The sequence below is a fragment of the Bidens hawaiensis genome, unplaced genomic scaffold (assembly GCF_021521415.1).
Source record: "Bidens hawaiensis isolate Kalapana, Puna unplaced genomic scaffold, B.hawaiensis_p1.1 tig00002525_1, whole genome shotgun sequence".
Taxonomy (NCBI): Eukaryota; Viridiplantae; Streptophyta; class Magnoliopsida; order Asterales; family Asteraceae; genus Bidens; species Bidens hawaiensis.
Genome location: NW_027491138.1, coordinates 879,670 through 944,276, shown reverse-complemented (window position 1 = coordinate 944,276; position 64,607 = coordinate 879,670). Strand labels below are relative to the sequence as shown.

General features: G+C 38.9%; 3 protein-coding genes across 3 annotated transcripts; 2 read left to right on the top strand and 1 right to left on the bottom strand.

Moving 5' to 3' along the window:
• The first annotated feature begins 10,223 nt into the window (after positions 1-10,223).
• On the top strand, positions 10,224-27,360 carry LOC143619881 (steroid 5-alpha-reductase DET2-like). The gene is made up of 2 exons (XM_077091706.1): positions 10,224-10,538; positions 26,881-27,360. Exons 1-2 carry the CDS (start codon positions 10,224-10,226, stop codon positions 27,349-27,351), a joined length of 786 nt encoding a protein of 261 aa, XP_076947821.1. The 3' UTR covers positions 27,352-27,360.
• A 2,316-nt stretch (positions 27,361-29,676) lies between these two features.
• LOC143620054 (myosin-11-like) lies at positions 29,677-43,888 on the top strand (the record flags this gene model as incomplete). Its single annotated transcript, XM_077091846.1, has 36 exons — positions 29,677-29,820; positions 29,911-30,054; positions 30,129-30,274; positions 30,352-30,508; positions 31,073-31,131; positions 31,468-31,627; positions 31,705-31,854; positions 32,639-32,775; positions 32,835-32,981; positions 33,505-33,606; positions 33,708-33,867; positions 34,290-34,327; positions 34,669-34,795; positions 34,873-35,043; positions 35,398-35,529; positions 35,619-35,728; positions 35,838-35,898; positions 36,288-36,465; positions 37,031-37,236; positions 37,742-37,861; positions 37,965-38,063; positions 38,360-38,581; positions 38,697-38,836; positions 39,124-39,232; positions 39,764-39,808; positions 39,893-40,147; positions 40,582-40,740; positions 41,325-41,528; positions 41,870-42,010; positions 42,219-42,289; positions 42,387-42,486; positions 42,748-42,804; positions 42,888-42,944; positions 43,030-43,110; positions 43,450-43,529; positions 43,729-43,888. Coding segments are annotated over 36 exons (4,593 nt in total), but the record flags the coding sequence as incomplete, so codon positions are not given.
• Positions 43,889-44,394: 506 nt separating this feature from the next.
• On the bottom strand, positions 44,395-47,596 carry LOC143619880 (putative RNA 3'-terminal phosphate cyclase-like protein). The gene is made up of 6 exons (XM_077091705.1): positions 47,392-47,596; positions 46,681-46,830; positions 46,063-46,244; positions 45,801-45,976; positions 45,062-45,272; positions 44,395-44,605 (listed from the first exon to the last, which is right to left on the bottom strand). The coding sequence occupies exons 1-6, from the start codon at positions 47,594-47,596 to the stop codon at positions 44,396-44,398; spliced, it is 1,134 nt and encodes a 377-aa protein (XP_076947820.1). The 3' UTR covers position 44,395.
• Between the last annotated feature and the right edge of the window lie 17,011 nt (positions 47,597-64,607).

The window sequence follows — 64,607 nt, the reverse complement described above, 5'->3', positions numbered from 1 at the left end:
CACGAGATGCTTAAAAAAACCTATATTTGATCAAATTAAATGGTTGTATAAACTCAAATTATATTTTTCTAATAGAATATTCATACGAATATGTGGTGTATTCTCACGCAATTTATTCATAATTACGAAAAAGATACACCTAGTGATTAAGTGGTAATTTTATTTTCTTAATGGAATAACAAATTCTAACAAAAGATGATAAGATATTTATTATGAATGACATAAAAAATAATAGAGTTAATGTCCATTTTCGTCCCTGTGATTTGCTGCTTTCACCACTTCAGTCTAAAGTTTGAAATTTTGTCAATTTAGTCCTTATAGTTTTAAACATTAGCCAATTGTGTCCTCTCGTCTAACGGCATCCAACTATGCCGTTAGTTTAAGGGGTATTTTTGTCTTTCTCATGTTTATTTTTAGTTAATGGTCAGTTTCATCCTTGTGGTTTGATACTTTTGCTAGTTCAGTCCAAAGTTTGAAATTTTTTCAATTTTATGTTTAATTAATTATAGTTTTTTTTTGTCTCTAGCCCTTAAGAGCATAATCCAAGCCCAAAACCATCAAGTATCGACCAAAACAGGTTTACGTTTACTCTGTCGATAACAATAATCATACCCCCCTCGTATTTAGTTTCAAGACATTTTCTAAACTCTCCCCATGGTGGAATTCATTGGTAAAGTGGTCAGGGTAATTCCCTAAAACCGTACTATACCGATAAAACTAAAGTAGTTTATTTGGTTAATGCATAATAGTTACGGTTTAGAGATTAACATATCGTAGCAACATCTTGGTCGAAATCAACATCAGGAGGTTGAATATCCCGCATTTCCATGTTTGCTCAAGAAATCGATGCACTAGATCGCATGTGTGTTCTTCAAATCGTACTGTTGTTCTTGAATTCTTCCTATCGACTACAATTCTAGGGTTGAATTCGACGAATTCAAGAACAATACCATGATTTAAAGAACACACATGCGATTTAGTGCATCGATTTCTTGAGCAAACATGGAAATGTGGGATATTCGACCTCCTGATGTTGATTTCGACCCAAATGTTTACTACGATATGTTAATCTCTAAACTCTAACTATTATGCATTAATCAAAGAAACGATTTTAGTTTTTTCGGTATAGTTCGGTTTTATGTAATTACCTTGACCACTTTACCAATGAATTCCATCATGGACTGAAGTAGCAAAAATAAATAAATAAATAAATAAAATAAAATAAAAACTGATTAAATTAAACATAAAATTGACAAATTTCAAACTTTGGACTGAAGTAGCAAAAGTATCAAACCACAGGGACGAAACTGACCATTAACTAAAAATAAACAGGAGAAAGACAAAAATACCCCTAAAACTAACGGCATAGTTGGACGCCGTTAGACAGGGGGACGTAATTGGCTAATGTTTAAAACTATAAGGACTAAATTGACAAAATTTCAAACTTTGGACTGAAGTGGCGAAAGTAGCAAACCACAGGGACAAAAATGGCTATTAACTCAAAATAATATCATGTGTAAAATTAGTATGAATAAAACACACTTTTGTATTACAGTTTTCAAATAGAATGATGAAAACTCTATGGATCCATGGTGTTTGAATGGATACGTGAGAATAAAATTACTATTCATTCATAAATATCGTTCATCGAATTTACTACATTCATCTCATACACTCAAAAGTGTATATATGATGATTTAATAAATAAAAAGGTAGATCTAATTTTATTAAAAATGCAAATATTTTGATTATATTGACATAAATATTCACATATTTTTAATCCCTATGACTTAGTTAAGGCAAATTGGAAAAAAAAAATAATCCCAACTTTTGTGTATTGACTGATAATAATCCCAACTTTAAATATCACTACCAGCGGTCCCAACTTTCAACTATTTTGTCTCAATGGACCTCCATTAAAAAACACTTGACGCTGTTAAGTTTTTTTTTCGAGTTTCAAACGGATGTTTGAGAGCTTTTGATCGGAAGAACGATATGATTCGCCTGATGTAAAACTTATCACAAAACAATGATTCAAATTGTTAATTGGAAATTCAAACACCCAAATTGAAACATTGTTTCGTCGCTTCGATCATCATTTCGTGATAAGTTTTACATCAATCAAATCGTATCGTTTTTCCGATCAAAATCACAAAAACATCAGTTTGAAACCCGGAAAAAAACTTAACGGCGTTAAGTGCTTTTCTAACGCAGGTCCATTGAGACAAAAATAGTTGAAAGTTGGGACCGCCAATAATGATTTTTAAAGTTGAGATTATTATTGGTCAATACACAAAAGTTGAGATTATTTATTTACAATTTGCCTTTAGTTAATTAGTTATTTGATTAAAGAATGGATTGATATGTTTTGATTGCACTGATGAAGAAAATTAGGCTATGAATGAATCTTTAAGTGGTATATGACCCAGGTTATTTTCTTTTATTAGAATTAAGTAAATGTCTTTAAAGACATTCGTTAATAGAAACATATTTTAATAATGTATGGCCAGTTATTTGAGTTAATAATGTGACATAACGTATCACAACTAACAAAATTTATTTAGGTCTAAAGTATCCTATTTAAGGCCCTTGCTAAATGATAAAGTCATTCTTCCCTTCATCACTCGTCATTCATTATATCTTGTCGGTACCCATACGATCTTAAATTATAAATCACTATATTTGTTTTCTCTTTGAAAATACATATGTAATGTCATGTAAAATATTTGAGTCTAATTAAGAACCATTTCACTATGTCATTATAATCATATATACTTAATTGTTATGTGTATAGTACCTCGGATTGTAGTATACTAATACCACATACAACACATTCTAAATGACTAAAATATGGTTAATAATAGCCAAAAATAAAAGTAACTATCTAATAATTATGTATTGATGTAATATCATTATTGTATTTTGTTAGTGTAGCAATACACTTTAATATTATACACTCGTACTTGTTTTAATGGTGTTAAATAACAACTTATTATATTTCAACGAATTTATGTACACAACAAAGAAAAAAAACAGAATATTACGTAATTACGTCCAATACAATAAATGTTCAAACAATATATAAATTTTCGAGACTTAAAATATTTGAATGGTGTTATTGTTTTATGTATAACAAGTCACATCACATTTAAAAAAAAATATGATTGAAAGAAATAGTCAAGCGGGCTAACCATGATAACTACATCAACACCCAGTGCCAGATTTAAAAGAAATATTCAGGGGTAGCATAATTTTTTTTACCATACATTCAAACAATGTAAATGAAAAAAAAAAAAAAAACACGATAACAAATAAAGTTAAAAAGACACCTAATAGTTTCTTCCTTTCTGGATTGCTTGAAGTCGAGCCATTATGTTGACATCTATTACTTTATCAAATGGTACTATTTGGACAGTATATGTAACACCCCAACCCGGAATTGGCTGACGTGTCACTATTAAAGATATCATAAACCAAACACAATCCATTTAAAAGGAATAAAAATAATCCAAGTGCAACCAACGAGTTAAAACCAAACCGAAAGAAATTCCTAAGTCCAATTTATTAAATTCGAAAATAAATAAAAGTCTTTATTCTTGAGCTTCATTTTACTCTCATCCCTGATTCCCCTGATTTCCCGGGTTACCTGCTAACAAATAAGACAAACACAAACAAGAAAATACGGCTGAGTCAAAAATTGCCCAGTAACGAAAAGAACAATAGTATATGCTAAGACGGACATACGTAAAGCAAAATGCATACAGACCTGAAACTGAAACTAAAAATGTTGCGAATATAAACTCGCGCTTAAGACCGAAAAATAACCATATGCGAAACATAATCCGAAACTCGATCGGGACATAATCTGAATATGCTCAGAACTTAACCAAATGCATATACACATATCAACCAGACCAGAAATATAACAAAAACATATATAAATACTAAACTACACGACTGTGATGAAATAATAAATAGGTCGTGTAATACAGAAGCACCCAGAGCTATAAACAGAGGGGTACACAGCTAGCTAGTCCATGCACCAAGGAGACGGTGTGGGTGGCGTGCACACATTATTCCATCTCAAGCAGAAGTCAGGAGTCGGAGCTAAGATCGATCTATACGCCTCTAAGTGGCCAAGGTACTACATAAGTACAGTCAGAGACGCCATGAACTTTGATTACGCACTGTCACGATAAGTGCCATGTCATTGACGCCCCAATGACAAGTCAGAAATGCTCGAGTAACAGAGTACTAAGCTAAAACCATAAGGACCAAACATATTCAAATAGGAACATGCAACAAAGAGTACAAAACATATAATCTATTGCATGCTACAAAAATATATTATATAAAATAACTGAACTCAAAATGTAACCGAGGCATATGAAAATCCGTACTACAAAGTAACGGACTAGAGTCAGTACTATGAGTAAGCGAAAACAGAATCCGCACTATGAAGTAACGGAATATATAATACTAAGAGTAAACGAAAACAAATTCCGTACCTTAATCAGAAGAGAAAGCAAAAATAAACTCAGTGTCGTCCGCAAATTTGTACGAGAACCTATGGTTCAGTTACATTAGGATTAAGTGTATATATATAAAAAAAATGAATGTTGGGTCATTCGTTAACTTAGTGACTTTTCCGACGACTACATGATTAGGATTCGTAAATAATTATTTAGGTAATGTTATGTAGTTCCATTATTTACAGAGTATATAATAGAAAGCTTTAGTGTTACTATCTAGTTACTACATGCGTGCGTGTGTGTGTATATATATATATGCACACATGTATGTATTTCCAAGAAAAAGTATATTATGAAAGTTAGTGTGTTAATAAACATAAAGACCAAAATAGATTTAGTCCCCTGAGATAGAACCATTGAGTTTGTTTTTAGTAAAAGCATAACATTTCTTTTATATAAAAAATACGAATGTGTAACAGATCTATCATTTTAGTGACCCTATTATTAGTATGAAGAATTCGAATTAACTAAAACTTGAATACCAACCATTAATAAAAATCATTTATTTATAAAATTGAAAAGTTTGTTCATTTATTCATTAAAGATCTTATCTCCAATGCATGCATGCATGCATACACATTGTGACGAAAAGGAAAACAAAATAACATATTAAATTGGCCTATAAAGGCTTCAGTTTTTCTCCAAAATAACCGTTCTAATTCATCGCCAGAAAAATCAACTATCATGTATTCAAACACGTGTTCATAAACAGGCTAATAGAACTTACTTCAATTGTCGGACTGAGCGAACAGAGACAACGGAGGTGATGCGTGTGCGTTAGACAATGACTGTATTAATTGGTTTCTCTAAACAGAATTGACCGAAAGCGAGAACTCAAACGGTGGTGGTTTGCACCAGCAACTAGGCTGTTCATGCAGTCAAAACATGTTAATAATCGTTCGAATCAACATCTACAGAACAAGAACTTAAGGAGTAAATAGGTAGGGCGATTCTTGCATACCTTATTTGAATCGAAAAGACACCGGAGGTTTAGACACAGTAGTGGTACACGATGCGTGACGGGTCGTCTACGACGGCGTAACTCAAGAACGCGTGTGGCTGGTGATATGCGTTTCCGGCAGCAACCGTTAGCGGTGGCGGCGGTTTAACTCGGATTCGTTTTCCAGCGACTATTCTCAGGGCGGTGGTGGTGTGAACTAGTGGTTAAACAAAATCAGAGACTGGTGGTGGGTTTCGTGAGGAGTTTGTTGGAATTTATAACGGGGAGTCGAGGATGAAGGTGCGAGACTTCGGGGGTTTCTTCCAAAAATTCGGTAGAAGGTTGAGGAACTAGATGACGATCGAGATTTAAAATTTAAACAAATAAAACATGTGCTTTTTATCAATCATGTTTCATGCTATTCATTTCTTTATTTATTCATTTTATTATTATTATTATTATTATTATTATTATTATTATTATTATTACTTTTTGTTTTATGATACAATAAAAATTTGGGTTATTATAATTATACCCTCCTAAAAAAAATTTCGTCCTCGAAATTGTAAACCGGTAGACAAGTAATTTCTAAAACAGTGGAGACGAGTCAACTTTCCACATTCACTATTTCAGACATAACAAATACGGAGTCTAAGAAATAGCAAATAACAGATACTAGAACATAATAAAACAAAATTCATATGAAATCAAAATCATCCATACGGAAATCACGAATTACTAATACGAAAACAAATACGGATATTGGGAACGAATTGTATCCTCCATTTCCCAAGTAGCTTCACGATCTGAATGGTCCTTCCAAAGAACTTTAACGAAGGGAATAGATTTCTTGCGCATAATGCGTTCTTGACAGTCAAGAATAGCTTCAGGTTCTTCTTCAAGAGATAAATCCTCACGAATTTGGTGGAGAGGATAGTTGACAACATGCAAAGGATAATAATTGTACCCCCTCAGAAGAGATACATGAAAGACATTATGTACATGAGATAACTGGGGTGGTGATGCTAAACGATATGAGACTTCTCCAACTCTTTCAAGGATTTCGAATGGTTTGATGAATCGAGGGCTAAGCTTTCCCTTTATTCCAAAACGTTGAACGCCTCTACAAGGTGAAACTCGCAAGAATACCCGATCACCGACATTGAACTCTAAAGTTCGGCGATGTCGGTCTGCATAGCTCTTCTGCCGACTCTGAGCTTCCTTTAATTTTTCACGAGCATGGTGACCTTCTCATTTGTAATCTGTACCAACTCGGGCCCTTCAATAATTTTCTCACCAACTTCTTCCCAACAGATAGGTGCCTTACACATACGACCATATAACAGCTCGAATGGTGCCATACCGATGCTAGCTTGCCAACTATTATTGTAGGCAAACTCAACCAAACTTAAATACTCATCCCAGTTTTCGCTCCACTCTAAAGCACATGCTCGTTAATTGGTAAAAAACCAACTATTTTTTTTAAAATTTTTATATTACAATATGGTACTCATATAAAAGATAAAAAGACACTCGTTATTATGGTGAATTTGTTTTTCGATAAAAACGTCGTAAAAAAAAGTTATGGACGTTTTAAAATGATGGGGGAATTTGGCATGTGCCTTGCATGTGGAGAGAGAAAGTCAAGAAACGTGCTATTCCTTTTATACCATTCCCCTTATGTTCACACTTGATTTCCCCCTAAACTAATCTCAACCCTCCATGTTCAAAATCAATGACCAAGATTACTTCTTATCCTTTCTACATAAACTATACTTCCTATTATAACCTAACCCATTATTATTATTTTTATTATTTGTTTTATGATACAATAAAAATTTGGGTTATTATAGTATAAACTAGAGCATTGTTCATATTTCCTTTTCGGATTTTTAAAGCTTGAAGTCGGGCTATTACTCCCAGGGTCGGCCCAATCATTTTGGAGGCCTAAAGCGAATAAAAATTCCGGGGCCCTTTTTCAAGAAATTGTGGGTCTTATTTTTTTATCTTTCTATTTGAGCATAGTAGAAACTTAATAGCATTGGACCAATTTAGAAACTAGATAGATATTTTCTTACAAAATAACATTCGTTGTCAACTTATAAACTACATTTTGACATAAAATGTGTTGGGGTTTTTTAAATAAAATAACAAATCATGATTAAATAATGTGAATCTCAACATTTTTAGGATGACATTTTATACAACAGTAACTTTTATTTATATAAATAAATCATACTTGAAAAGTTAAATACAAGATTTCTCTATACATAAAATTTTCTTTTAGCACAATTGAAGTTAAGGCCCCATTAAAAAAAAATCGATTCTTTTCTTATTTTTTTAAGCATCTTCACACCCTATGTCGTTATATTAAAAAAAAAATCTTGAAAAAGAAAAAGGAAACATAAATTTTTCTTTTAGCACAATTGAAGTTAAGGCCCTATTAAAAAAAATGGATTCTTTTCCTATTTTTTTTTAGCATGTTCACAGCCAATGCCATTATATCTAAAAAATATCTTGAAAAGGAAAAAGGAAAATGGCTAATAAGAGAGATTCGAACTCTGGGAGCCAGCAGCAAATGACCACAACTTAAAGTCTTTTTGTGCCACTGTGCTAACGTAAGGTCTGGTGAATTTTGCACGAGACATAATATATATAACGGTTATACATACATTTATTTTCTAAATGGAGGCCTCAAAAAATTGGAGGCCCAAAGCCCTAGTTTGGACTTCTAATACAGTTGGGCCGGCTCTGATTACACCTGCATCTATTACTTAATCAAATATTATTATTTTAACAGCACAAACTAGAGCATTGTTTATATAATCATCATTCATTTGATTGCATAAATCTATCTTGACAAGCTTCAATTTAGAAAAACATCATCCAACATCAAATCAAACCCGTTTTGTCTAAAATCATTCAATGCCCGTTTTATTCTGTATATCAACTTAGCTGCTTCTAATAATTCTTGACTTTTTTTTAAAGATAGATTTGAGAAAATATTTGGGTGGCCCAAAAATCTTCTATTAAAAGTATAGAAGAAACAGATTCAAGTTAGAATGAATGCCCATTCACATAAACCCTAATTCAAGCCTTTCTCAATTCAATTAACCTAACATTAAAGAATTAGAGATTTACATTACACTTCTATATATCTAAAAGTTATTTATTTATTTATTTTTGGACGGCATCTAAAAGTTAACTAAATTAAATATCTTAGCATATGAATTAACATTTATACATAATTCAATTTACAATTTTAAATAAAATGTATGTAACAATAAGAAAATCAAAACCAAAAAAATAAAAGTAAAATAGGTGCATCAAAATTAGTAATTGTTGGAGATTGTAAAAGAACTTTTGCGATGTATAAGGGGACTAGTAGATTCATATAAAAAAATAAAGTTAGATTTTCCTTTTACATGGAGGTAGTGGGTGGGCCAAACTTTATTCTAAACTAAACAATTTATCTTAAAAAACTAGCATGTCCATTAAAAGTCCGAAAATTGTCTTCTTCAATATCTTATTTACACAATTCGCCAGACCACCATTTTTTGGCCGGAAAATATTTAAACATTTTCTTTTCTCTTTTAACTTTAAGGTTTTTCAGGGGTAACCTAATATTTGCTTAAAGGTATCCTATACTTAAAACGAAAGAAAAAAACAAAAATTTTACACTTCATCACAAAAGTTGAGGGGTAACCGGGCTACCCCTACCCTCATATAGATCCGCCCCTGTCGACACTCATGTAAATATATAATTTTTATGTCTAAAACCTCCTAAATCATTTTCATAAGAAACTAAAGCGTCATTAAATATTGTCTGATGTAATCTTAGATAAAATAATATATAAAATATTCATAATAATCATATGTAAGCACTTATGCAATAAAATTATTTTAGCTACTAAGCCCATCTGTATTAATTTGAGAAACAAGTTAGACTTTATAACTCACTAAGATATGTGAGTGGTGTAGCCTTTTAAATATGTTGGAATTGATTACCGGACTATTCTTTAATTAATATATATGGCTTGTGGTACAAGAAACGAGTCTTGAAGTGCATATAAAGTTAACTAGATAGTTATAGACAATTATCAAGTTTGAATTCATTATTTTATTGTTATTATTATTTTTCCGAGCCATGGTTATCGTCTAAATGAGTTTATGCTTAGCTATATATATCAAGTCATGATTAAGACTATAACTCTATAATCAACTTTTGTGTTATGCATATTCTTGGGTGATAGAATTTGAAAGTTTATTCCAAAATAAAATCATTTTTTACTTAAATACCATTATATCAATTCCCCACCTTGAGAATGAGTGTAAAATGAGTCGTGTGATCCAAAATTTTCATACAACTCAAAAACTCAAAAAAATAAAATAAAATAAAATAATAATGTGTGAACACGTCGACCTAAACATGAAACAAATTTTCACGGGTGAGCATGACAATTTACAAATTTATATTCATTAAAAACTTTTTGGTGTTTGTCATAGAGAATTTATATATGGTTGTCAACGTGCCACCAATACACCCCGCCTGCCTTCCTTATCTCCCTTTACACACATATGACATACCAACAAAAATATAACAAATTTGATTTTGGTTTCACTTTCAACCACCCTCACAATATCTATATCTCTCTCTCTCTATATATATATACGCACACAGGCTGCAGTGTTACATCTTAAATATTATTCCATCTAGCTATAACTTTCACCAGAAACCAAAGCGATCCAACATGAAGATACCGGTGTTAGAGAAGGTGATGTTTAGTGAACCATCAGTCTGGGTCACAGCCACGACAGTGGTAACATTAATATCAACTCTTTACTTAGGTTTTGCTGAGATACTCGGTAATCATCTCCAATATTCCAAATTTACAAACTCCAACAAACCATCGGCTAAGATCTCAAGCAAAGTAGGCATGTTGACACTTTACACGCCCTCGTTTCTTGCTGGACTTGCTTCCTTCTTCGTATTCCCTGGCGGTGATCTCAGATTCTTTCTTCTTAAATTTGCTGTCACGTTTCATTTCTTCAAAAGGGATTTAGAGGTAATTAACTAATCGTTCTTAATCCTGATTATTTGTTTTTTTATATAGATTTTTATACAAATTTTATTTGATAATTATATAGATGTTTTTATATCAATCAATATCTGATTATTAGAATATCTGTGTCGAAGCATGAAATGAATCTGACCTGATCTATGACGATGTTTCCACGGTTTTTCGAGATGAACGAACCACGTCTTGATCTTCTTCTTCGGCTGCTTGAGACCTGCAATGGTTTTTCGGGGGTGTGGAGGTGACTGCTAAGAAATCCTGAGGAATCTCTTGTTTACAGACACAAAAAGTGGTGGTGGCTCTTATTGAGCATGACCCTTTAATAAGGAGGTGGAGACCTCCTTATATAGAGAGTCTCATGGCCACCATCATGGTACCCTAATGGGCCTAGCCCAGTTAGGGTTACCTCCACAAAACCCCCTCAGCCCAATAACATTGTATTAGTCCATATAATAAAATAAGTCAAACATAATAAATTTAGGGTCGTAAAACCGGGTTTAGTACCATACCCCTACAAGCCCCCCAAAGTCCAGTGTTGCTCCTGGACGCGCAAGCGTCTAGGTGGAGCGCTGGACTTTATGAGGTGTGTTAGGCTATGAGGCGGTTTTTTCCCTGTTCTTTGGCCTTGTCTTTATTGTCTTTGAGTTTTGGGAGGTTTTCTTCATGATGGTGACGAGCTGTAAAAATAAAGAAGCCTGCGCGCGAGGCGACTTATGGATCTTATGAGAATAATGAAGCCTGCGCGCGTGGCGTCTTACGAGCTATAAGAATAATAAAGCTTGCGCGCGAGGCGTCTTACGAGCTATAAGAATGATAAAGCTTGCGCGCGAGGCGTCTTACGAGCTATGAGAATAATAACAGCTTGCGCGCGAGGCGTCTTATGAGCTGTATGAATAATAACAGCTTGCGCGCGAGGCGTCTTATGAGTTGTATGAATAATAAAGCTTGCGCGCGTAGCGTCTTACGAGCTATAAGAATAATAGCAGCTTGCGCGCGAGGCGTCTTATGAGCTGTGTGAATAATAAAAGCTTGCGCGCGAGGCGTCTTACGAGCTATCAGAATAATAACAGCTTGCGCGCGAGGCGTCTTATGAGCTATGAGAATAATAACAGCTTGCGCGCGAGGCGTCTTATGAGCTGTATGAATAATAAAAGCTTGCGCGTGAGGCGTCTTACGAGCTATAAGAATAATAACAGCTTGCGCACGAGGCGTCTTATGAGCTGTAATAATAGTGGAGCCTGCGCGTGAGGCGGCTTACGAGCTATAAGAATAATAACAGCTTGCGCGCGAGGCGTCTTACGAGCTGTATGAATAATAAAAGCTTGCGCGCGTGACGTCTTACGAGCTATAAGAATAATAGCAGCTTGCGCGCGAGGCGTCTTATGAGCTGTGTGAATAATAACAGCTTGCGCGCGAGGCGTCTTACGAGCTATGAGAATAATAACAGCTTGCGCGCGAGGCGTCTTATGAGCTATGAGAATAATAACAGCTTGCACGCGAGGCGTCTTAGGAGCTGTATGAATAATAAAAGCTTGCGCATGAGACGTCTTACGAGCTATAAGAATAATAACAGCTTGCGCGCGAGACGTCTTATTGTGACAATCGTCAATTTCAGGTTAACCTCGTTAACTCAACTCCGTAAATTCGAACTTTAAGATCGTTGAATCTATAACGCACACTTCATTACATTTAAACTAGGGTTTAAATGACGCTTAACACTTACTACATGTGTAGTCTTTCGGGATTTGCACCGAAACGCAAACGAGTTGACGCAAGCGATTGATAAATAAACGACAAACGTCAAAACACTAATTATGTGATTATTATGTGTTAGGTATATGTGTGTTACTTGATTGTTATGTGGAATGTTAAACAAGAAACAAGAACTAATTAGTTTAGGCTAGAGATGTAACACTTGAAAGATTAGGGACTAGAATGTAACTTGATTATCTATAAATATAACCTTAACACTAAACCCTAACTTATTATTATAAACCTACAACTCTAATCGGCCCTCCCCTTGCTCTTCTTGGCTGCCGTCCACTTTCACACACATATACGCCATCAATTCAAGCCTTTGATTGAAGAACTAAGTGCTAGGAAGGTATATTTGATCATCCTTTACCTTCTTGTTGTTTGATTTTGATGTTTAATGGGTTAATTAAAAACCCTAGGCAGCCGATTTTCATGAGTATGTATGAGTTAACATGATGGTTGTTAAATTCATGATGATTGATAACTAGTATTGATGTTGTTGCTTGATTGATTGTTGTCCTTGATTTGAATTAGAACACAAACCCTAATCTTGTATGTATGGTGTGATTGATATGCATGGATAGTAGTTATAGTGTCTAGAGGGTTATATGGATGCATGATAGTTCATAGATTGTTATTATGTTGAGTTTTGATGTGAACAGATTCTGGACAGAATATATATACGATGTTTAACTGACTGTAACGAAGTGTAAACGTGAAAATTGATTGAGATTGTGGGTACTGCAGTAAACTAGGTTGAGTCTAGTTTCTATAAAGTATAAATTCGTAATTTTTGGATAAGTGGAAGTATACTTTTATGATTTTACAAAAATGTGATGCAAAGCTGAGCTGTTAGACCTGCTGTTAGGTTATGTTGTAAATATTATATCTCATGAACTACGAGACCAATTGGGTTGATTCCACTTCTGGAAGTTGACTCACTGAGTTAGGAACCAAACCCAAGTGGTCTTGCATTTATTGGATTTTTCGTTTAACGGGAATTTCAAATAACATTCTGTTGCGCATGAATCTGACTGATATGAGTTTACTGTAGTGTTTTGATCATTATGAGCAATCTATATGGAATAAAAATAAGATAAAATATGTTCTGGAAACCTAAGATATGTATGCTTCTGTGGTAATTTTTGGTGAATTAATTGAGACGTTATAATCGGTAAACTAGTGCAATCTTTCAAGTAGAAATTCTGTCATAACGAAACTAGCTGCTGAGTTGTATAGGAATGCATGAAATATGATAGTTTTTATATAATTGTTGTATTTTGACCAAAATACCCTTGCGGGGAATAGTTGCTAGTTGATTGCCATGAATTGACCAAATTGCCCTTATGGGGAATAATTGCTAATAAGTATGTTATTAATACATGATACGAAAGTAATTGCTCACCCACGTATCGTATCACAATTGTACTTGTTTAAGTCACACACGATTCACAAACGAAACACGAAATCTGTTACGTGCATAGGTATTATGTGCTGAGTCTAGAGACTCGTTAAACGTTCCGATACTTAGAAAAATCTCTTTGTTATTTTAGAACGCTAGAGAGTTTTCTACGACGCGCATCACTTGGTGATCTAGATCGGATATTCTTCGCAAACAGTGAGTTCACTTACCCCACTCTTAAACTGCTTTCAAACATTTTTCAATTGGGGGAGATAACATACTCCGATAAACATATTTTCTGAGATAAACGCATATGAAAGATTTTGTTATAAATTATATATCACTTGTAAAGGCTAAGCGGCATACGTAACATTTGAAGTCCCACACATCGGACCGGTTAATATTTGGAATAGCGAGTCACTTTTGGGTAGTACTACTGGGTTTGACAAACCCCACCCGACGCTAAGCTCAACTGGAGGTTGAGTGGGTGTAAATTTTGGCTAACACTTACCATGGTCTGGAGGACCTGGTGACGGGCACTTGATAAACAGTCAGCTTCGGTCGCGAACCACTTAGCGATACTTGTTGTATAGATTAGTTACCTATCGATATATAATTTGACATAACACTATCTGGTAATGCAAAACACTTAAACGCTGTAACGTGGTTACACACTTAAACGCTGTAACGTAGTTACACACTCAAACGCTGTAACGTGGTTACACACTCAAACGCTGTAACGTGGTTACACACTCAAACGTCGTAACGGGGTTACGCAACATTTAAACGTCGTAACGAGGTTACGCAAAACGCTAAACGATTTATCTTATTTTACTTGTGAACTCACCAACCTTGTGTTGACACTTTTAGTATGTTATTCTCAGGTAGCCGAGGCGGGCGCGCGGTTTAGGAGCATGCATTAATGAAAACACTTTTATTCTGCAAACTTAATTTTAACAGTTACATTTGGTTTTAAGTCGTCCTGCGTGACGCAACTTTTGAATTAAGGTTTTACGCTTCCGCATTTACTTTCATTTAAACGTTTTTCTTTGGTTTGGTTATAACTAATGAATCCGATCCTGCCAGTTCACACCCTCTGACGGTAAAACTCCGTTAGTGGATTTTGAGGGTGTGACAGATTGGTATCAGAGCCATTGGTTATAGCGAACTAGAAACTGCATGCATACTAGACTATAACCGCGACGACCCATTAGTTATAATGATATGCACTGCATAGGTTTGTGTAGTCTTGAAATCTTATTTCCTTATCTCCTTCACTCATACGCGCGCATATACACGGCTTACCTGTAGAAATGTCGACGCCACCCTCATCATCATCCGATTCGATGACGCATGCTCACGGGAAGGAACCGCAGTTACCTACTGCCTCGCCACCCCGTGTAGTCCCGGAACTCGAAGCTCCTACACCGAAGAGGTACCGCCTATCCGGAGGCTAGTATGACAACGACGTTAGCTGGGAGTGGTACCCCAACATGATCAGACGTATGGTCTACCGTGAACAAGTTCCCCCATTGCCTCACCCGAACCACCCTGCTTACCCTAACACCCTACCACTTATAACCGAACCTGTAGAGCGAGTTCTCGCAGCTATCGTTTCTTGTTTGGAGCGTGATGTGGGTTACATGCGCTACACGAGAGAAAATGTTTCCAGACTGTTTAAAGACGGAACCGAGACTCAGGAGGAGATTGCCCGCATGGCAGCGGCAATGAAAGATATGCAAGGGGCTAGTGATCAACAAATGAAGGTTATGATGAAGAAGATCCCGAAGAGGAGCCTGAGGAGAAACCTGAGGAAGATCCCGAGGAGGAACCCGAAGAGGAACCGGAGGAAGAACCGGCTGAGCCAGAGGCACACTCGGATGTGTCCTCAGGCGACGACATCTCGGGATGATAATACCTAGATGGCTGGAAGAAACGCTGGACACGGACGTGGTAACATCAGCATGACTGCAGCTGAACTCCAAACTCTGCTGAATGACCATGTGGCGGCCGCTTTAGCCGCACACGTTCAGAATCAAACTGGGGGTCCAAATGGAACATGTACCTTCAAGAACTACCTTGACTGCAAGCCCAGTACGTTTAAGGGCACTGAGGGAGCTATAGGCTTCCTGCGTTGGGCTGAGAAGGCCGAGTCGGCCTTTGAGATGTGTAACTGTCCCCCTGCCAGTAGGGTCAAATTCGCTGCTGGGACACTTGAGGATTCCGCCCTCACTTGGTGGAATTCGAACGTTCAGATCCTTGGATTGGAACTGGCTAACGCGATGAACTGGGAGGAGTTCAAAAACATGATGCGAGAGGAGTACTGTCCGAGGGAAGAAATTTCGAAGTTAGAGTCGGAGTTTTGGTCGTTGAAAATGGTGGGTTCAGAGATTGAAGCCTACACTACTCGTTCGCACGAGTTGGCAGTGATGTGTCCGCGGATGGTGGATCCGCCGAGCAAGAGGATAGAAATGTACATTGATGGGTTAGCACCACAGATTCAGGGTATGGTGACGTCTTCCAGACCAGCCACGATCCAACAAGCGATCCGTTTGGCTCACAAACTGACGGATCAGGCTGTGACCCAGGGTGCGTTACCACCGAGGGGTTCGACTGTTAAAGCCCGTGACAACCCGAGTAATGACCACGTCAGCAACAGTAACAACAACAGCAACCCGAACAGCGGGAAGAGAAAGTTTGACAACACCAGATCTTCATCCTCAAACCTCCCACCGCAACACCACTACCGTAAGCCCGAATTTACTCGGAGTTTCAACACTCAGAATCACAACAACAACAACAACAACAACGGTAGCGGGCAGGTTTCGAGCGGATATGCTGGGAAATATCCAAAGTGCAACAGGTGCAACTTTCATCATGTTGGTCAGTGTGACCGTGTCAAGTGTCAAAGATGCGGAAAGATAGGTCACCAAGCGAAGGAATGTAGAGAAGACCTTGCGGCGAAGGGTGCTCCTAAGCCACCGATGACGACTAAGGGATGTTTTGAATGTGGACAGGAAGGTCATTTCCGGAAGGATTGCCCAAGCTGAAACATAATGACAACAATGGGGGCAATGGAAGTGGCAGTAACGGTGGAGGAAATGGCAAAGGAAGAGCGTTTGTGATTGGATCGGGTCAAGCCCGCAGAGATCCGCATGTGGTGTCTGGTAAGTTCCCCGTAAACGATTGTTTTGCTTCTGTTTTGTTTGACACTGGAGCTGATAGGAGTTTTGTGTCAAAGGCCTTTAGCCAACTTTTAAACCTTACTCCAACCCCGTTAGACGCTAAGTTTCCTGTTGAATTAGCTAACGGTAAAACTATTATAACAACTCATATATTTGCGGGATGTAAGTTGAAACTGTCAGGTCATGTCTTTGACATCGACCTTATTCCTTTTACGCTTAGTAGTTTCGATGTCGTTGTCGGCATGGACTGGTTATCCGAGAACCGAGCGGAGATTATATGCCATGATAAGATAGTCCATATTACCACCCCTTCCGGCGAGATCATTTCGGTCCGAGGCGAGAGAAGCGGCATGACCACCAGCGTCATTACCCTTATGAAGGCACAGAAGTATTTACGAAAGGGTCATCCGGCAATTTTGGCGCAGATTGTTGAGAAACCCGCGGAGGAGAAACGAATTGAAGACATACCGGTTGTGCGAGACTTCCCGGAAGTTTTCCCGGAGGATTTGCCTGGACTCCCTCCTATTCGTCAAGTCGAATTCCAAATCGAGTTGACACCCGGTGCAGCACCCATAGCACGAGCCCCGTATCGGCTCGCACCGGCGGAACTTCAGGAGTTGTCCACCCAGTTGCAAGATTTGTTGGATAAAGGTTTTATCCGACCTAGCTCATCGCCATGGGGAGCCCCTGTCTTGTTTGTCCGAAAGAAAGACGGGACTTTCCGAATGTGCATCGACTACCGGGAGTTGAACAAGATGACGGTCAAGAACCGTTATCCTTTACCCCGAATTGATGATTTCTTTGACCAGCTTCAGGGATCGAGTTACTACTCGAAGATCGATCTACGATCCGGTTATCACCAGCTGAGAGTGCGCGAAGAAGATATTTCAAAAACGGCTTTCAGAACACGGTATGGTCACTACGAGTTTTCGGTTATGCCTTTTGGCCTAACCAACGCACCAGCCGTATTTATGGATCTCATGAATCGAGTATGCAAGGCGTACCTCGACAAGTTCGTGATTGTTTTCATTGATGATATTCTCGTCTACTCCAAGAATGAGACTGACCACGAAGAGCACTTAAGGATAATTCTGGAACTGCTGAAGAAGGAACAACTGTATGCTAAACTCTCGAAATGTGAATTTTGGCTTCGCGAGGTTCACTTTTTAGGACATGTGATCAACGAGAATGGTATCCATGTCGATCCCGGTAAGGTAGAGGCCATCAAAAACTGGGAAGCACCTAAGACTCCGACTGAGGTGCGACAATTCCTAGGACTGGCCGGCTACTATCGGCGTTTCATCGAGGGATTTTCAAAGATTGCTCAACCCCTCACCGCTTTGACTCACAAGGGCACTAAGTACAACTGGGGTGACGCGCAAGAATCCGCTTTTCAACTGTTGAAAACCAAGCTTTGTAGCGCCCCTATTTTAGCTCTCCCCGAGGGAACGGAAAACTTTGAGGTACACTGTGACGCATCTATACAAGGTCTCGGTTGTGTGCTGATGCAACTCGAGAAGGTTATAGCCTACGCCTCTAGACAACTACGGGTTCACGAGAAGAACTACACGACCCACGATTTGAAACTCGGAGCTGTAGTGTTTGCTCTTAAGATATGGAGGCATTACTTGTACGGTACCAAGTTTACCATTTACACCGACCACAAGAGTCTCCAACATATCTACGATCAGAAGGAGCTGAACATGCGACAGCGTCGTTGGGTCGAGCTGCTTAAAGATTATGATTGTGCCATCAAGTACCACCCTGGCAAGGCCAATGTGGTGGCCGACGCCCACAGCAGGAAAGAAACAGATAAACCCAGACGAGTGAGAGCATTGCAACTCACGATTCATGCCACCTTACCCGATCAGATTCGCGATGCGCAACTGGAAGCTTTGAAAGATGATAATCTTCCATCGGAACTCATGCGGGGCATGAGCAAGTAACTTGAAACCAGATCGGACGGGGTCCGATATTTTGAGAACCGGATTTGGGTTCCACGATACGGAGAGTTGAGAACTCTAGTGATGGACGAAGCTCACAAGTCCCGATATTCTATCCACCCTGGCTCAGATAAAATGTATCATGATTTAAAGGAACTTTACTGGTGGCCGAACATGAAAGCCGACATTGCCACCTACGTGAGCAAATGCTTGACTTGTGCCAGAGTCAAGATAGAATACCAGAAACAATCTGGTCTACTGCAACAACCGGAACTCCCAATGTGGAAATGGGAACACATCTCAATGGACTTTATTACGGGTTTGCCTAAAACACCGACGGGATGCGATACCATCTGGGTGATCGTTGACCGGTTGACTAAATCGGCGCACTTCCTAGCGATTAAGGAAACAGACAAAATGGAAAGACTGACTCGTGTCTACATGAAGGAAGTAGTGTCGAGACACGGAGTGCCTGCCTCGATCATTTTCGATCGAGATTCTCGTTTTACCTCACACTTTTGGAAGTCGCTGCAAAGCGCACTGGGCACACGTCTCGATATGAGTACCGCATACCATCCTCAGACGGATGGGCAAAGTGAACGGACTATTCAGACCCTGGAGGATATGTTGCGTGCATGCGTCTTAGATTTCGGAAAAAGTTGGGAACCCCACTTACCCTTGGTAGAGTTTTCGTATAATAACAGCTACCACGCAAGTATTAAGGCAGCACCGTTTGAAGCGCTGTACGGACGGAAGTGTCGATCACCACTCTGCTGGGCAGAGGTGGGTGATAGCCAAATCACTGGTCCGGAACTGGTACTCGAAACCTCGGAAAAGATCGTTCAAATCCGAAATCGCATGGCAGCAGCACGAGATCGCCAAAAGAGTTACGCCGACAAGCGCCGAAAACCTCTCGAATTTCAAGTAAACGATCGGGTGTTACTCAAAGTCTCACCTTGGAAAGGTGTGGTTCGCTTTGGTAAGCGAAACAAACTCAACCCACGGTATGTTGGTCCGTACCGGATAACTGAGCGCATTGGTCCGGTGGCGTACCGACTGGACCTACCAACAGAACTCAGTGGCGTACACGATGTATTCCACGTTTCAAATTTGAAGAAATGCCTATCTAATGAAACCCAAGTAGTCCCTTTGGAGGAACTACAAGTTGATGAACAGTTACGGTTCATTGAGGAACCAGTCGAGGTTTTGGATTGGGAAACCAAAATGCTCAAACACAGCAAAATTCCAATCGTTAAGGTTCGTTGGAACTCGAGACGTGGACCGGAGTTCACGTGGGAACGCGAGGATCAAATGATGAAAAAGTATCCTCACCTTTTTGAAGGGCTAACCAAACACCGGAAACCGCGAAACCCGGCAAACCGTCAAACATCACCGGAGGTATGAACTAAATTTCGGGACGAAATTTCTTTCTACTAGGGGATGATATGACAAACTGAAAATTTTTCTTACTTTTTCAGACACTCATCACGACTTGACTCAAATTTTCGGGACGGAAATTCTTTAACATGGGAATGATGTGACAATCGTCAATTTCAGGTTAACCTCGTTAACTCAACTCCGTAAATTCGAACTTTAAGATCGTTGAATCTATAACGCACACTTCATTACATTTAAACTAGGGTTTAAATGACGCTTAACACTTACTACATGTGTAGTCTTTCGGGATTTGCACCGAAACGCAAACGAGTTGACGCAAGCGATTGATAAATAAACGACAAACGTCAAAACACTAATTATGTGATTATTATGTGTTAGGTATATGTGTGTTACTTGATTGTTATGTGGAATGTTAAACAAGAAACAAGAACTAATTAGTTTAGGCTAGAGATGTAACACTTGAAAGATTAGGGACTAGAATGTAACTTGATTATCTATAAATATAACCTTAACACTAAACCCTAACTTATTATTATAAACCTACAACTCTAATCGGCCCTCCCCTTGCTCTTCTTGGCTGCCGTCCACTTTCACACACATATACACCATCAATTCAAGCCTTTGATTGAAGAACTAAGTGCTAGGAAGGTATATTTGATCATCCTTTACCTTCTTGTTGTTTGATTTTGATGTTTAATGGGTTAATTAAAAACCCTAGGCAGCCGATTTTCATGAGTATGTATGAGTTAACATGATGGTTGTTAAATTCATGATGATTGATAACTAGTATTGATGTTGTTGCTTGATTGATTGTTGTCCTTGATTTGAATTAGAACACAAACCCTAATCTTGTATGTATGGTGTGATTGATATGCATGGATAGTAGTTATAGTGTCTAGAGGGTTATATGGATGCATGATAGTTCATAGATTGTTATTATGTTGAGTTTTTATGTGAACAGATTCTGGACAGAATATATATACGATGTTTAACTGACTGTAACGAAGTGTAAACGTGAAAATTGATTGAGATTGTGGGTACTGCAGTAAACTAGGTTGAGTCTAGTTTCTATAAAGTATAAATTCGTAATTTTTGGATAAGTGGAAGTATACTTTTATGATTTTACAAAAATGTGATGCAAAGCTGAGCTGTTAGACCTGCTGTTAGGTTATGTTGTAAATATTATATCTCATGAACTACGAGACCAATTGGGTTGGTTCCACTTCTGGAAGTTGACTCACTGAGTTAGGAACCAAACCCAAGTGGTCTTGCATTTATTGGATTTTTCGTTTAACGGGAATTTCAAATAACATTCTGTTGCGCATGAATCTGACTGATATGAGTTTACTGTAGTGTTTTGATCATTATGAGCAATCTATATGGAATAAAAATAAGATAAAATATGTTCTGGAAACCTAAGATATGTATGCTTCTGTGGTAATTTTTGGTGAATTAATTGAGACGTTATAATCGGTAAACTAGTGCAATCTTTCAAGTAGAAATTCTGTCATAACGAAACTAGCTGCTGAGTTGTATAGGAATGCATGAAATATGATAGTTTTTATATAATTGTTGTATTTTGACCAAAATACCCTTGCGGGGAATAGTTGCTAGTTGATTGCCATGAATTGACCAAATTGCCCTTATGGGGAATAATTGCTAATAAGTATGTTATTAATACATGATACGAAAGTAATTGCTCACCCACGTATCGTATCACAATTGTACTTGTTTAAGTCACACACGATTCACAAACGAAACACGAAATCTGTTACGTGCATAGGTATTATGTGCCGAGTCTAGAGACTCGTTAAACGTTCCGATACTTAGAAAAATCTCTTTGTTATTTTAGAACGCTAGAGAGTTTTCTACGACGCGCATCACTTGGTGATCTAGATCGGATATTCTTCGCAAACAGTGAGTTCACTTACCCCACTCTTAAACTGCTTTCAAACATTTTTCAATTGGGGGAGATAACATACTCCGATAAACATATTTTCTGAGATAAACGCATATGAAAGATTTTGTTATAAATTATATATCACTTGTAAAGGCTAAGCGGCATACGTAACATTTGAAGTCCCACACATCGGACCGGTTAATATTTGGAATAGCGAGTCACTTTTGGGTAGTACTACTGGGTTTGACAAACCCCACCCGACGCTAAGCTCAACTGGAGGTTGAGTGGGTGTAAATTTTGGCTAACACTTACCATGGTCTGGAGGACCTGGTGACGGGCACTTGATAAACAGTCAGCTTCGGTCGCGAACCACTTAGCGATACTTGTTGTATAGATTAGCTACCTATCGATATATAATTTGACATAACACTATCTGGTAATGCAAAACACTTAAACGCTGTAACGTGGTTACACACTTAAACGCTGTAACGTAGTTACACACTCAAACGCTGTAACGTGGTTACACACTCAAACGCTGTAACGTGGTTACACACTCAAACGTCGTAACGGGGTTACGCAACATTTAAACGTCGTAACGAGGTTACGCAAAACGCTAAACGATTTATCTTATTTTACTTGTGAACTCACCAACCTTGTGTTGACACTTTTAGTATGTTATTCTCAGGTAGCCGAGGCGGGCGCGCGGTTTAGGAGCATGCATTAATGAAAACACTTTTATTCTGCAAACTTAATTTTAACAGTTACATTTGGTTTTAAGTCGTCCTGCGTGACGCAACTTTTGAATTAAGGTTTTACGCTTCCGCATTTACTTTCATTTAAACGTTTTTCTTTGGTTTGGTTATAACTAATGAATCCGATCCTGCCAGTTCACACCCTCTGACGGTAAAACTCCGTTAGTGGATTTTGAGGGTGTGACACTTATGAGCTGTAATAATAGTGGAGCCTGCGCGTGAGGCGGCTTACGAGCTATAAGAATAATAACAGCTTGCGCGCGAGGCGTCTTACGAGCTGTATGAATAATAAAAGCTTGCGCGCGTGGCGTCTTACGAGCTATAAGAATAATAGCAGCTTGCGCGCGAGGCGTCTTATGAGCTGTGTGAATAATAAAAGCTTGCGCGCGAGGCGTCTTACGAGCTATCAGAATAATAACAGCTTGCGCGCGAGGCGTCTTACGCGCCAAACTGAATAATAACAGCTTGCGCGCGAGGCGTCTTATGAGCTGTATGAATAATAAAAGCTTGCGCGTGAGGCGTCTTACGAGCTATAAGAATAATAACAGCTTGCGCGCGAGGCGTCTTATGAGCTGTAATAATAGTGGAGCCTGCGCGTGAGGCGGCTTACGAGCTATAAGAATAATAACAGCTTCCGCGCGAGGCGTCTTACGAGCTGTATGAATAATAAAAGCTTGCGCGCGTGGCGTCTTACGAGCTGTATGAATAATAAAAGCTTGCGCGCGTGGCGTCTTACGAGCTATAAGAATAATAGTAGCATGCGCGCGAGGCGTCTTACGAGCTGTGTGAATAATAAAAGCTTGCGCGCGAGGCGTCTTACGAGCTATCAGAATAATAACAGCTTGCGCGCGAGGCGTCTTATGAGCTGTATGAATAATAAAAGCTTGCGCATGAGGCGTCTTACGAGCTATAAGAATAATAACAGCTTGCGCGCGAGGCGTCTTATGAGCTGTAATAATAGTGGAGCATGCGCGTGAGGCGGCTTACGAGCTATAAGAATAATAACAGCTTGCGCGCGAGGCGTCTTACGAGCTGTATGAATAATAAAAGCTTGCGCGCGTGGCGTCTTACGAGCTATAAGAATAATAGCAGCTTGCGCGCGAGGCGTCTTATGAGCTGTGTGAATAATAAAAGCTTGCGCGCGAGGCGTCTTACGAGCTATCAGAATAATAACAGCTTGCGCGCGATGCGTCTTATGAGCTGTAATAATAGTGGAGCTTGCGCGTGAGGCGGCTTACGAGCTACTTTATGTCCCGCGCCACGCGCAGATGTTGCATGCGCGTGCGCGTAGACTTTGGTTTTGTGTTATGCGCCACGCGCAGATGTTGCATGCGCGTGCGTGTAGGCTTTATGTCCCGCGCCACGCGCATATGTTGCATGCGCGTGCGCGTAGACTGTGATATGTGTGAGCATGTGATGCGTAAGCATGTGTAATATGCGTGAGCATATGTGATGCGTGAGCATATGGTATGAGGATTCCCAACTTTTAAGTATGGCGCGTGTCCATATGGGATATTATGAGGATTCTCAACCCTTGAGTTTGGCGCGTAGCCATATGGGATATTATGAGGATTCCCAACCTTGAAGTTTGGCGCGTAGCCATATGGGATATTATGAGGATTCCCAACCTTGAAGTTTGGCGCGTAGCCATATGGGATATTATGAGGATTCCCAACCTTGAAGTTTGGCGCGTAGCCATATGGGATATTATGAGGATTCCCAACCTTGAAGTTTGGCGCGTTGCCATATGGGATATTATGAGGATTCCCAACCTTTAAGTTTGGCGCGTGGCCATATGGGATATTATGAGGATTCCCAACCTTGAAGTTTGGCGCGTAGCCATATGGGATATTATGAGGAGGATTCCCAACCTTGAAGTTTGGCGCGTAGCCATAAGGGATATTATGAGGATTCCCAACCTTGACGTTTGGCGCGTAGCCATATGGGATATTATGAGGATTCCCAACCTTGAAGTTTGGCGCGTAGCCATATGGGATATTATGAGGATTCCCAACCTTGAAGTTTGGCGCGTAGCCATATGGGATATTATGAGGATTCCCAACCTTGATGTTTGGCGCGTTGCCATATGGGATATTATGAGGATTCCCAACCTTTAAGTTTGGCGCGTGGCCATATGGGATATTATGAGGATTCCCAACCTTGAAGTTTGGCGCGTAGCCATATGGGATATTATGAGGATTCCCAACCTTGAAGTTTGGCGCGTAGCCATATGGGATATTATGAGGATTCCCAACCTTTAAGTTTGGCGCGAGGCCTGATGCGCGCATGCACGGCGATGGAGTGGTGACTCGTGAATGCGCGTGCATGGCGGAGGTCTCTTGCGCAAAACCCAGGTGGTGGTTTCCGCGGCGGCACATGCACGGCTGCGGAGTGAGAATCCGCGGGCACGCGTACATGGCGGCGGAAGTCTGGTAATTTCTGGATCTGCAATTTTAGAGTCAGACCTGCAACTTTAGACCTAAAATCCAGGTCTGTAATCTAGATCTAGGTCTGTAAATCAGATCTAGGTAGATCTGAAGCTCGGAGCAGATTTAAAACCATCACATATCCGGAGACCTGATCATTCGAATCAGGCTGTTTCTTTTTGCACAGATCTGGAAGCCTCTTTTAGATCTATGGATCTTTTTGAGCTTTAATAGAACAAGCCTTGAAGCCTTTTTCTGTAAACTTCCAGATCTGGGTTTTTTCTGGGAGAGATCTGACAGCCGAGATGAAGATCGAAGGGTAGTTCGTTGCCGTCCCACGGATGGCGCCAATGTCGAAGCATGAAATGAATCTGACCTGATCCATGACGATGTTTCCACGGTTTTTCGAGATGAACGAACCACGTCTTGATCTTCTTCTTCGGCTGCTTGAGACCTGCAATGGTTTTTCGGGGGTGTGGAGGTGACTGCTAAGAAATCCTGAGGAATATCTTGTTTACAGACACAAAAAGTGGTGGTGGCTCTTATTGAGCATGACCCTTTAATAAGGAGGTGGAGACCTCCTTATATAGAGAGTCTCATGGCCACCATCATGGTACTCTAATGGGCCTAGCCCAGTTAGGGTTACCTCCACAAAACCCCCTCAGCCCAATAACATTGTATTAGTCCATATAATAAAATAAGTCAAACATAATAAATTTAGGGTCGTAAAACCGGGTTTAGTACCATACCCCTACAATCTGATTATTAGAATTCTTGAAATGGTCGTCTTATATGGTATTTACTAGGTATAATAGATAAGAGATTGTCATCATTTATGCATTTATATAATATATAATATTATTATCCAGATTATTTTCTTTTATTATTTTTCTTATACAACTTGCAAAAAACTCTGGGAATTAATCTGGTCAAAACTGAAATTAAATAATGCAAAATAATGACACGTTCCGGGTTGATGTATATGATATATACATGCAAGAACATGCCATTTATTTAATATATAAGGAAAAAGGATGCAAAATATATATAAAAAGAAAAATATACATACTTGTCTTTTGTTTTTACTTTTATATATGCTTACATATTTCTTTCGATACGGGTTTCAGATTTTATGTGAGTTTTCGTTTTATCTAGGTCCAGCTTAAATGATTTTCACATTTCTATTCAAAGTTGATTATTTATTAAATCTTTATTCCTTAAACATATATTGTTGTCATGGTAGTTCAAATTAATTAGACAGTTGTTTATGCAATTTTCCGTATCATTAGATGCTGGATATGACATTTGTTGTATTTTAATTGAAATTATAAGTTAATGAAATTATATTTAATTGAAATGTTATATTTAATTGAAATTATAAGTTAATGAAATTATATTTAATTGAAATTATTGATTAAATAGTATACGAAAAATAATGTGGTAATGACCAATTCAATTAATGCTAGACATCACGCAAAAGGTAAAATGATAATGACGTGTTATTATAAACATAAACGTTTCTTTATATGACTACGTATAAATTAAATAATGCGGTGTGTATATGTGTAGGTTTTGTTTGTTCACAATTATAGTGGCATTATGGCTCTAGGCTCAACCATTATCATCACACTATTTTATTTCTCTGCGGCTGCGGGTTTGATCATCGTCCAATATTTGAGCCTAGGGCTTCCAGAGCCATTAGTCGACACAAAATACATCGGTTTGATCCTTTTTATATTGGGAATCTTGGGAAACTTTTATCACCACACTCTCCTCTCGAAACTAAGGAAAAACAATGACAAAGTATACAAGATTCCTAAGGGTGGACTGTTTAATCTGGTTATTTGCCCTCATTATCTATTTGAAATCATTATATTTGTCGGGATATCACTTATTGGCCAAACACCATTGGCTTTTGCGTGCACTTTTGGAGACTCTTTGTACCTAATTGCAAGAAGTTACGCGACTAGAAAATGGTATGTAAACAAGTTTGAAGATTTTCCTAAAGAAGTTAAGTGCGTGATCCCGTATGTATTTTGAAAATTGTGCCCAGAATTATGATCATGCGTTTCTTTTTATGATGGAATTGAGACAAATTTTAATGAATAAATTGTGGTTGCTCTTTGAATAATTGGAATTGTTGGTTATATATGTATTTACGTTTGTCAGCCTTTTATGTTACTTTATTTGGTTAATAACTTATTTGATAATAAATAATACAGTCCGGTTGACATTAGGTGTAAAAGACAAATTCTTTATAAAGTAGGTTGTAACGATGTTTACATGGTAACATAAATTTAGGATATTGTCATGTCTTTCTTTTACTTTCCTTTGTCTCACTTAATGATAACATTGGCGATGATGATGAGCGGTGAAGAGAGCGATGGTCGGGAATTTCAGAAATTGCAACTTAGATAAATCAAAGAGTCGTGCGTTAACTTTCAGATTAAAAAGTATTTTAGTGGTTCTTTAAAATACTCTAATCGGATAAAGCTTTGAATGAAATCAACAACTAGGTATGGAATTCGTGAGGAAGATGAGAATTTTTTTTTAGAAATGGGTATATTTGAGTTTCCTAGTTACTTAGGGGGTTGCCTTTTATTTTTTTTAATCACAAAAATAGCGCATTAGTTTTTTAATAATTGCGAATACAAAATTTGATATAGGCGTGTAAGAGATGGTCAGAAGGTTATCAGGTGAGAAACCTTTATTTGTGTTTGACAGTGATGAATAAGGTTAATTTCGTTTGATAATGGCAAGTAAGGATGCTTATTATTAGCAGTTGGTAGTTGGTATCGACGAATAGCATTAATACCACTTGATATTGGCGAGTAAGGGAGCTTATATTACTATTGGGTTCACATCTTAAAATATGAAAACTAATTAAAAAAAGATTCAATTTGATAAGACCTTACTCCGCATGATTCTCTCAAATATGTAAAGAAAAAACAAGTTAGTTGAGTGGATAACTCTTGCCAAGCTTAATCACATCGGATATATGACTATATACAAAAGCTTGGCAAGAGTTGGTAAGGTCTTATCAATGCTAATTTTTTTTTATTAATTTGTTTTCATATTTTTAAGATGTGAACCCAATAACAATAGGTTTTATTCGATATAGTCCTGACCCAAATCAGATCCATTTGGACCAAGTTAAGCTAGTCAACCTCGTTTTACGGAAAAATGATTGAAATGAAACCGGGTTTTTATCTTGTTTGGTTTAAACTAAAAGTGATTTCAAACCAACGTACGGCTTGCTTCGTTTTCAAACGTAATTGATGAACCATCAAACCGGTTTTGATGTGCAGCTGCAATGTAATAGCTTAGGAAGTGGGCCAATGATGAGGTTTATTGGGCTCTTGAATTGTTTTTTTAATCATCAACTAATCGAAGTTTTATATAATTTACTATAAAACGATTACAATAAAGTGGCAGGTAAACGGACAACAAGCTGCGCCCCAACCCCTTTTTTAACAGCAAAGCCAATGACCGTAGTGGAGAGAAAGAAATTGAGACGACGAGAATTTTGTGTGTGACAAAAGATCCGATTTCATCGCCTGCTTATTCAACGAACGTAACCATGTCGATCATTTCAACAAACAACTAATCTGTCTGAGAAAATTACACGAATTAATTCGTAACAAGAAATTGATGATGAATTGCGTAAGTTAAGCTGCAATGCAATGCAGATCAATCCGGCTCAATACGAAGCCAAGCGAGCTTTCATTTATATAAATGCATGCCACAAGATGATATATGAATCCTGCATAGATTGATCCGGATTATAATTAACAATTGCTAGGGTTTTCAAAATGGTACGTACGTGTATTCTCTTTATAAATGTATAATAATCATCCCTACATTAGGGCTATGCTATATATATTGATTGTCAATTTTGATGTTAGAATATTATTATGCAATTATTAATTCTAATCTAATTAGATAATTTCCTATTCACATTCACACACACATTTTTGAATAATTTATTCAATTAGGGGTTTCTATATATTATGTTGAACAAGTTTAATTGCCAGCTTCTAGTATATATGCATGTTAATTGGCAACATACTTTCTGTGGTGGAGTACTGGAGTTTAATACATATCTGTACATACATGCATCCGCCTGTATGATTTCAATCTGTTCATTGATGATAGATGCATTATTATTGTTATTATTATGTACATACATATATGCATAGGGTTTGGATCAATACAATTTAAATTAACGTACTAGCTTTGATTCAAGAATCAACTAGTGTAATTATATATACAACATAGTGTAGTTATAGTGTTGTGTAATTACACTACTTGATTCTCACAGTTAGTGCGTTAACTTTCCCCCCAGTACTGTAATTTTTTACTAACTTGTTTGTTCAACAGAGCTCTTTGGTGAATATCATAGTAGGATCCCATGTCTGGGTTGAAGATCCAAGCAAAGCCTGGATCGATGGGCAAGTCACAAAGATTACCGCTCAAGAAGCTGAGATCGAGACTCCTGACCTCAAAAAGGTTGGTAATTCATATTTGAACTTTTTGATGATGTGTTTAAGTTAATATCAACAACTGATTACTTAAAATTTTGCTATGGTTTTTATTCAGGTTACTGCTAAGTTATCAAATATATATCCAAAGGATACAGAAGCTCCGGCTGGCGGTGTTGATGACATGACAAAACTATCATATTTGCATGAGCCAGGAGTCCTGCAAAACTTAAGAACCAGATATGAACTCAATGAAATTTATGTAGGTTACCTTTTTCTCATGTTGGAATATATAATTACTTTGTTTATTCCTCACATGTTTCAAAACCATTGCAGACTTACACTGGAAATATTCTAATTGCAATAAACCCGTTCCAAATGTTGCCTCATTTGTATGATCGTCATATGATGGAAGAATATAAGGGAGCACCATTTGGTGAACTGAGTCCCCATGTGTTTGCGGTTGCCGATGCATCTTACAGGTCTGTCAATTTTTTGGGTGACTCTGCAATAATTTTAGCATTCTTTCGACATATAATATAATATTTAATGAAATTAGGGCTATGATTAAGGAGGGTACAAGCAATTCCATTCTTGTTAGTGGTGAAAGTGGAGCAGGTAAAACGGAGACAACCAAAATGCTTATGCAGTATTTGGCCTATTTGGGTGGCCGAAAAGCTACTGAAGGACGCACAGTTGAACAACAAGTTCTCGAAGTATGATACATGACGTATAGTTCTATATTAACACTACTTAATTATTCTGTAATAGTGTAATGTATGGAACTTGGCATAGATATACTCACATAAATATATACATGTATATGTATGGAAGTACATATATGTTATAAACTTATATGTATATATGCATATGCAGAACCAGGAATGCAGGATCAAATAAGCACACAAAATATTGGTACGAACAGAATTAAGGAATCCAAAATTTGAAATGGAGTCATAAAAGTTGACAAAATTCACAAAAAAATCAGATTATAATTGACAAATTTACATTTTTTATTTGTTCATCTGGATGCATCTATGAGTTTGCTGACTTCCTAAAATGATCAAACACTACATAGTGAATTATTCGAATTGCATGATTTGGATTAAACAAATTGATGGATTCTTAGTTTCTTACTGTTCTCATATGTATTTATGTTCTTACTGGACATTTGTATATATGTATATGTATTTTATGTAGAAAAAAATGTGTGTGAGTATGCATTATATATACATCATTATATCATTCTGATTAAGCTTGTGCTACCATTGTGAGTGCAGTCAAATCCAGTTCTTGAAGCCTTTGGCAACGCAAAAACTGTTAGAAATAACAATTCCAGGTGATTGCTTAAATTTATTAGGCTTCAAATTTTACATTTTAGCATTGTTTTCATATATATTGTTAAGCAGCCAGCCAGTAGTAGACATAGTAGCTCCCATAAAGAGACATTTAAATTCTTTTTGTGTTCTATAGATTTCGAGGCAACAAATTCAAACGGGCTTAAATGGAAATGGTTTAAATGGGTCAAATGGATTACAAGTTTTTCTAAAGTTTTTTTAGTGCATACAGCTTATATGGCCACCTCTAGTTTCATTCAAAAAACAAGTTACAGTTATGTTACCCTTTCATTCTTCAAATTTAATATCAAAATTCTGTTGTCTTCATAATGTTTCAGTCGTTTTGGAAAATTTGTTGAAATCCAATTTGATAAGCATGGGAGAATATCAGGAGCAGCCATCAGGACCTATCTTCTAGAAAGGTCTCGTGTTTGCCAAATAAATGACCCTGAGCGCAACTATCACTGTTTTTACCTTTTATGTGCAGCACCACAAGAGGTATCTTTTTCTTTTTCTAACTAAATTGTTAGCAAAATAATTTTCTCACCTGACATTATATTTTCTTCTATAATCAGGAAATTGAGAAATATCAGTTGGGAAACCCAAAATCTTTTCATTATCTTAACCAGTCAAAATGCTACGAACTGGTTGATATAAATGATGCCCATGAATATCTTGCCACTAGGAGAGCTATGGGTATTGTTGGAATTAGCAAAGAAGAGCAGGTATTTCCCCCAAAAGTTCCTTCTTTTTCATAAACTTAGAGGTGGCCGTTTTGACCCGGCCATGAGTATACTGGTTGATTTTGGTTAAACTGATAAACTTTTGAATCAGCTAGAATGAAAACAGGACAAATGGGGTTTAATTTAATAATAATTCGAGCTTGTAGACAAACAGAATTTACACGGACGGAGCATGTTCGTGTTTGTTTATGTTTTTTTGCTAACAATATAAACGGACGGTTAACGGACGGTTTGGGAACGTAACGAACATAACTGAACATAGATGAATGAACATAACTGAGTTAGACCAATTAAGAGTAAATGTGAACAACAGTGTGATGAGTTTAAAATGTTATTAAAACTAGTCTATGTTGTAATGGGCCAAAAAGTTCAAAGAGTATATTAACAAACGTAAAAGAACGAACTTAAAGACAAACCTAAATGAACATAACGAATGAATATAAATGAACCAATGTAAACAACACTCACGAACATAAATGAACGAACGTGACATTTGTTCATGTTCGCTCGTTTAACTAAATGAACAAAAGTTTTCGTTCATTTATTAAATAAACGAACATAAACGAACTTTCAGTAAGAACGGTTCACTGTACGTTCAGTTCATTTACAAGCCTTAGAATATGAACTAAAATGGAAACACGCTCAAATGAGTGAAAGTCACCGAGAGTGTATTTAAAATGCATAAAACCTCCTAAATCATTTTAATATGAAACTTTGATTGTATTGTAATAATATATATTTTTAACGACATGTAACACTCTCACAGGAAGCTATTTTTAGAGTTACTGCTGCTATTCTTCATCTTGGCAATGTTGAATTTGCCAAAGGGAAAGATGCTGATTCTTCAGTTTTAAAAGACGACAGGGCCAAATTTCATTTAAAAATGACTGCAGAACTTCTTAGGTATATCTTTTTTGAAATTCATTGAAAATTTGTTAGTTTTTTAACTTGTTTTTCGTTAGGTGTGGTTCTGCGGGTTTGGAAGACGCATTGTGTAAACGTGTGATGATTACTCCTGAAGAAGTTATAAAAAGAAGTCTTGACCCTCTTAGTGCAGCAGTCAGCAGGGATGGGTTAGCTAAAACAATATATACCAGATTGTTTGATTGGTATGAAGCTGTTAAACAGAATAGAGTTATGTTTTCCCAAAGGTTTTGATAATGTTAGTTAAGGATCAAAACATGTGGTTAATGTGGGATTTTTTCCTACATGGTGGGTCCGTTTTGTTGACCCTGAAATCTTTTTTCCATATTTTTTTTGTGTTTTTTTAGTAAATAGTGTCTAATTCGATTATAAAACTTATGTTTTCCCAAAGGTTTCGATAATGTTAGTTAAGGATGCTTTTACGCTAAAATGGTGATACTTTAACCATAGATCATCAAGCATCCCAAAACCACCAAGATTAAATTTTTATACTTCAACCATCAGTTAAACATAACCTGGTAAATAAAATGATTAGGTGAGTTTATGCATTAAAGTACGATTCGCTCAACACATTTGAGCTGTTTCATTTTAGGCTACATTTTGTGATCTCTATTAAAATATAATTTGAACAACAGAATATGCCGTTTTCATCAGAAAACTTGTTTGTTAAATTTCAAATGCAAATGACGTTTTTATTGATATTTGCAGGCTAGTGGATAAAATAAATGTCTCAATTGGACAAGATCGCAGCTCAAAAAGTCTGATTGGGGTCCTCGATATATACGGTTTTGAAAGCTTCAAGAACAACAGGTGATAACTGTATAGATATTTCATGTTCCAGATGCTATATATCGGGAAAGTTCAAGTAAATTCTATTTTACATATACTTTTTAACAAACATTAAAGTGCAGCTTTGAGCAGTTCTGCATTAACTTCACGAATGAGAAACTGCAGCAACACTTTAATCAGCATGTGTTTAAGATGGAGCAAGAAGAATATACAAAAGAGGCTATTAACTGGAGTTACATTGAATTTGTTGATAACCAAGATATTTTAGATCTCATTGAGAAGGTATTACCAATTTCTGTTGCATTTACCCATTCGTGGCTGCAAATATGCATACATATATATGCATAGAAATGTATCTATGTTTATGTATGTATGTATGTATATGCAGCACTAGTTGTTTAGTTTATTGTTAGAATATCTTCACTCTTGATCCGACACAAGCACGCGACATTCCTTTCTACTTCTCTATAGTGCAAAGTAATTTTAAACATTAAAAACTTTATTTCAATATCTGCATTCAGTGTTCTAAAAGGGCAAGGTTTGCAAACAGTCTAGTTTTAATATTTTATAGGCATATAGAATTGTAATTTTATTTCTACAACTCATAATAAAAGCACTTATAACCATGTATATAGCAGGTATAAAACGAGTTTATTAATGTTTTGTGAATTACATAACTCTCTGAAGATGTATTTGAATCACAGAAACCTGGTGGAATCATTGCTCTCCTTGATGAGGCTTGGTAAGATATTTCTTGATTTAAATTTTGTAATTTAGTTATTAAAGTGGGTTGTTAACAAATCATAGAGGTGGCAATTTCGGCCCATTTACTTATCAATGAGTCAATTTGGGTTGTATTTTTATAAAATGACTGAACGAGTTAAAATTCTCCCAAAGTACGTTTTTATAATGCATACAACCTCTTCACGTTGTTTGATTGTCAACTCAGTCTGAACCATTATGAGCTTATTAAAATATGACTCGTTCAAACCAAATCCATCTTGACCCCCATATTGCTACCTCGGTTTATAACCTTGGCTTATAACACTCGTTTAATCTCACTACTGGATCTTTTACCTTTAGTATGTTCCCAAAGTCTACACATGAAACATTTTCAAACAAGCTTTATCAGACCTTCAGAAATCACAAACGCTTTGTGAAGCCCAAGCTGTCACGTACAGATTTCACAATTGCACATTATGCTGGAGAGGTATGTGTTTTAGTCAATATTGCTACTAAATGTAAGCCCATGCATATTTAATTATACTCTTCTAATTGTACCTGCAGGTCCAATATCAATCCAATCAATTTCTTGACAAAAATAAAGACTATGTGGTCCCTGAACACCAAGACCTGTTGGGTGATTCTAGGTGTGCCTTTGTAGCTGGTCTTTTCCCTCCAATTGCTGAAGAATCTCCCAAATCTTCCAAGTTTTCTTCAATCGGGTCTCGTTTTAAGGTATCGTTACTTATATAAACATGTATCAGCTTTTAAGTTTTTTAAAAGCAGACAAGCCTTTTTGAGTGTTTGGATAAAGAAAAGTGCTTCTGCTTATTTGCTTATTTTAGGGTGGTATTGTAACTCTACTCTTTCCAATAATATAATAGTTTGCATACAATGGTTTGATATATGTATGTCTTACATACACTTTGTATGACTTCAACCTGTTCAACATGTTTCCTTCTGATCAAATTTTTTTGAGCATATATACCACCCTTGAGGACAGTGTAGTTCTACCTTCAATAGAGGTGGGAATTACATAATCACCCCTTCTTCATATTCTGTACACTAAAATGCTACTAATTGATGCAGTTGCAATTGCAACAACTGATGGAGACACTAAACGCAACACAACCTCATTATATTAGATGTGTAAAACCAAATAATCAACTCAAACCTGCCATATTTGGGAATCCCAACGTCTTGCAACAGTTACGCTGTGGGGTGAGTATACAAATCCATTCTCCCTTTTGTCTCTTACTGTTTATTTTATCAGTTTCATTTATAGCTAATTGTATGCGACTAATATATAGGGTGTTCTAGAAGCGATCAGAATCAGTTGCGCTGGTTATCCTACTCGTCGTCCTTTCTATGAGTTTATAAACAGATTTGGACTTCTTTGCCCTGAAGCCTTAATAGGATGGTAGATCTTTCCTTCACCCTCAAATGTAACACTAAATTATATCCAGTTTTTTACATGTAAATTTGAGATATTTTACATTCTTAAAACATTTCCTTACTGTCTCAATCAGCTTTGATGAAAAGGTTGCATGTGAAAAGATTCTAGAAAAGAAGGGAATTAAAGGCTATCAGGTATGCATACCCACATACACACGTATGTGTGTGTATGCGTATATATGTATATATATAGTGTGGTTCTATCGAAAACCACCTTTAACTTGAAAACCATGAAAACTACTACCAACCTATCAGTTTTTTTTTTATTATTTTTTCATTTCTTTCAAATAATCTTAGTATTATTTAAAAATAAAAAAAAAGTAAAAAAATAAAAAATAAATATGTAGCTCGTAAAGTTAAATGTATGTCTCATGCGATACACACACACACATTTGTTTTGGCAAAGTTTAACATATCAAAATAATGAAAATATAAAAATTAAAAAAATTATAGTTTCACAGTGGTTTTCGTGAAGTTTTCAAGTATGTGAATAAACTCTGATAATCACATTATCTTTTATACAGGTTGGTAAGACGAAGGTTTTCCTGAGAGCTGGGCAGATGGCGGAATTAGATGCAAGGAGAACTGAAGTCCTAAGTACGGCCGCGCAAATTATTCAAAGGCGAATGCGAACTTATAGTGCTCACAAACAGTTCATTGAAACTCGGAAGGGTTCAATTGTCATGCAATCCTTTTGTCGAGGTGAAACTCTTACTACTTAATCTTGGAGGTGAAACATGAGCCAAGTCAAACTGGTTGGGTTCAGGTCAAAACAAGTAAATCTTTAGTATGGGTCGAAATGGTTCGGCTCAGTAGTACATTATAATTATCTGAAAGTGGGCAACTTTTTTGGGGTAGGAGTAAGCATTTAGTGTAAAAATGATTATAGATGTAATATTGTTTCAATAAATTTTTTGTGATGGAGGGAGTAGTGATTATTGTGTTCATTATGGTTTAAAAATATATTATAACATTAGATCTTTCATGGAAAATATATTATTTTAATTTATGCATCAAAAATACATTTTGGACAGTTTTCAACCAGACAGATAAGTTTTCTTTTAAGTTACCTTTTGTTGGCACACGTTTGATCCGCTAGAGATAAAATATAAACCAAATTGAGATATTCAAATTTATTTCAATAATAATATGATCTTTACTTGATCAACTCTCATATTTCATTGCCATCTTTAAAATTAGTCTTAAAAGATTCCAATTGCTTGAATTATTATTCAAACTGTACACGAGTAACTCCAATGACTTTTAGGTAGGTTGGCTGGCAAACGTTTTGATGAACTGAGAAGAATAGCAGCTGCAATAAAAATAGAGAAAAACTTCCGTAAATACCATGAGTTGAAGGTCTACAAAAAGCTCCGTGTGTCAACACTTACGGTGCAAACAGCCATACGTGCATTGAAGGCCCGTAAGGAGTTCAGATTAAAGAAACAAACTAAAGCCGCAATCATGGTGCAGGTTAGTTTGATAATACTGGCATGCATTTAACTATTCATTTTCTATACATGTGGCAAATGGACGGGTTGGGTTATGGGCCAAACTAGATTCAGGTCAAATGGATAAGTTTTTTATATCGGTCCAGGCCTACCTGCAAACACGTTTTATCTTTTACTTTATTGAGTTTTGATTTTTGAATAAGAATGATTGAAGAGGGTTTTATGCATTTTTGGTGCCATTCGATTTTTGGTGATTTTGATTGCATGTTTGATGACTTGCAACCATTTTTGTTTTACTTTTATTGATTGATACAAATAATTAACGCTTTTTGGCATTAGGACAATTAATAAAAGGGGTGATTTTCGACTGGTTTCCGGTTTAGCAATTAGTTTTAAGTTTGATTGCTTTCAGTTGAGGCAAAGTATAATTGAAATCGGCCAGTTTACCCACAAAGGGTAGAAACTGATGCATGTAATTTTGCAGCTTATAAATTATATATATTTTTTCTAAGTTCAATTTTTTCCAGTCTCGATGGCGTGGTCGTAGATGTTATTCATACCATAAAAGGCTAAAGAAGGGAGCCATTGTTACACAATGCAGATGGAGGGGGATAAAGGCAAGGAGAGAGTTACGAAAACTTAAACAGGTCGGTTTCAGTATTTATTTACATTCTTAATTAAAAGAATTTAGTTTCACGAGCCATTTTTTAGGTATAAAATTATATTTGAACTTCTCTTGCTTTTCTGCAGAAAGCACGGGAAGCAGGTTTCCTTAAAGAAGCGAAAGATAAACTTGAGAAACAATTGGAGGATCTAACATGGCGTTTACAGTTGGAAAAACGCTTAAGGGTAAGTATTGATATTATAAATACTAGGGTATCAAATATGAATAATAAAAAATATATTATTTTAATATATAAGAGTTGGTGTCATAAAATAGCAATATATATACTTATGTGTGTGAATAATTTTTGTAATTATACTTTTCTGAAATGGGCTAGTCTGGTAATCTAGTGGACTTGTAACAATGTGGTAAATAAATGATTTAGGAGGTTGTAAGCTTTAGAAATACACTATGGGAAACATTGACAAGTTATTATTATAATTAGCATGCACAAATGACTAATGTTGACTTATATCTCCAGACCGATTTAGAAGAAGCAAAAGCCAGTGAGGCTAACAAATTTAGAAATTCGTTAGAAGCTTTGCAAAAAAAACTCGATGAAGCAAATGCAACGATAATCAAGGAAAAAGAGGCAGCGAGGAAAGCTATTAAAGAAGCACCTCCTGTTATTAAGCAAAAAGAAGTAATCATTGAAGATGCTAAAAGAATTGAATCCCTCACTAAAGAAGTCAACGGTTTAAAGGTAATTTACTCAAATAAAGTATCCCCTTGTTGCTTTTTTATTTTTATTTTTATGTTGTTCTTAAGATCATGAAATGCGCCATTTTTGTTCATTTTTGCTTCATTTTTCCATGCAGGTGGCATTGGCAGCTGAAAAAGAAAATTCTGCTAACTTAGAAAAGAAATATGCTCAATCTCAAGAGCGTAGCAAAGATCTATTTAGAAAGTTGGAAGATTCAGGAGATAAAATCCAACAGTTACAAGATTCTGTGAGCAGGTTAGTGGATTCATTCTCATTTTTGTTGCAGAATTCAAAATTTTGTTTTCTTTAGATTAATAAGGCACAACTACCGCAGAAAACGATATATACAACTTCTGCTGACTTGGACAATTTATATGTCTAAAAGAACATTTAAAATAGCATTTACACCAACTAATGTTTTGAATGTGCAAATTGACGCCGTTTATCAAGATAAACTGCATGTTCTTCTAACAACACTGAGATTCGCTCTTTAATTTTGTTGCATACCGTCACATTTATTGTTATTTTCTTATTCTACATAGGCTGGAAGAGAAACTACAGAATATAGATTCAGAAAATAAAGTTTTCCGCCAACAAGCTGTGTCAATGACACCTAACAAGTCTCTCTTACGTTCCAAATCTATCCTTCAGGTATTTATATTCAGAAATTCACTCATCAAATGTGTCGTAATAATGCTAATTATGAAAAGTTCATCTCATTCTTATCAAAACATGTTACTTTGGGTAAAATTTTGCAGGCAATAATTCAAACAGCTAAAATAGTTTATACTTTGCTATAAAGAAAATGAGTCAAAACCTAATGTGTATTTATATGCTTGCAACCTCTTAAATCCTTTTATATAAAAGCAATCATGTTATTACGTTAATATTATCTAAGGTGATAATTATTATCTCAAAAGAAACTAGACAGAAAAATGTTTGGGGGTCAACCCAATCTGTTTAACCGCACTTGGAAGTTAATCGTCTGACCAGTTAACCTGATTTAACCCATTCATATGAAAACGAGTTAGTTGTATTAAACTTCATTGATAAATGGTCAAAACAAGACAAACATGTCAAATGGGGTGCAATATAGGAAATATATTTCAGTCCTTTAATAATACTATTTTTACAATAATACAATCATATTTAATAGATTTGCAACTTTCAATCTTTTTGCAGAGGTCCGAGAGCGGTCATTTATTTACAGATGCAAAGCCACCTCTTGTATTGTTTCTCTTAAACAGTTCTAGATTCATAAAATGTATATTTTTAGCCTTTACTTTTAATTGCTGTCATATTTGAATTTAGGAACTGCATAGCATGTCAATGAACCAAAGGGATCTTTCAGAGCTGGATGACAAACCACAAAAATCACTTAATGAAAAACAAGCAGAGAATCAAGAGTTGCTTATTAAATGCATTGCGCAGCGTATAGGATTTGCAGGAAACAGACCGCTTGCAGCTTGCATTATTTACAAATGCCTTCTGCAATGGAGATCCTTTGAAGTTGAAAGAACATCTGTTTTTGACCGCATCATCCAGACCATAGGTCAAGCAATTGAGGTTTTAACTATTTCCCAAATATATTAATAATCATATCTCAATCTTCCCCACTTTTTAGTACTTAGAGGTAACAAAATGAGCCAAAACATGGCTTTGTATCCGTCAGTGCCACACTTTTTATCCAAAAAATTCAAAACTGATACCAAATCATAGGATAAATTACAGAAATCGTTCCTGTGATACAGTAAAACTTATAAAAAATTTTAAGAGAGTGAAGAAGATGCGGGATTTTATCACACTGCATAGACTTTTTCAGCGATTTTATACTCGTTTGACCTATTTCTTTTTTAATCTAGTTTGTTTAATGTACTCGTTTGACCCGTTAGATATAGACCATAGCCGAAAGTCGACCCATTGATAAGTGATTGGGCCGTGCTTATGTTTGCAACTATTTTCTGCTAAACTGTCTTTGTGTGTTTTCTTTTTTACAAAAGAAATCCCAGGATAATAATGAGATATTGGCTTATTGGTTGTCAAATGCATCAACTCTTTTGCTTCTACTTCAACGCACTCTGAAAGCAAGTGGCGTGACAGCTGGACTGGGACCACAACGCCGTCGATCATCAGCTACTCTTTTTGGGAGGGCCAATACTGTAATTTCACAAGTTTTCTTTAACTTCTATTTTCTGTAAGGACATAATGGGTAGATTCGATAGCGGGTGAAACGCCTAATTTTTTGTGTGGGTCAATAAAAGTTTTCGACTTTTATAAACAGTTCACGTGTCAATATGATTACAAAAGTTACTTGAACAATAATGTGATTTTTGAATAAATGATGTGTGTCATTGTATTAAATACCAACATACTATTGGTTTTCTCTTGTTTTAGTCAATGTGCTTTTTTCTTTTTTTGCATTTGCATTTGCATAATATTTTTGCCCTGTTTGGGTAATCATTAAAATACCCTATAATGACCTAAACATGACAAAAATACTTCTTTTATCGATTTAAATGTACAAAAAAGGTACGGAGACTAAAACAGAAAAAAGTTGTATCATTTCATAAATAATATAATTTCTCTTAATAAAATGATTTAGGGTATATACATTTTAAAAATACACTATGAACGACTTTTGGATTTTGACCCATTTGATATTACTCGTTTGACCCGTAACATAACCCAAAATGACATGTTGGTTATTAATTTAGTTAAAGGGTGTTTGTTTATTTCTTGTTAGAGTTTTCGTGGAACTCCTCCAGGAGTGAATCTTTCTTTTGTTAATGGAAGTTTGAGTGCATTAGATGCTGTAAGCCAAGTAGAAGCCAAGTATCCTGCTTTGCTTTTTAAGCAACAACTTACCGCATATGTTGAAAAAATATATGGAATGATCCGAGATAATTTAAAAAAAGAAATATCTCCATTACTTGGCATGTGTATTCAGGTAATCTCATCTCTTTTTTCTTTAAATTTTAACTTAAGTGTGTAGCATAGCAATATACTTTCACGTTTATATCGTTAATGTCAATGCTTAACATGTTTCTGGTTAAATGCTGATGTTGTGCCCACATCAGCATTTCACATTTTCAATTGTCCACATCAGTAGCTATGTGAAATGATAATGTATGTATAGGCCACCTAAGTATTTAGTAAAATTTCTTTTAAAAGTTGAATACTTGGGTGACTATAACTAAAAAAGTTGAATCGTGGAAAACGATATAGGTTGCTATTTTACACAATAAACCCTTTTATTTTATGTTAATAATTTTGTTGTGCTAATCAAAGGCACCAAGAACTTCCAGAGCAAGCCTAGTAAAGGGAACGTCACATCCGGTTAATAACGCAGCTCAACTTGCTTTGATTGCTCATTGGCAAGGAATTGTGAAGAGCCTTGGAGATTTCTTGAACACTTTAAAAACAAATCATGTTAGTTAAACTTCCTTTTATTTACCTTTTCATTTATTTTTGTTTCTCTTACTAATACCCATTTAAACATTTTGAATTGTGTTTATCTCAAACGGTTTAAACTGGTCAAATATCTAAAATGCCTTTTAATAAACTGTTAGACGTACTTTAAGACTTTGTTCATTTACTGGTAGCTTATATACATGTCTGATTTTTCTGGTAATTTCAGGTACCACCATTTTTGGTCCGGAAAATTTTCACACAAATATTTTCATTCATCAATGTTCAATTGTTTAACAGGTATACTTCATGCCTAGATTGTATATGTATATTTTGTATATCGATATGCACATATGATGACATGAATATAATTTTGATGTTTTACTTCTGGTTGCAGCCTTCTTTTGAGACGTGAATGCTGCTCGTTCAGCAATGGTGAGTATGTGAAATCAGGACTTGCTGAGTTAAAAGACTGGTGTTACAATGCAACCGATGAGGTATTTTTTTAAAGCCTTGTAATTTTCTTGTTGTTTGTTACAAACAGGCCTGGGCCTGGATTTCAAGATTTAACTTGTTTTAGTTTAAAACATTTTTCTAACTCTAATCTGAAATTAAATACTTTTGAGAAAAATTTAGGATCGGTTGGGACCATTGGGCCTGAATCAGTCCCTTTTCCACGCACATGACCGGGACTGGGCCTAGGCCCAAGCCCGATCTTTGTGCACCTCTACTATCTTGCTAAACAAAAATTACTGCAGTATGCAGGTTCTGCGTGGGAAGAACTTAAACATATACGACAGGCTATTGGGTTTTTGGTAAGTAATCATCCTTTTTATAGAACTTGTCATTTTATTGAGATGATTCACAAAATAAATCAAATATTTATAATTCAATTCAGGTAATTCATCAAAAGCCGAAGAAAACCCTGGAGGAAATAAGTCGTGGCCTGTGTCCCGTGAGTGACATGCTATAAAAAATCTAACTTATTTTTACATTTACAGTGTGCGCCTTTAACTGTTATTTTCTATTTTATATTACAGGTTCTTAGTGTACAACAGTTGTACCGGATCAGTACAATGTATTGGGATGACAAATATGGCACACATAGTGTGTCCCCAGATGTAAGTTCATATAGATGTTACTAGTGAAATTTTGACCCACCATTTATGTGTAAATGGGTCAATTTGGGTTGTGTTTTATCTCAAACGGGCCGAAATTCACTTTAAGCTGTTTTCTAATATAATAACCTCCTAAATTGTTTTATTAAAAGATTTTGCTTTCTTTGTAATCATGTTATTTACAGCGTTACCCAACCGGCAATCTTGGTTGATTTGGGTTGTTTCAACCCGATTACTTACACGGGTCGATTTGGCTTATGAGTTATCTCTAGCAAAACTCCTTTCTCCAGTAATATTATTTTTGTAATAATATTATTATGGAACTTTGATATTATGTTTTAGGTTATATCCAGCATGAGGGTTATGATGACAGAAGAAAATAATGCAATAAGCAATTCTTTCCTTTTGGATGATGATTCCAGGTTATTTTTTCATATTTATAGCAACTTCATATATTTTTATATCTATCGTTTGGCCTGCTTGAGGTGGCAAAATGGGCGGGCCAGACATGTGGGGTAATGTGTCGGGTCGTGTTGGGCTGGAATTGTAGCATTCTATTTTCGAGTAATATCAAGATTGTGAGTCTTTTTGTTAATTTTTTTCATGATTATATTTTTACAGCATACCATTTTCAGTTGATGATATATCAAAGTCAATGGAACAAATTGAAATCACAGATGTTGAACCTCCACCTTTAATCCGTGAGAACTCCGGTTTTAGCTTTTTGTTGCCACAAGCCGACTAACTGTTGTGTTTACTCATTTGGCCTTAATCCTTCTCGGGTGCTAATTCTCGTTCAATAACATAACAAGTGTGAAGAAACCACCCATCTCGGGCTCAAATTAGCCTTTTTTGAACCCACAGTAATAATCATGTGTATCTATATCTATATCGTTTTTTGTATAACTCAGTATGTCAAAACTGTAGAGTCAAGATTTCAAATATCACCATTGGGTGGTTGCATTAATGGTAAAGATTACATATTTACCTGTGTAATTCCAACATCATAATGTAATTACACTACTTGTATATATGATTACACCATTTCATTCGAATAGTTAGCACACTTTTCTAGTTTATACGTTAACTTCCTCTCTCTCTCTCTCTCCCTATATATATATATGTGGCTAAAACGTTTACAAGTGAATTGATACCTTGAATTATAGAAGATGCAACTTAATATAAGGCACAAAATTGATTGCACAATCATTGATACATCAAAGAAAGTTTATAATGTATAGAAAGTTTAAAAGAAAAAAACTCTTAACATAATATATTATAAAAAAATCTAAGACAATTTTCTTGATAAGTTTTTCAATCCACATCCTATGCATTTAAGCATGACAGTACCTGTTGCTGGCTCCGGCTTGATTACAAATTTAACACCCAAAAAGTCTCTGATATTCCTGAGAGTTTCGATCCCATAAGGCACAAGCTTCCCTACCCGAACCTTTGATACATCTTGTGGGCATAATGCACACAAAAGAAATAACAAACCCTGAAATTCAAATAATACATAATTATTATAACAAAAAACTAAAAAAATTAAAATAAAATGAAATTATCTTGAGGATAAATTTTATCTGGAACGCGGATCTAATTCTTATGTAATTTTAGATAAAATTGTAAAACGAAGAGCTTTAAAATAAAAAACGTCAAAACAGGTTCAAAAGTCACCAAAATGTATTTTAAACATTTGATTAAAAAGTGTATTTCATTAAAAAAATATAGTTTATTATTGAAATAAGTATACTTATTGTGACCAAAATTGACATTATTATTTATTAGAAAAACTGATAGCTTTAGACAAAAAGCATTTGTGTTTCTCAAAATGCAGATCATCTTTTTTAACCGGAACCTGTTTGACCCATTACCCAACCAACCTGACCCACCAATATGCCACCTGCAACAAAAAAAGCTATGCATATAAATATGTTTAAGTCCAGAAACAAACCTGGTGCGTAGAATCTGTAACACCACCTTGTTCAATCTCACCAAGTAACAAGTATGCAATTTCCTCACCAACTTCCTCCGGAGGCATAAGCTCTTTCTTTTCATCAATATCCATGTCATCCTTGCCTCGGGGAAAAGAAATTGTCGTATCCACAGATATGAAGCATCCAGATGTCGTTTCAGCAACCAATGATATTCCATAACCAGGTGAACTTCAAAACAAGAACAGATGTAAATCATTAAAGATTAACCTTGTGAATCATATAATGTTTCAATACAAGATTATAACTATGCAGATTTCTTAAATAACGCTAAGAGTAATGAATACTTTTTGTGTGATGCTAATGAGTAAAATGTCAAATTTTGGCCAGCTGGCAGACTAGGCGGTTCTGGTAAAAGGTTAAGACAGGGACACATGGCAAAATGGGTGAGTCAAACAAAAGGTCAAAACCGGTTCGAGACTAGAACATGCCAACTATAATTCAAGGTAAAATGGGCCAGATTAATTTGGATTGAGTTGTTGACCCAGGAACAATAATATTTCTGCAAATAATATTATTACAAAAATAATATGAATCTTTAATAAACCAATTTAAAAAAAATTGTATGAATTTGAAAAAGAGTATGTGCGACTTTCAACACCCTTGAGTCTCATTTAGGTCTTTTTTTTATTCAACACATTAACGGTCAACAAACCAAATTGACCCGTTTGCAAGTAAACGGGCACTAGAAATACTTACTTTCCAGCTTCTGCACCAGATTTATGATCAGCATGAATGTAAACATCAGGAAGCAATCGGTTAAAGATTCCTCTAGCTGCGTGAATCATTGTATTTTCAATCTGGCGTGATACACGTGTGGAGAAACTGATTCCCCTGATTCTTTTAACCATACCTTCATCAGTCCATGTGACTGCCTGCAAACCCAACTCAACCTCGGTTATGAAAGGAAGATCAAGTTTTTATATTTATATATTTGTGTATGAAAAATAATAAAGCGTACCTTCAAACTATCGTGAACAATAGGAACAGAGAGAATAACTTCTCCACCGCCTTTAGGAGCAACTCCCCTGTTTACAATCTTTAAATCCAACCCTTCTGATGGAACTCCAAATCGCTTCAATAACGGTATAGTGGTTGATCTAAATGTATCAACAGATGGGTCTTTTGAATCATTTGTTATACCTGAAAAACATCATCTCATCATTTTCATCTATATTAATCAATTAATCAATTTTGAGGGCATCAATCAAGAATGTGTCCAATGCTTACAATTTGTTTAATTACTCAGTACTTTAACTAAAAAGCAGATTCTGAGGATAATTTTAACATTGTTTAAAATTCATTATAGACATTATAACTCGAAATATTTATAAAAAAAATTATCAGTCCACTTGTTTCAAATAAGAATCCATACATCTTAAAGATGACATTCAAGCATAAAAGTCACAAACTACCATCATATTCAGAATCAACGAATCGTATAACTTAATATTTAATCTCAATATTCAAACAACACATAACATTGATCAAATCAACCCAAAACAAGATTAGCCAGGGCCACATTCCGTAATTAGAAACTTTTGAAGGTAAATCAATAGAACACAAAGAATGAAAGTACCTTTGAGCTTAATTGAAAGGGGCTTCTTCCCGAACAAACCAAGAACAATCAACGGTTCCAGAAAATAACCAATTGACCTACTCAACCCGCAATCATGCTCCAGATATCTTCCACCCATCACTATCCCAGGCTTGTACTTCAACTTAGTACCTATCAATTCCACAAAATTCCAACAATTTCAACCTAATTGCAACATTTAAATTTAAAAAAAAAGGGATTTTTAATAATCCAAACTATATAATCTATTGGCCTATAATAATAATCCATTCGAACAATTTGGTCGCTCACAGTCCAAACTTTCACTTAAGCTGCTAAAAGCAATCCCAGTAGCATAATAACCATAAAATTACAATTGATTTCCACTTATTTTTTTCTTGCATATTTTCCCATTTAGTTCATAATCATCATTGTGAGCGAAATCAAGTCGCCTATGCTTCTGGGATTGTCATTGGCAATGCAAGCTAAAGTCAAATTGATAGTATGGATTATTTCGGCTTTAAAGCTCAATGTTTCCAATAAAATAAAAACATCTAATTTGGTGCCTGTTAACAGAAACTATGCATTGCTGTTAATTTTAGAATTCAAACATTATACTTTCTAAAGCAATATTTACACCAGAGATGATAAATCATGCCAACAAAAATGACGTAAAAACAGTTTATTTTCACAAATCAAAGTCAAAAAAAAAAACCTAGAATGAATTACTATTACCAGTCTCATTGATTTCGACAAGACAGTCATCAGAAACAGTCTCCAGAAGACGAAGAAACGAGACCTCGTGAGATAGAAGCCCCGGCCACGTGGCGTCGGCGCGTATGTCTTCGATTAGTATCGGAGTTGAAGAGAGAGTTGACAGAAGCAGTCGTTGCCTTAGGTTTTGACTACCTTTAAGCTTCATATACGATATCTTACCCATATTCTGTTTTCCGGTAGCTGAAGCTCGGCGGCGGTGGTGGTCCGCCGGAATATAGAGATGTGTTATTGCTTGCTTTAAAACCCTTGACGGCGATGATGAAAGAATCAAGGGTTTTACGTTTATACCTTTAGAAAGTTATTTAAATGGCCCCTTGGATATTCAATTGTTTACATGCTTTGTTTTCGGTTTTTTTGGATTCGATTGGTTTATTTGGATTCGATTTTTTTTTTCACCTAATACACCAAATCTACCTAGAATCAATTACATCGATATAAGCGACATCATGGGGTTCCAAGAAGACATTACGAGTCATTATCATAGATGGACGCCTGAAAAACACAATGATATCTTCTGGATAGCTGTCTAATAGCATAGCACAAAGTAGTCTACTAAAATACCAATGTATCAAACATTGTTGTAGATGCAATTTCAATGTATGTATACAGTATTACAGTGTGACTCATATGTTTGTGTACACACACATGTAAGGGGTCTCATTCGTGATCTATGAAAAATACTTTAGGGGTCTGTTTGGTATGAGGTAATGGAATGGACAAATGAATCGAATGGGCTATTACCATTCCAATTTTCAATAAGATGTTTGGTTACCACATGAGAACAAAATCAATCATTACTTTGCGTTGTTTGGTAGATAGGAAAAAAGAAGAAAATAAAATTAAAATGATAGTGAGTGGCGCTTGTGGCATTGGTGGGAGGTGATGGTGGTTGGCGGTGGCGAGTGGTGGTGGGCGACGAGAGATAATGGTGTTTGGAGGTGGGTGGTGGTGAGTGGTGGCAGTAACGGTGGAGGTGGTGGTGGGCAGCAGTGACAGTGGGCGGTGGGCGACGGGTAGTGGCAGTGAGGGGGCGGTGGTTGATGATGGCGACTGTTGACGGGGGTGGGCGGTTGACACTGAAGGCGATGGTCGGTGGTTGTGGCGTTAACGGTGGCGGTGGACGTCGATGGTGATGGTTGGTGGCAGTGGTGGTGGTGGTGGGTGTTGATGGTGGTGGGTGGTGGTGGAGGTGATGTATGCTGAAAGAGGAAATGGAATAAAAAAACATGGGGTATGGATGAAATGAAATTGGGGTGCTTTAAAGGGATGGTTGGTGTTTGACACTGAAGGCTAACACTGAAGGAGATGGTTGGTGGTTGTGGCATTAACAGCAGCGGTGGACGTCGATGGTGGTGGCTGGTGGCAGTGGTGGTGGGTGTTGATGGTGGTGGGTGGTGGTGGAGGTGACGTATGCTGAAAGAGGAAATGGAATAAAAAAAACATGAGGTATGGATGAAATGAAGTTGAGGTGCTTTAGAGGGAATGGAATAGACTAGGTAATAGGTTATTTAATTCTTTTGATCAACCGAACATACTTTTCTCCGTTCCATCATAGTGTGTCATTCTATTCCGTCCTCCATTCCTGCATACCCAACGCTACCTAGATGTGTGTTTTCACTCTCTAACTCACTCTCATCACCATCTTCACTACATTCAACTTGAAATCTTTGATAAAGTTCATATTATCATTTACCCCTAATTCGATGGTGTTTGCTTTAACATTGGTGTCATCTGGTTTCATGGAAGAAGAACTTGAAAGGGTTTGTTTTATAGAGAAACGACAATTATGACAAAAGCAAGCAAACAAGGACTAGAAGTAACATCGGAAGACGAAGAAATTAAAATAGAAGGAGAAGATGAAAGTTTGTCACAAAAAGCAATTCAAGACGAATTGGGGATAAGGATTTGAAGTTTTGAACCCACCACCTTATTTCCCGAAGGGATAACACCATACTACAAAATCATTAGGTCTTGAGAAAAAATAAAAGGAGCATCCTAGTTGTTAACTCTATTTTTAAACGACACCATTTTCTTATGTACTTTTTCAGCACATCCTTAAAAAAATTAATGATCCTCAAAATGTGAAAGAAGACATTTTTAAACCCATGTGTAGTGGTATGCCTCCACTTAGGAACGTTATGTGACATGTGACAAGCGTGTCATAAAGAGAGGTTTACACAATTATTAATTAATTATTATAGTGTAAATTAAATATAAATAGGTGATTGGTTGGATTTTGTGAGAAAATAGATGATTGATTGAAGGATTAAAAGGGGGGAGACGCCTTCACCAAAATGCCTAAGGCTAAAAAAAACCTCATATCACCTCGGGGGCAGTGTTCTAGGCTCAATCGGGCGTTTTCTCTCCCTCCAAAACGCTCACTGCACATGATCTAATTAATTGTATGCTTGAAGACAATTTTTTCCATATGTTGAAACTTTCAAAGTACCGCATATAGGGTCAAGTCGTAAAGACATAAAACCATTATTGTTTTTCTAAAATGTCAACCATTAAATAGATGACAATTTGGATAGAATGTCGACTCAACCATTGCCATTCTTTGTTTTGCTTATTCTACACAAAAAGACAATTTTATTATCATCTATATAAATCAAAGTAACACCCCAGCACCTAAACACAACTTCTAAAAATGAAGTTCAATAGCGTTACATTGATCACTACTAGAAAACAATTGTCGATCTTCATTGTTCTTTTTACTCTAGTCCTAATTTCTTCAGAAGCAAGAAAACTACAGAGCTCCTCAAAACCCGAATTAAGTTTATGACCCACTAGTGACCCCTGGTATGGTTATTAAGAAAATACCTACTAATAAACATTATATTTTCATATTGTTGAATTTTTTTTCTCTTTGTATTTCTAGGTGTTTAATAAAAATCATAAGAGTTTCTATGAGATTTTTGAACTTGTTTGGTTTACAATGCAAGTGCATTCGAGGAGTACTAAACTAGCGTGCAAGTAAGCCAAAAACCAAAACGTACGTTTCCAAAAGTCTCCTATGAACAGTAATGATGGCGAGATGTTACATATGTAGCACGTGCATAAATTTTTTTTCTTAAGTGTGTAACATTAATTATTTTTTTATTCTAGTTTTTTGTTATTGGGCACATAATAGTATATATTAACCATGTTAAAAAAAACTGATTATTACATTGGGTTTTTAAGAGTTTTGCAACTCAAGTAGGTTTTCAAATTACATATGCCCTATATGTGTGTGTGTGTGTGTTAATTTATATGTATATTAGTTTCTTTTTGTCTGTGTATATGCAGGACCCATGTATACAAGAAAAGAACAAGACGCTTCGAGAGTGAGTCGAACCCTATGTGCAGAGGTAGGTCCCAGCAGAGCCCAGTTGGACCCGCAAGACTCACCTTGAATAGGGACGTCTGCGCAATGACCAACTGCTCCAGCAGGACCCACCATGCTCAGAGAACTTTACGCGCAGTACGCCAGCTGTACCCGCAGGGAAAGCCTCCCAATGGTGAAGTACCCCGCCTGTTCCCGCAGCTGCGGATACAAGCCATCAGGGAAGGCTACCCGCACTAACAGCAACGCTACACGCACAAGGCATTCGCTACTTCAGTAGTCACATGAAGGAATGAGCAAGGCGGGAATACTCCCGCCTAAATGAGCCAGTCCGTATGCTTCTGGAAGGTCTTTCGTACTATACCTACTAAGGTATGGGCGGAACAGACAATTTGACCAGAGCAGCCCATGAACCAATCACAGGGTGACAGCTCACCGACAACAATACGAGGAGGAGCACCCTCTAGTACTGTTTGTCACTATTAGCCGCTGCCTACTCACCAACCCTTACGATGGGACGTGCGCAGCCTACAGTTGGTGGAACAGTGCGTAGCCGGCAGTAAAGGAACAGTATACAGCCGACCTTTACTGTTGGCCGTAGCCTATCCACCAACCAGCATGGCCTGTGCGTAGTCCACTGTTGGTGGAACAGGAATACTATTCAGCCGGCTGTACCTTATAGGAAACCTACCTTCGGCTATAAATACTCCAACACCTTGGAATGGTAAGGACATCATCTGATATCTCAATCTTATCTAGCAATCTCTTAATATACACTTATATTCAGAGCAATCTAGTCTGATTCTCACGCCGGAGGGTGGTCACAAGGAGGAACCCCCCCTTCTCAGTGACGAGCTTACGATGTCTGTTTTGCAGGTCCCCTGAAGAACAACCTTCTCTGCTAGACCTCATCCTCGTGGGAAACATTACTTAACCCCCAGATTATCTATAATCTGCCCAGGGTTCACTTAGTGTTTCTTCATTGGCGCCATCCGTGCATAAAAGCTAGAACTAATTAGTTTTTTCAAAATTTCTGAAGAAATGGTTAACGTTACTCCGGTCCCAAGGCCAGTAATCGACCAAGAAACCCCGGTAACCACAACCCCAGCAACTGGGGGGAACACCGGCGGTTATACAAATCTTAGGAACACTACCCCGACTACCCAAGCCGGGGCAAGTGCAGTAAATATTCCACTGGGGTTCACTGATGCCCAGTTGGAAAAACGAACGAGGGTCCCTCGCCAAACACTAGATCAAGTGAAGGCGTGGGCCGAAGCACGTCAGAGAGAGTTCCAAGCTGAATTGGACGAACGCTTGCGTTCAGTTCAACAGGCTGACGAATTCGGCAGTACTCGCCAACATCTCAATATGAACAGTGAGTGTGAGTACTCAGACGACGAGAGGGAAGAATCCGATACCGACGCAAACCCTCGCCATAAGGCGTAAGGGTAGCGTAAGGAAACGGACTTCCAACCAAAAAGGAATTTTGGGGAAGCTTTTAAACCAACAAAGGCGGAGAGAAACCCGCGTGACTTCTCCAAAACCTTTAGACCAACTGCTACAAATGCAGGAAAGTCAAAGTTCGCAAGGGACATTGCGGAAGCAATCGCCCCGAGAAGTGCCAAACAAATGTCCAACATTGGCACTTATGATGGTCTATCCGACCCAGACGACCACTTGAACAGATTCATTGCGGGGGCAACCGTCAGTAACTGGACGGAACCCACGTGGTGTTATATGTTCCAGATGACTCTGGTTGGAGCGGCCAGGGCATGGTTCGATCGTTTGCCGGTCCCCCACATTTATGATTGGGCGGACTTTCAGAATAAGTTCAGCCAGCACTTCAGCCAACAGAGGAAATATACTGAAGAACAGTGGACGATCCTCAACTGCGTTAGAGAGGAGGATGAATCTTTACTAGACTTCATCACCCGCTTCAACTCCAAAAAGCTAAGTCTCGGCAACATAAGTGAAGATCTTGTTCGCGCCGCTTTCATCCAAGGCGCCGAATACCCAGAGCTTATCCGCACATTGACGGGTAAGGATGGCATGCCATCAGCATGGGATGCCATCATGACGGCGGCAAAGCGCTTTGCTTGGACGGAAAAGCAACTGGGAAGGGATCTTCCCCAGAGTACACACCTCTACACGCAGAGGACAAGAGAGAACAATGTTCGGATCGCCCGGCAGAACAAAAAGAGGAAGCTAGGTATCTGGCAGTCAAGGGTAAACTTTGACACCTCATCCAGCTCTCACCCTCTTGTTGGCGGAAGAAATCACACACACCCTTCAAGCCAAAAGCACCGGTGGACGCCACTCACCAAAAGCGTCACGGAGATATTTGCCACTGAAAAGCTACCATGGCCAAAAGCTCCAATGATCCGGCAGCGACCTAATGCGGATCAGAGTAAGTCCTGTGACTTCCACGGGACGAAAGGTCATAGTACGGAAGAGTGTACATCCTTGAAGGATATTGTTGAAGCATTCGTCAAGGATGGAAGACTGGCACACCTGGTGGCATCAATCAAGAAGGGAGGAAGGAACGACAACCGGTGCCGAGGCAACGGACGAAAGCCCGTTGACATCAGCATCAACATGGTTCATGGTAAGATCAGAGGAAGAAAAAGGCGAACGACAGAACCATGTGCGTGGAAGGAAGCTGAGGTGCGCTTCCCGCGAGTGCCAGGAGGACCCAGCAAAGAAGGCCCTATCGTCATCAAAAGCCAGCTGGGGCACTACATCACTTCTCGCACTCTTGCTGACAACGGCGCCTCGTCAACGGTGATGTACAGGCAGTTCTTCGACAAGCTAGATGACGAAGACAAGGAACGCCTGGAAACGATCTGCGCCTCGATGGAAGGGTTTGATGGCAGCACAAACACCCCCTGGGTATCCTATCTTTCCCCGTCACTCTTACGGATGGGAAACACTCCCGCACAGAAGATGTGGACTTTGTCGTGATGAGGAAGCCACACCACACATACGACATTCTCTTCGGGAGAGACGGGATGGCAAGATTCAACGCCGTGGTATCCTCAGTCCATGGCATGATGGGATGGCCAACAGCTGAGGGTGTAGCGATGATCACCGGCATTCCCCAGGTATGCATCGCATCTGTCTCATCTAAACCCAAACCAAAGATGGCTAAACCCACCATCACCGAACCAGAAAGATGGGCCTTCAACGGCAAGTACCCTGACCAGGCCGTCACCATTGGCCCGACAATTGTTGATCCCACACGCACCTTACTCAAGCGCTTATTACAAAAAAACGCTGACATCTTCGCGTGGACACCAGCTGACATGACTGGTGTACCCCGAAGTAAGGCAGAGCATAAGCTCAAATGCGATCCGGCTGTTACGCCGATCGTACAAAAGCGCAGAGTAATGGGGCCAGAACAAACTAACCCGTGTAGAACCCAAGTCAAGGAACTCCTTGACGCAGGCATCGTACGCGTTAGTAGATATCAAACTTGGGTTGCAAATCCCGTTATGGTACCGAAGAATAACAAACAATGGCGCATGTGCATAGATTTCAAGGACTTGAACAAAGCATGCCCCAAAGATTGTTATCCGTTACCCGAAATTGATCTTAAGGTGGATTCGTTGGCACCGTTCCGCCTTAAATGCTTCCTGGACGCGTATAAGGGGTGCCATCAAATACACATGGCCGTTGATGATCAGGACAAAACCGCTTTTCGGACGCCCGATGGCACATTTTGTTACCAAATGATGCCATTCGGACTTAAGAAAGCCGGGTCCACATACCAACGCCTGATGGACAACCAGTTTCATGCCCAAATTGGGAGGAACTTGGAAGTCTACATGGATGACTTGGTCATCAAAAGCCCTGACCCAGAAGCGATGTTGAAAGACATCGAAGAGACTTTCTACACGCTCAGGAAGATAAACATGAAGCTCAACCCGAGCAAGTGTGCCTTCGGAATGGAAGAAGGGAAGTTCTTGGGGGTCATCGTCACTAAAGATGGCTTCAGAGCGAACCCTGAAAAGGTCGAAGCCATTATCAAAATGGAATCACCTACTACCATCAAACAGGCTCAGACACTGAATGGACGACTAGTGGCACTTAATCGCTTTTTGGCAAACCACGCAGATAAGTCGTTTCCCTTCGTGTCAACGTTGAGAAACTGTTTAAAGAAAACGCACTTCCGCTGGACACCAGAAGCGGAAGCAGCTTTTCAGGAAATTCGGTCACGCTTGATCGAACTCCCAACGCTCACAGCACCAAAAGCGGGAGAGGAGTTAATCCTATACCTTTCCGCAACAGATAGAGCAACCGGGGCAGTCCTGCTAGTAGAGCGAAAAGGCATCCAGATGCCAATCTATTATGTCAGCCGTATCCTAACAGACGTAGAAACCCGGTACTCTACCCTCGAAAAATTAGTCTTAGCACTTATACACGCTTCACGCAGGTTAAGACGATATTTCCAGGGTCACCCAATCACCATTCTCTCCAACTTCAAACTTGCAAACGTTCTAGGCAAACCCGAGTTATCGGGACGCCTAGCCAAATGGGCAATTGAGTTGGGGGAATACGCGATAAAGTATAAGCCAAGACTAGCCATAAAAGGCCAGGTTCTGGCCGACTTTATTGTAGAAGTACCTGCATCACGGGAAAAAGAGTGCCAGGAAGAGGCTCAACCCTCTCCAGCACAAGACATCAATGATGTCTGGCGACTCTACACTGATGGAGCAGCCAGTAATGAGGGTTCAGGCGCAGGGCTGAAACTAACCAACCCAGCAGGCCAAGAATACACTTACGCTATTCGACTGGACTTTCCAAGTACGAATAACGAAGCCGAGTATGAGGCATTCTTGGCGGGGCTGAGAATTGCGCGTAAGATGGGAGTGAAAAACTTGGAAGCCCACGTGGATTCCATGTTAGTAGCCAATCAAATCAACGGGACGTACACGGCCGTGAACGACACAATGGCCCTGTACCTCGCACAAGCAAAATCCCTTATGCGCGATTTCAACGACTGCAAAGTCATACACGTCAAGCGAAGTGAAAACAAATCTGCGGATGCGTTAAGCAAGCTTGCATCATTAGCCTTCACCCACTTAGGAAAAGATATCCGCATTGAACTCCTCGAGGCACCTTCGGTCCCGCACAAGGAAATTTGTGTCATCCAAACCGGAACAGAAACGTGGATGACACCAATAATAAAATACCTTGCGGCAGGCACACTACCAGAGTCAAAAGCACAGGCAAGAAAACTACGCTGTAAAGCGCTCAATTATCAACTCATTGATGACATCCTTTACAGACGTAACTTTCTTGGCCCATTCTTGAGATGCGTGGACAACCAAGATGCTGACTACCTCCTAAGGGAAGTACACGAAGGCATCTGTGGAGTACACGCAGGTCCCCGCGCTGTTGTAGCTATGCTAAACAACGCGGGATACTTTTGGCCGGGGATGCATACGGATGCGCTGGCATACATCAGAAAATGCAGGTCTTGCCAGCTCTACGCACCCAACACGCACCGCCCGAAGAATGAGCTTGTTCCAGTCACCTCTTCATGGCCATTTCAGAAGTGGGCCATCGATGTGACAGGCCCATTTCCTACAGCAGCAGGAAATGTTCAGTTCCTAGTGGTAGCCATCGACTACTTCACCAAGTGGATAGAAGCAAAACCCTTAGCCCAAACAACCGCGAAACATATCAAAAAATTTATTTGGGAATTTATTATTTGTCGTTTTGGACTTCCACAGAATTTGGTGAGCGATAACGGCACCAACTTTGCTGACAAGAAGCTACAACAGTGGCTGAAAGAACTTCAAATCACCCACACCTTTACCTCAGTGGCACACCCGCAAGGTAATGGTGAGGTGGAAAGAGCAAATAAGAGCATCGTCGAAGGCATAAAGAAAAGACTCCTGGAACACAGATCCGGCTGGGTGGACGAGCTTCCGCACGTCCTTTGGGCAAACAGAACGCTAAAGAAAGCTAGTACGGGAGAAACCCCGTTCAGTCTCACTTATGGCACTGAAGCCATGGTCTCGGTCGAAATTGGTTTACCCTCACCAAGGGTCTTGATTCAGCCATAAGACAATGATGCGGAAAGACGGTTGGACCTTATGCTAACCGAGGAACGCAGAGACTTAGCCGCAGTGCGTGAAGAGAACTACAAGCGACAAATGCAAAAGTACTACAACACGCGGGTAAAACTCTGCAACTACAATGTAGGACACTACATACTGCGTAACAACGAGGCTTCGAACCAAGAACGCCCAGGAAAGCTGGCCCCGGTCTGGGAAGGGCCATACATTATCAAAGAAGTCCTGGGAAAGGGCGCATACCGGCTCGAAAGGCTCGATGGCACTCCCATCCCAAGAACATGGAATGGAGCTCAATTACGCAAATGTTATATGTAGATCAATTCCAAACTTGTAAAGAAAAGGCCTAGAGCCACTTCTAATGGAAATGATTCTCCTTTCACAATGTGTTGATAGCCTTACCTTTATACTTATGAACTTCCCACACTGATGTGCCGGTATTCACCGCATAAATGGGGGAAGAAGTAAGTCGTTACGTGTGGAAGGCGGCAAAACCCGCATAAACACAACGCTAAAAATAAGGAAAACCTACACGCAGGTCAGATGTAAGTAAAGTTTAGCCATCCTTGTAAGTGCAAGTGACGGTCTTACCCGCACAATCACGAACAAGGAAGCAAAACTTCAACCTATCATCTACCACGTTCAAAGGTTAACTTATTCTGAACACTTAGAAAATTTCAAAGGAAAAGATGAGGAAAACTTCCACGCAGGCGTGATATAAGTAAAGTTAAGCCATCCTACTAAGTGTAAGTGACGGTCATACCCGCACAATCATGAAAGAGGAAGCGAAACAAACTTATAATTTACCACGTTAAAAAGTTAACTTATCTAAGTACTAAAGAAATTGCTAAGTTAGATCAAAACATGCGTAAAATAAACAAGGCAAAGAACTAACACAATCTTTATTTCATCAAAATTCAAATATTACAAAGATAGCTATACAAAAGCAAAAATCTACGCTAATGGTGGAAATGGATCTTCAGAATCAGGCTTCAGGACCGCTTCCACTTGGACCCGCTCCATCAGTAGAGCGTGGTGGTTCAAGGTAAGCTTTAAGAATAGCTAGCCCATCATCAGCAGCAGCGACTTCGTTCACCTTCTCCACCACCGGATGCGGGAAGGCGGCATACTGGTTCACTGCTTGGTCGTAAATAGCTTCAGTATCCACATCATACAAAGGGAAGTTGGAAGGCGGGATGCCTTTCTCAACGAACCCTAGACCAAGCAGGAAGCCGGCCTTTTCCCCATCCTCATGAGAAGCGTTGAGGGCTGCGCTCATAGCATCGTCATAAGACGTCTCTGAGAAGACCCGATGCACAACCTACAAAGAAAAAATACAAGTGTCAAAACCTTTTCTATTTACAAAGAAAAGCGTGAAGACATGAATCTAAACATACCTGAGACAACGCTTCTCGAAGAAGCCATTCCTTGGCAACCAGAGCTCCTTGGAGGGCAGCTTGAGCTTCGTTACGGGCGCGTTCGGCTTCATTCTTGTTGAGGTTGGCAAGCAACACATCTTTAGCCGCAGCCTCTTCGACGCCCTTTAGCTTACGCTCGGTATGGTCAAGCACCCCCCTCTGGTCCAGGATTTCTTGGAGCTTCTTCGCGTCCTCCATCGCCAAGGCATCATGAGCCTGCTGGAGAGCCTCTAATTTTGCTTTAAGCTCTTCATTCTCCAGGCGTAGAGGCTCAGCAACAGCTTCAGCCTTGGTGGCCCTTTCGGTTGCGTTCCTAGCAGTCTCCTTAGCCAGCCGAAGCTGTTCATTAACAGCTTGGGCAGCCTTGGAGCGAGCCTCGAGACGGGCCTGAACCTCAACTTCAAGGGCTTTGAACGCCTTCTCCTTCTCCGCCGCCGCGGCGGAGAGCCTCCTATTCTCCTCCCGGACAGCCCGCGCCTGAGCTACTTCCTGAAGGCGAGCTGCTTTTAACTTGTCGTTTTCACGACAAAGCAGCTCGACGCGCGGCTGCATCCGGGCTAGGAGAACCCGAAGCTCATTGCTTAGCCTACCCTCCTGGTAGCTAGCCATGGCTTCCCCCAACGCACCACTAGGAGCAGCGTGACGAGCCCACTCCACGCACTCCACAGGGGTGCGAAGGGTTGTTCCTCGGCGAATGTTCCATCGTGGAACATACACTTCATTGGAATCCGACACTGCAAAAAACAAAGAGCAGTTAGGAAAAGATGATTGAAAAATATAAAATAGGCCAAAAGAACCCTACGCACCTGTAGGGTCAATAACAGGCCGATAGCCGCCGAACCCATCACCTGAACCCAAGGGAAATCCATCCAAGAGGTCAGGCAGATGGGAAGGTGGCAGAGTTTGGTGATACGCCCCATGCATACCTGAAGGATCGGCCGTCGTAGCCGATGACGGAGGAGGCATGGTAAAGGCCGCCGCGGCCGCCGCGGTCGCGGCTGTGGAATCCGCAGCAATAGTAACCGCCGGCTCGGTGAAAGATGCTGTAAAAATAGCACTCACAGCCGGCGGTGACGTCATCACAGCTGGAACAGTCGGCTCAAAGGAGTGAGCAACTGAACCAGCGGAAGCAGGCGCAGGCGCCTGGGTCGTCGCCTCAGGTAGGCTGACCAAGCCTACCGTCATTGGCGGAGAGGTACTCCTCTGCGCTCCACCCTGGAATGCGTCAACATCCACGCCTGCGTAAAGAAGATAAATGTTAATGATATTAAGCTATGAAGTTAAAGAAAGGAAGTTTGTACTTACGGGTTTTCTTGAGCCTAAAGGTACGGAGAGGCAGGGACGAACCCGATGGAGCCGGCCTCTTTGCGCCGCTCACCGTCGTCTTCTTGGGCTCTCCGGAGGTGACAATCGCAGCCTCCGGAGTGGTGGTCTTATCACCACCGGGATTCCCCGCCACCTCTTCGCTCTCGGTCTCCGAATCAGACGGAGGCACCGGATCGGCAGTGGAGGCCACCTTCTCCTTCCCCTTCCCGCCGGCAGCCTTCTTCTTCCGCACCAACGGAGGACAATCTGCGGATTCCTCATCAGAACATACGATTAGAGGAATTCCAGCAGAGGTTTCAACATTGAGGGGTCGAGGGTTGAATAGCGCCTTACCTGGCCGCCTGGCGCTCAGGATCTCATGGCCTAGCGGGTAGACCTCCACGAACCGATCCGCCGTTTGTTCTAGGATGGGCAACTCGTTCTCGTCTAGAGCGCGAGTACCCATCCGAGCGGGACCGTTAGCCTCCCGCGGGTTCAGGAGCGACTGTAAGTCGTTCCCCTCTGAAATAAATAGGAAAAAAGTTAGAAGAAATTCAGAATCAACAAAAAGAAACGAAGCGTACCGTAAGGAACAGAGTTCGAACCGTATTCGAGTTCCACACCCGGCTCATCCCCAGCATCACCATCCCGGACTCCGAAAACCGGTAAACCGGAGATTGGACTCGGGATATCTTCGAAAACCATTCTGCCTCCTCGTAGTTGGAGGCGTGAAGGCTGGGAAGTGCTTGCCCGTTCTTGAATTTCATGGCGAGGGGGATGGCGCGAGCGGATATGTAGAAGAACTCCCGCTTCCACGAGCGAAGACTGCGCTCGGTTGCGCAGATCTTCAAACCCTTAATCCGGGTTATCAATGTATACCACCCCTGGATGCACCTCCAAGTGTAGAAGGTCATCAGGCGGTCAACATAGGGCTCAATGCCCAGAATCCGGCACACCCACTCGAAGTGCCGAATCTTGGCAATCGCCATCGGGTACACCTCGGTCAGGTGCACACCGTGCCTCTCCAGGACACGGTAAACAAACTTTGTCAATGGGAACCTAAGATTCCCATAAACAAAGAATGCAGCATATACCCCGATCTTGCCCCTGGGGGCATCGTACACTGTCTGATGGGGTTCAGGAAACTCAGGCTCGAGAGACTCGAGCATGAACTTCCTGACCACATACTGGTACAGATCGACAGGCAAAGCACACTGGCACTCGCCAGCAGTACTCTTGTCGTCGGCTGTAGACTCGAGATCACGAGACGACATCTTGCAAATGAAAGAAAACGATTTCGAGAAAAGGCTCGACTGAAAAGTTGAGTATTCACCGGAAATCGTTATGAAGATGAAGAGAAAAGTGAAAGTGTGAATTACAAAGAACCCTCTCCCCCTTTATATACTAATCGCAATTAATGCGATGAATTTAATGCGGGTGAGAGAGAAATCGAAGGTGCAATGAAACTATGACACGTGGCAAAAAGCAAGCTGGCAACAGCTGTTGAAAGGACGCATACCATTAATTTCGCGGCCACGCGCCCGAAAAAACGGGCCCACGCGCCTGAAAAAGCGACTGGAATGACCAGGTACTGTCACGTTACCATAACTTCCTGCACGTCCTGACACAGTCAGAAGAAACCGTCGCACGACGTTTCAGAGGTTTGGACTGTTCTTATCCTTTCACCAACTCTTCGAATTTCAAAAAAATTCAAAAGATTCAAAAGTAGGCGGGAAAATACCCCTTACCTTGGTAACCAAGTAACCATAAGACGGGTGCGGGTATAGTGTCAAGGCAAAACCCTTCACATACTTAGCACCCGCAGGGAATTGACGCCAGGAATACCTTGGAAGTAAAGTAACCGTAAGACGAGTGCGGGTACAGTGTCAAGGCAAAACCCTTCACATACTTAGCACTCTGCAGGGAATTCAAACCAAGAAGGATCTTCTGGGCCATGCTTGCGGAAACGGGAATAACATCCCCGCATGACGGGAACGTCGAGAACTATATTGTTCGAAACTCCATGATGGGATTGGTGGTTTTAGCATAATTGATCAATATGTTGAAAACTACCAAAACCCCATGGAGAATCCACACAAGTGGGACTCAACGCTCCTGACATACGAGGAGGTTACAAACCTACCCGCTTCACACAGAAAGATCAAGCAGAAAAGTCGGGAATTTCTGCGTGACATCAGGAAAACCGCGGGAAGAATCACCACGGAAAACCTAAAAACTAAACCCTTTTCAAAACCCCTTGCTAAGTCCAAAAGTTCACCTCACTTATTAATAATTCATGAGAAGAACATTGGACTGGGGGGACTTGAAGAGGTAGGTCCCAGCAGAGCCCAGTTGGACCCGCAAGACTCACCTTGAATAGGGACGTCTGCGCAATGACCAACTGCTCCAGCAGGACCCACCATGCTCAGAGAACCTTACGTGCAGTACGCCAGCTGTACCCGCAGGGAAAGCCTCCCAATGGTGAAGTACCCCGCCTGTTCCCGCAGCTGCGGATACAAGCCATCAGGGAAGGCTACCCGCACTAACAGCAAGGCTACACGCACAAGGCATTCGCTACTTCAGTAGTCACATGAAGGAATGAGCAAGGCGGGAATACTCCCGCCTAAATGAGCCAGTCCGTATGCTTCTGGAAGGTCTTTCGTACTATACCTACTAAGGTATGGGCGGAACAGACAATTTGACCAGAGCAGCCCATGAACCAATCACAGGGTGACAGCTCACCGACAACAATATGAGGAGGAGCACCCTCTAGTACTGTTTGTCACTATTAGCCGCTGCCTACTCACCAACCCTTACGATGGGACGTGCGCAGCCTACAGTTGGTGGAACAGTGCGTAGCCGGCAGTAAAGGAACAGTATACAGCCGACCTTTACTGTTGGCCGTAGCCTATCCACCAACCAGCATGGCCTGTGCGTAGTCCACTGTTGGTGGAACAGGAATACTATTCAGCCGGCTGTACCTTCTAGGAAACCTACCTTCGGCTATAAATACTCCAACACCTTGGAATGGTAAGGACATCATCTGATATCTCAATCTTATCTAGCAATCTCTTAATATACACTTATATTCAGAGCAATCTAGTCTGATTCTCACGCCGGAGGGTGGTCACAAGGAGGAACCCCCCCTTCTCAGTGACGAGCTTACGGTGTCTGTTTTGCAGGTCCCCTGAAGAACAATTTTCTCTGCTAGACCTCATTCTCGTGGGAAACATTACTTAACCCCCAGATTATCTATAATCTGCCCAGGGTTCACTTAGTGTTTCTTCACTATGGCAGAGTTGGGGTTGGGGTAATTGTTGGAAGTGCTGGCGGTCTGCGCCTAAGCCACCTGGTCAATGTCACCTGTTGACCATATGGTTAGGCTGAGCTACGTAAGCATGTATTCTATACACTTACGAAGACGCGGTTGGATTGATGCAACATATGAATAAAGTGCTTCATTTTTTATGTGACTTGTTCATGAACCTTTGGTTATAGTTGAGGGAATATTAATTATATGTAAACTCATATAATAAAGCCCTGCGAATTTATTATGCGTATACTTTTTTTAACTAATATTGACCGCTTAGGTACTTCGTACGGGATGATCTAATGGCAAAAGGCCATCACCAGCTGTCCCAATCCAGCCGTACAGAGCCCTTAAGCGCCTTCAAGTTATCTCCAGTTTCAGGTAAAACCTACCTGTCCGAAGTCCCATTAATGGTAAAACCTGGATGCCCTCAGGATCAAATTGGAGATCACAAGATCCTCAGTTTTCCTTCATTGAGCTACCCATGTTCTCCCAAAATAAATGAGGATTTAACTTGAGTCTTAATTGAAAAAATTAGACTTCCTAGCACTAAACCACATGTTTAGTTGGAGGCTTATTCATTTGGGTCGTATTATTCGTCTTTATTTTATATTTGTTTTATATATTGTTTGTGTGAGACAAACATATTGTTAGTACACTGTAAGAAAATTGAAGTCAAATTAATGTATGAATTGATAATTTTAATCAATTTCAGTTAGTAAGTACAGTAATATTTTTTATTTAAACCACTAACGAATCCTTTAAATGAGCTACCGGTTATATTCGTCACATATGAATACACTTGTCTTAGATGAAGTTTGTTGTCTTAGGTTTTGACTACCTTTAAGCTTCATATACGATACCTTCCCCATATTCTAATCTCCGGTAGCTGAAGCTCAGAGGCGGTGGCGCCTGTCTGCCAGAATACAGAAACGTGTGTTTTTGGCTCGCTTTAAAATCCTCGACAGTGAAGTGAACAAGAATCAAGGGTTAATGTTTACATAGATGCAGCATTATGAAAATTTCATTTCAAAATTTGACATTTTAGAAAGTTATGGGACTAATTAGCCATTTAGTTAAAATAAAAAGATAAAAGACTCATAAGGCGGCATGTGACTGATGATTAATCGGTATGGAATAACACGTGTCAACACCGAATGACGCCTATCCTCAAGAATAGACATGCCGATAGATGACTAATCAACATGGAATGTCATGTGTTAGCACATAATAAACGAGTCATCACAAACACATATCAAATTCTAGTAACACTTCGTGCTTACTAGCTTATTACGTTTCCTAACATTATAAATAGAAGACTATAGAGTTCATTTTCATTCATCCCAGACTTGAATAGTCGAGTTAAGTTACCAGCAATAAGAGGTAAAGGAACATAATCAAATGTCAAGGTTATCGACGATAAGTGATTATAAGAGAATTAAAAAGGTGAATAAAAAGAAGCAGTGCGTGATATATATAAAAAGAAGAGATGGTGAAACAGTGGGAAGTTTATTAGAGAAAGAAAGCATGCAAATCATAGAAGCAACGGACCCGCCTTCTGTCATGGTGTGAGAAGAAACCAAATATGAAGAAACTGTACCAATAACGATGGAAGTAACTTCGGAAGTCCTGATGGATATATATATATAGGGCAAGGGCTTTGTCAGAGGAAAGGGAGAATACGCCGAAGAAATATAACCGAAAAAGAGCAGCATATATATTTACGTTTACGATTT

Bases quoted from the DNA above. Each gene is read 5' to 3' on its own strand.
- LOC143619881 (XM_077091706.1), top strand. From the start codon at position 10,224: ATGAAGATACCGGTGTTAGAGAAGGTGATGTTTAGTGAACCATCAGTC. The intron at 10,539-26,880 runs GTAATTAACTAA...GTATATGTGTAG, and splicing joins TCTTCAAAAGGGATTTAGAG to GTTTTGTTTGTTCACAATTA.
- LOC143619880 (XM_077091705.1), bottom strand. From the start codon at position 47,596: ATGGGTAAGATATCGTATATGAAGCTTAAAGGTAGTCAAAACCTAAGG. The intron at 46,831-47,391 runs GTAATAGTAATT...TGGAATTGATAG, and splicing joins TGTCGAAATCAATGAGACTG to GTACTAAGTTGAAGTACAAG. The intron at 45,273-45,800 runs GTAAGTATTTCT...CTTGTTTTGAAG, and splicing joins TCTGGTGCAGAAGCTGGAAA to TTCACCTGGTTATGGAATAT.